General features: G+C 40.5%; 1 pseudogene; it reads right to left on the reverse strand.

Annotated features, from left to right (window-relative positions):
- Positions 1–13,427: 13,427 nt before the first annotated feature.
- Positions 13,428–26,808, reverse strand: LOC149222675 (magnesium-protoporphyrin IX monomethyl ester [oxidative] cyclase, chloroplastic-like; annotated as a pseudogene).
- Between the last annotated feature and the right edge of the window lie 45,281 nt (positions 26,809–72,089).

Below are 72,089 nucleotides of genomic sequence, written 5' to 3' on the forward strand. Positions count from 1 at the left end.
TGTTACAACAAGATCAAGATCGAATCTTACAAGAATGACATCACGAGGACATATACAAGGAGCTTATGCATAGGTTACAACAGGAAATAAGTGATCAGGATGTGGACTATTATCTTACAACAGATGGCTTGGTGAGATTCAGGGATAGGATCTATGTGTTGGATGACAATGAGCTCAAGAAGCTTACCTTGAGGGTTTCATACAAAGCCATATTTAGGCCACCCAAGATATCATAATATGTTGAAAAAAGTGAGGAAGTTCTACTATTGGCCAACTATGAAGAAGGAAGTGGTGAATTTTGTGTGTAGGAGTTTGGACCATCAACATGTCAAAGCATAGTGTAAGCATCCAAGTGGGTTGATTCAACCTATTATGATTACAAAATGGAAACGGGAGGTCATTTCCATGGACTTCATTACAGGTCTTCTAAGGAAATCGAGGTAGCATGATTCCATCATGGTTGTGCTAGATAGCCTAATAAATGTAGCTCACTTCTTCCAATGAAGAATACTTATTCATCTAGTGAGGTGACACATGTATTCATCAGGGAGATCGTGAGATTGCATGGTGTTTCGAAGAAGATTGTGTCAGAAAAGATGCTAAGTTCACTTCCAAGTTTTGGAAGGAGTTGTTTGTAGGTTTGGGGATAGAGTTGGCCTTCAACACAACTTATCATCCACGGACAGATGGATAGATAGATAGGTTCAATGAGATTCAGGAGGATATGTTGAGGATGTATGTAATGCATCAGTGGAGGAGATGGGAGGAGTACCCTCCATTGGTTGATTTTGCTAACAATAGTGGTTATCAGGACTCACTGAGGATGATTATATTCGAGGAAATTTATAAGTGGAGTTGTAACACTCCCATTAGTTGGATTGATCGAGTGAACAAGGTGCTTATTGGACCGAACATGTTGGCAGACATGGAACAAGAAATGTAGGTTATAAAGAAGAATCTAAAGGTAGCACATGACATGCAGAAGAGTTATGCAGACCATCACTGGGAATTTAAGGAGTCTCAGCTTAGGGAGCATGTGTATTTGCGCATCAATCCCAAGAAGATCTCCTTGAGGATTGGATAATGTGCCAAGTTGGAACCACAGTATTGTGGGCCTTTTGAGATCCTTAAGAGGATTGGACTAGTTGTCTACAGACTTTCACTTCCTCCAACAATGAAACTCCATGATGTTTTACATGTTTCATTGCTTAAAATACATGTAAAGGATGTTGATCATGTTATTTATTGGTTTATATTGCAGGGGGAACCAGAAGGAGAATTACAACCGGAACCTCAGTTCATATTGCAATGGAAATAGATCATGCTATGGAACCGAGCAATTGAGCAAGTTTGAAGCTACATGGGATATGGTTGACCAGATGCGAGCTATGTATCCTTCATTGTTTTCTGATGGAGGAAAATGAGTTTGGTATTTGTACATATCTATGTATGGTTGATATTGTAAATATTGCAATGAGTTGTAATAAAACAACTCCAATAAGAGGCATGGTTACCATATTGTAATGTTTATCATTATGGTTTTGATTTTAAGCAAGATGCTATTGTAAATACCTCAACAAGATGGGTTATAAAGCTCCAAAGGCAGTATGTTTTTTGTTTCAGTGTTTTTACTTGTTGTAGGTGTCATAGAACACCGAGGATGGTGTTCCCCTGAGGGGGAGACGTCTGTAACAGCCTTGGGTTAAAATTTCATGTAATAGAAGTTAATAAAGGAAAAATAAGACCATGGTCAAGGGACACTTATTCCAAGTTGATTGTTGCGCAAAATATCCTAGTGGGCATCACTTGTTGTGTTTATGGCTAAAGGGAAACTGGCAAAGACAATGACAAAGGCTTTAAAAAGTATTTTTGGAATTTATTTTATGAAAATGAAGGTAAAAGGTCACAGGTTGGATGTGAGGAGGAAAATCAAGGAAAATCAAGGAAAAGTGGCATTAATTGGCCTTTTATCCTATTTTTGGAATTTATTTTATGAAAATGAAGGTAAAAGGTCACAGGTTGGATGTGAGGAGGAAAATCAAAGAAAAAATCAAGGAAAAGTGGCATTAATTGGCATTTTATTTATGAAAATAGTGGAAAATAGGATAAAAGGAAGGCCAAAGGTCAAAGGATGCATGTGAGGAGGAAAATGAAGGAAAAATAATGGAAAATAAAGAAAATAGAGGCCTAATTAATAAAAGACTTATGAGGATCAGTTGGTACCTCTTGTCAATTCAGTTTTGGAAGGTTCTGTAATAGCCTCGAGTTAAAAGTTCATGTAATAAAAGGCCTAAGTCCTAGCCCTGAAAAGTGGCTCAAAATTTGAGGTCATTGGCATAGAAATGACTAGAAAAGTCCACAATCATTGGTAGCTAGGCCTATGGGAGCGACTGGAAGGCTATAGTCGCTTGCATGCCTTGGAAAGGGAGCAATTGAAGCTCTAATTTAGTGAAAAAGAGAGTTATCTCAGGGGTTGGACACCTGGAGGGGTTGGGTTGCTCCTGGAGGCCTTGTAGCACCTAAGGGAAGTCTGTAAGTGTAACAAACCTGGTGAAAATTCCATGTAATAAAAGTTAATAACAGAAAATTAATAACTATGGTTATGGGACACTTATTCCAAGTTGAATGTTGGGAAAAAAAGCATCTTAGTGCGGGTGTTCATTTGGTTTATTATGGCTAGGAAAATTGGCAAAGGCAATGGCAAAGGTTTTGGAAAGGAAAGGTGGCATTAATTGGCATTTTATTTATGAAAATAATGGAAAATAGGATAAAAGGAAGGTCAAAGATCAAAGGATGCATGTGAGGAGGAAAATGAAGGAAAAATAATGGAAAATAAAGAAAATGGAGGCCTCATTAATAAAAGACATATGAAGATCAGTTGGTACCTATTGCCATTTCAGTTTTGGAGGGGTCTGTAACAGCCTCGAGTTAAAAGTTCATGTAATAAAAGTTAGTAAAGGAAAAATAAGACCATGGTCAAGAGACACTTATTCCAAGCTGAATGTTGCACAAAATATCCTAGTGGGCATCACTTGTTGTGGTTATGGCTAAAGGGAAACTAACAAAGATAATGACAAAGGCTTTAAAAAGGAAAAAAAGTATTTTTAGAACTTATTTTATCAAAATTAAGGTAAAAGGTCACAGGTTGGATGTGAGGAGTAAAATCAAGGAAAATAAAGGAAAATGAAGGAAAAAAGTATTCCTGGAGTTTTGGGCATAGGCCTAAGTCCTAGCCCTGAAAAGTGGCTCAGAATTTGAGGTCGTTGGCATAGAAATGGCTGGAAAAGTCCACAATCATTGGTAGGAAGGCCTACGGGAGCGATTGGAAGGCTAAAGTCACTTGCATGCCTTGGGAAGGGAGCAGTGTTACAACTCCACTCATAAATTTCCTCGAATATAATCATCCTCAGTGAGTCCTGATAACCACTATTGTTAGCAAAATCAACCAATGGAGGGTACTCCTCCCATCTCCTCCACTGATGCATTACATACATCCTCAACATATCCTCCTGACACCTGGAAGAAAATATCAAGTAAGGAAGAGTGAGATCAAATAGCTACAATAGGTTTACTTGCAGGTATCGATTTGCATGTGTGATTTCCTTGCTAGATTTGACATGCATGATTATACATGTGTGTTCTTGATTCCCTTGTTGTCATTGGCATGGGTTTTTCCAGGGGTGACAATCTTCTTCAGCCTTAACATAGTTACCAATCAAACAAGAAAATTACCTAGTACCTTTTTTTTTGAGGTTGCAAAAAAAACCCGATTTTGAAAATTGGTGATTAAGAATACACTTTTATTTTTAGCATATTTTTGGCACTTTAAATTTTCTGATGTATCAAATATGAACATTCTTTTTAAATGTTAGTGATTTCATGCTAATTTTAAAAAGTGTTGATGCAACATCAACACATTTTTTAAAATCGCTTATTTTTTACACTTTAATTTTTTTTCTCTATCAAGTATGAACATTTTTTTAAAATGTTACTGATTTTAATCTTGACTTTCAAAAATGTTGATGCAACATCAACCCATTTTGTTTAGAGGACTTATTTTTTGTACTTGTAAATTTTCTAATGTATTAAGTGTGGATATATATATTTTTTAAATGTTTGTGATTTTCATGTTGGTAGTAATAAAAGAAAAAAACATAACCAAAAAAAACTAAAATAAAAAAAACACACCCATAAGAATGTTAAAACAAAAACAAAATTAAATCATAAAAAAAAAAAAAATTAAAAAAATTAAAAAAATAAAAGATATTTCAAAAAAACATATAATTTAAAGAAAAAAATTGAAAATTAACCAACAAAAAACAAAAACAAAACATCTATTAAAAAAAAAAATTAGGTTAAAAAATAAAATAAAATTGCATAATAATAATAATAATAATAATAATAAATCATTTAAAAAGTTAAATTAAAAAATTGAAAAAAAATAAAAAATTTAAATTATATATATATATATATATATATAGATATATATATATATATATATATATATATATATATATATATATATGAAAAAGCACCCCACCTGTGCGGTTTAGGTTGCAAGGTGGGCGGGGAGGCATGCAGCCGACTCTCTACCCAACCCACACAGGGTCGGGCATGGGCGTGGGCAGGGAGGTGGCTGCGTGCAATTGCCTCCCCACCCACGCTCGTGAACCACCCCGCCCAGGGGCTGGCAGGTCTGATTCCAAGAATTGGCCCTACCAACCCGTGGGCGGGAAGGCAGCTAGTGAGCTTCCTCCTCAACCACCTCCATGACCCATCTCGTATAGGGGCTAGCAAGGCAGACTCTGGGAATAGGCCTTGCCACCCCTCAACGGGTTTTTTTGTTTTAAACAAAGTCTTTCGGTAGAAATCACATAAGAGAATTTTTTTGTTGACGCATTTCGAACCAACAAGTGTGATTCATCATCAGGACCAGATGAAGAGGCAGACCATGGCAAAGGCTTAAATAGAGAGCAATGTAGAAACATAATTTCAAGTAACGACTATACTGAACAGTAATATTTAAATTATGATATTAATTTATTAATATATTAGAAACAAATATTATTCAGTAACGACTATATTAAAAGGCTAGTTTTGAAAAAAATATTTAAATAATGATATTATTTCATTAATTTATTAAAAATAATTTTTTTTCCCCTGGGAAAAATCGTAATTTTATTAATAATAACAAAATTACATTTTGTAGATGCAAAAGTGCATATGCGATAAGCAGCACAAAAGTCTGCAGTCAAAAACAGAAAAAAACCAAGAAATATAGTACAAATGGGGAGGAAATTATGTTTTCCTCCCCTTTTTCTTCTCAACCTTTCGCCACTCCCCCAGAGCCTGTGAGGATGAAAAAAGTACGAGAGAAGAGTCCCCCATTATGCAAGGATTGTCCTTGTCTGTATCAGAGTGATCTGGAGAATGCTGTCTTTTAGCTCCACTCGTGTCCTCTAAATCTGGTATCTTCTCCGACAGAGAGTCCATCAATTCCTGTGCTGCAATTTTTCCGGAATCTGGGGACTTGTGTTTCTGATTGTTAGCCATGGGGATGGATGCCGTGGCATCTTCCCCAATAGGATCATCATCCTGTTCAGGTGGAGGGTTAACTGCCTCCTCATCCTCTGTTTCTTCTTCTGGATTCACTGTGCATTGCCAGCCTCTTGGTTTATGAACTTGTTTCTTGTTCCTTCTATTTTCTCTTTTGATTTGTGGACAGTTATTACGGAGGTGTCCTGTTTGTTGACAGCCTCGACATTTGTAGGCCGTGTTTTCATAATCTAGTGGTTGTTTCCACTGAGTGTTGTTATGGATCAGAATTATACTGTCAGGTAGCCCTTGACTAAGATCAACCTCCACACAGATTCTGGCAAATGTATGAATGCACCTTGCAATTCTTTCCACGTCTTGCTTGATGTATTTACCTATAGCATTCCCCATTGCTTCAAAAACTTTGGGAAACCAGAAGTGTAATGGGAGGTTGTGAAGCCTGACCCAAACCGACATTTTGGAAACCACCATAGAGGAGGGGTCAAAACCCGGGAACCAGGGGGTCATGAAGAGTCCAACATTGCCCCAAAACCATGGCCCCTCATGGAGGACATATTCTTTTTCCTTGACCGTGTCGAATTTGACAATAAAGAACCCCTTGGAGCACAAAAGGATGTCACAATTTGTAGTCCATGTGGAGAAGATCCATTGTCTTAATGCATCTATTTTAGGCCAAAAACCGTTGAATCTGCATATGACAGCCAAGGAAGAAAAATCAGAATGAAAATTGTTTACCTCAGGCAAATCGATTTGCAGTACTGGAGTCTGCGATCTTTGCTCCACAATATAGGGTCCAGGTAGATCTTGTGTTGGTGTTGGCTTGTTGGTGGCTTCCCCCTTCCCTTTGACAACATCCTTGAAAGAACCTGTGCCTTTTGAGCAGGAACCAAAGCTTTCTCCTCTCAGCCTTGTGCTTAGTATGATGGTTGAGTCTTGCACAATGCCATAGAGCTGTACTGTAAAGTTATCCTGTAGAATTTTACCTGCATGTATCAAGCTTAGCAGGTTTGTTGGGATGCCTAAATCTTCTTGTATTTCATCCTTTATATTTTTTATTTGCATTCCTGTCCAGATTTGCTTGCAGATAGTATTCCCTGACAGGGTTCTGATGAAAATTTGTGTCCGTTCCTGTTCAGGGTCCTTGAGGGCTAGCTTTGTTTTTTTACCCCCTGAAACTTCTTCTATTTGGGTCACAAAAACAAAAATGAGAGTAGGTTCACCGAGGTTTTTTTTCCTTTGCTCATGTAAAATATCCACAGGTCCTGTGCGTAACAGGGGAATCCTGTCCATTGGACGTATGCCATTTTTAAAGGGGATGACCCAGGACTTTGTATTCTTCTCAACTTTGAGATCATGCTCCCGCATCTGTTTGGAGGTGTACAGGGGCACATCAAAACACTTGTACCACGACCCAAAGCTCTCTCCCCTTCCATGTTTATCGGTCTTTCCTTTAAAAAAATTCCAGAGGACAGCAGTTCGGTCTTCCCTCCCCATTAAGGTTCTCGAAACAACATCCAGATGAAAAAAAACCCCATCAAAATGATGCTGCAGAAGGGAAAAGCATTCATATTTCCCCACCGCTAAGAGGAGACCCACCCGGGGAAACCTAAATAAAAGACAACAACAAAGGAAAAAACGTGGAGAGAGGATTACCCACGCAGCAGCGGCTTCACCATTTCTCTTTGCCCACAACAACAGGTAAAAATCTTCCGCAGCAAAGGGCGCGGATCTTTGAGCAACAGAAAGTATGCCCTTCGCGGTCTTTTGTCTGTCCACCAAGCAAGATGCTTCCATACTCACGCGCTCCCCTATTTCATGAGAAAAAATCGGAACAATATGCCATATTTCCAAAAGCGTCTCTACCAGAGAAGTCGTTCTATGGCCGCTAAAACAATTTTCCCTTTTGGATATCTTAGTGCCCAGAAGCCCCCTGCCGCCATAGTCTCCAGTAGTGGATGGAGCCCTGGCGATGGGGCCAAACTGCAGGGGGAAGGAGTGCGAAAACCTAACGAGAACGAGCGCCATTTTTTTCTCGAGCTATCCGTTGTTGTCCTTTTCATTTATTAAAATATTAATAGGTAAGGAATATATTAAATGGTTAGTTTTTGAAAATTAATATTTAAATTAATTTATTAAAACCAAATATTACTAGTTTTTTTGTTTTTAATTTAATTTTTTATTCTTTTTATTTTTTTAATTTTAATTTTAATTGTTTTGTTTTGAATTTATTTTTTTATTTTTTTGAATTTTAATTTTGAATTGTTCTTTTTTTTTAATATAATTTTAATAATTTTTTTTAGTTATGTAGTTTTTATTTTATTTTTTAATTTAAAAAAATATTGTTAATTTTTGTTTTCTTCTTAAATTATGTCTATTTTTCAATTTTTTTTTCATTTTTTTCCCCAACTTTTTCATTTTTTTTGTTTAATTTTTTTATGGAGTTGTCTTTAGTGTGACTTTTTGAACTTTCTAGTGACGGAATTCGGTGGAAAAATTGAGGTTAAATCTTGATTTGTGTTATTTAAAATGGTTTTTTAACTGCATATTTGGATTCAACACCCTGAAAGACCCCTAGGACGCTTTGATTGTGCAGGGATTACCTATCAAACTTGCAATTTCAATAAATTGCTGCCAGATTTTAGAAAAACTTGAGCGAAAAAACCCACCTGAAGAACTTTACAAGTTTATTCTATTTTTAGAAGTTTATTTTATTTTACTTTTTTTACATATTTTATAGTTTATTTTTTTCTTCTTTTTATATTTGATTTTTTTTGTCATGTTTAAAAAAAAAATATGTTTTATTACTTATTATTATTAATTTTTTAAATTGTGTGTGTTTTTTGTTTTTTGTTTTTTTTTTTTTTTTTTATATATATATATTTGAATTTTTGTTTTCTTTTGCATTGTTTTTTGTGTGTTTTTATTTTTTACAATATTTGCTTTTTTGTTTTATTTTGTATTACTTTTTGGTTTTTTTTTTTTTTATTATTGTTGTTTTTTTCAATATTTGAATTTTTTCTTTCTTTTGTATTAATTTTTGTGTTCTTTTTATTGTTTTTATTTTATTTTTCAATATTTGAGTTTTGTTTTCTTTTGTATTGTTATTATTAATATTATTTCTTTTTATTGTTTTTATTTTATTTTTCAATATTTGAGTTTTGTTTTCTTTTGTATTGTTATTATTATTATTATTTTTTTTTTTCCTTTTTTTTTTTTTTGCAGGTAAGCACCCACGGGGGATTTGAACCAGTGACTTATTGCAAGGAGTGCCTTAACAGTGCACCTATTCACCGTCAATCCAAAGCCCCGTGGGCTTTTTGTTTTCTCTTTTTATCAATATTTGAATTTTTGTTTTCTTTTGTATTATTTTTTTGTGTTTTTTTTTTTTTTTTTTTCAATATTTAAATTTTTGTTTTCTTTTGTGTGTGTGTGTGTGTGTGTCTATATATATATATATATATATATATAGAGTCTGTGTCGATGCTTGTTTAGCAACCCAATCCCATTATGTGCAATTTAATAGTTGATTTTAAAATTTCATTATAATGAATCGAGTTTGCCCCCATAATGTGTCAATTTCATGGTTGGTTTTTAAGTTTTCATTACAATGAGTCAAGTTTACCTTACACCGTCTGTCAGTTTGATGATTGATTTTTAATTTTTTGTTGCAATGTATCAAATTGTCTTAGGCTAAAATTTTAAAATCGCTATATATTTTGCATTTAAAAAATAAATTACTCTTGGTATAATAGCTCTTTCATTCAAGTGTTCATTTTTAAAGTTTTTTTAGTTATAAATTTTTTCAATAATGTCATGCTTGAAATATTTTGAAAGTTTAAGATTTTTTTGTAGTTATAATCTTTGGTTTTAATTGCATAGTTGAAAATTTGTCAAGATTTTAATGTTTTTTAAGTCATGATATTTTATCTTTAATGTTATGGTTGAAAACAATTACAATTTCAGGGTTTTTTAGAGTCAAGATATTTTATCTTTAACATGGATGCAAATTATTGGAATTATCAGGATTTGAGACATGATATTTTATCTTTAACATCATATCTAATAATTGTTGGAATTTTACAGTTTTTCAAAGTCTAGATATTTTATCTTTAATTCCATTGCTAAAAAGTGTTAGATTGTAACTCAAATTTTCTTTTATTGTTCCAGCATCAACACTTATTTTTTTGAGGGTGTTTTTTTCCATCCATTTTGTAAAAAAATATGGTTTTTACTTCCATTTAAAAAAAATGTTGAAAATTTACCCTTAAAAAAGAAAACGACGTTCTGGCATACACAAATTTCGTTTTTGGGTTGTTTTTTCATGTTTTTTTGGGATTTTTGGGCTAGAGTACCCGTTTTGAGGTAATAGTTCTTGTTTGATTAGTAACTATGTTCCTTGTCTTTCCATTTGCGGATAGTCATCGTGTGATGGGGTTCCCCTATTTTGGTTAAGTTGGATTGCCGAATGGATTCGAAACTGACTGAGTGGATTTCTAAATGAAGGAACACATGGCTTAGTGATGCCCGAACTGGACTGAGGATTGCAGTAAATCTACTGGCTAGTAACCCCTGAATTAGTCTATCGGTTGCGATAAATCCAAGTATTATGTGCCTCAATGGGCCTAAGAAACCTCGACTAGTGAATGGTGGGATATATGGTAAATCCTAGAGGTGGTTTCCCTTGATCAAGCCAAGGAATCATTGGCCAGTGAATGATGGGATATACGGTAAAGCCCAGAGGGTGGTGTCTCGATTATGGCCTAGTGATCCCTAGATCAGAATGTGGATTGTGGTAAATCATAGAGACTAGGAGACAAGGAAATTCCTTGTGGTATAGGTGGAGAAATCCGGTGGCATCCATGCTTGTTTAGGGCTTAGTGATCTAGTGTGGATTGAGGTAATGCCTGGTTCTATTGATGAGGGTGAGGTGGTTTAGCCTCAGGAAGCCCTGGTTGATTTTTTTGGGTTTTAAGTCCCACATTCATGTTTGGAATATGGAACGAGGGTGATTGTCTGAAGATAGATTTGGCTCAACCAATATATGGCTAGGTGGAATGTGGAAGTCCCAAACCTGGATGGCTTTTGCATTCATTAATAGGAGTTCATTTCCTTGGTATTTTATGTTCAAACGTATTGGTTCATATGTGGAGTTTATGGTTGTTGTATCTTTATTATTTCTATTGTTTATATGTTGGTTATGAATATGTTTTATGACAGTGATGATGTATGGATCTCATCATGTTTTGATTTATAAATGAATGAAGAATGACTGTGACCTAATAGATGATAATGTAGCTAATGTGATAAGGCATCAATTCTTCTTAGTGATCCTCAGATAAGTATGAGACCCCTATGCTCAGATCTGTTATTATGACTTATAGAATGCATATTTGTGACATGTTTGATGAAATTTCTGTCATGGCTAGTAGGGGTCCAGTCAAGTCCTTGTTCAAGTATTTGCATTTGTATCATTATTTCGATGTTACTTTCATTTCTAGAAGTTTCATGGAGTTCTGGGCAATGGTCTGAGTCTTGGCCCTGAAAAAGTGGCATAGAATTAGGGGCCTGTGGCACAAATCTACTTGAAAAAGTCCCTAGTCACAGGCATTTCCTTGTTATGGGAGTGACAGGAGGGTCCTAGTCGCATGCATGCCCATGTCGTGGGAGTGACTAAGACTCTAGGTCAGTAATATGTTAGGTTGTATCAGGGGTTGGTCACTTGGAAGGGTTGGATGGCTCCTAAGGGTTTTGTATCATGTGTAGAAGTTCAGATTGGTTGTGTTGTGTCGGTTCCACTTCCTTAACTTTACATGGGGATTTGAGTTAGATCATAGTAGCCTTTCATCACATGTTTACCCTAGCGGACCAGTTAACTTGGGTAAATGTGGGAGGAGGGTGTTATAGAGTGGTATTAGAGCATAGTTCACCCCTTGGACTGGATAAGTAGTGTGTTGGTCATGCATACATGTCGGTTGCATATGTGTTCTTATGCTTGTGGTTTATGTACTGGTTGTGTGTTCATGGTGTTGGTTATGGTTTTAGTCATGTCACCATGTGAAAGTTGATGGTGTTGTTGCTGAATGTAATTTTTGTGAATGTATGTCGGTTATGCATGTCGGTTGCATATGTGTTCTTATGCTTGTGGTTTATGTACTGGTTGTGTGTTCATGGTGTTGGTTATGGTTTTAGTCGTGTCACCATGTGAAAGTTGATGGTGTTGTTGCTGAATGTAATTGTTGTGAATGTATGTCGGTTATGCATGTCAATGTTTGTATGTATTGTGTATGCATGTGTGTCATACATATGTTGTTATGCATGCATTGTGTCTAGTTGGTGTTATGGTTGTGGCATCATGCATGGTAACTGGATAATGGTTGAAATGATGATTATATGTTGACTTGATTATGTTTATATGTGTGTGTGTGTGTGTGTCTTGTGCTAATCTGGTCGGTCTTACAGATGAGATATCCTCCCCGAATTATACTGAGGTGCGTTGGTTTGTTTATGATTTAACTTAGGTGACATAGCATTCCTTGCAGGAAGAGATCAAGATGAATGGAAAGATGGTAGACTACAATTCCCGAGATTCTCTTTATTGATCAGATGAGCAGTGTGGTGTTGGGCACTCTTCTGACTTAGCAAATACATTGAGAATCTTGAAGGTAGAAATAAGGAGTTTCAAAGCAGACAATGACAGAATCATGCAGGCATGAGAGAAATAAGAAAAAGTCAACGTAGTAATCATTCAAAGTTTGTTAGAATTAAAGAGACAAGGGCCACTTTGGATCAACCATGGACAGAAGGAAATAACTAATGGGGCATATGGTAGTAGGTCTCATGGTGGTCACAAGTCAGATGGAGATGACATGATAATAGATGGTAGATTCTTGGATACTCCAGATAGGAGAGGTGATGGACATAGGTACTATTATAGTTCTGGTTCTGAAATGCACTATGACCATCATCATTATCACCAGGGAAAATTTTAAGAACCCCCCAAATTTATATGTATAATAAATGGGTGAATCCCCATGATACATAGGAAAAGTGAAAGGTGATTATATATATATATATATATATATATATATATATATATATATATATATATATATATATATTTTGGCAAATCTCTCACCAGATTATATTATCTTATAAAATCATGGCAAATATTTCACCGAAATATAAAATCTTGTAAAATATTAGTGAATATTTCACTGAATAATTAAAATTTGTAAAGTCTTGGTGATTCTTTTACTAAGTTATAAAACATTGTGAAGTCTTGGTGAATTTTTGATAAATTATAAAACCATATATGATAATAGGAAAATATATTCATTAAATTATAATATACTAACTTACATGTTTGGAAAAAGGAAACATAATTTTTTCTTCCTACAAACAATGTTGTAAGCTTTAGTGGGCGCATTTGTCAACATTCTTACTATACACTCATGCATATCCCTCTATCAATTTTAATAATATTCCACCATAAACTTCTTGTATGTGTTCATCTTTACCATCACTTCTATAAAGGTAGGAGAGATTAATATTTTCTCTATCACTTTTTTCAAGCTATAAGAGATTAATGTTTACACAAATCATGGCATAAAAATGCCTATTGAGTCTAAATATTGTGTTTACTAATAATACATAGAGACTTTCTATTGTTGAGAACTTTAGATTACAAAACTCCAATGTTGCATATAGCATGTGCATATTTAAATACAATCTTCTACGAGGATATGAATGCTTTTCTAGAAAAGGGTAGGACATCTCAAAATTCAAACAATTACAAAGAGAGGCATAGAGTCACAGAGCTCCAGTCTCGACAATATAGTGCAATCGTGCAGTTCTGCATGTATGAAATGCATCTAGTACACAACATGTGGCTTAAAATCAACATAATCTAAAGAATTGGAATCCATGAGTGGCATCAAATAAGTTGTTATTAATTCTGACATCAAAGCAGTTATAAGAGGAATTCTTTGGAGATTATTCACAAAGTTAGGAGCTTGGCTTTCTCCAATTGATATTATTAATTGGTTGATGTCTACCATCATGTCAATTTTCTTTTTGAATTATGGATTCTCAACATCCAAGATAACAAGAAAAATCCTTGTTGTATTTCAGTTTGTCTGCATCAGTCAAAAAAATATATTGCTAAAATCCATCCCACATAAAACATCACTACAACTCAATTTTAGACACGCAAAATGGATTTTAAGTATTTTGATATATATGAAACTTCTAACCCACCTTTGCGATAACATGCATATCGAACTCTTTTGTGTTCAGTCCAATGCCTTCATAAAATGTTGTCCTCTAGAAAACATTCAGGGGCATTGTCACTTATACCTGCAAAAGGAAAGCAAATGTAACCAGAAGAAATCATTCACATAGAATAAGAAACAGAAAAGCATCCAATAAATATTGAATGAAAATAGCAGACATCATATTTCCTAGATCTTTAGCATATATTAGATGTAATTCACGGTTAACTCACCGAGAGACAGAAAAACCTTGACCAAATCTTGGCCTTCCAGTCATTCAGAAACTTTGGCTTTTCTTTCAATAAAGCTGAGAAAAAGTCATCGTGCCTATTCTAGTCTTGGAACCAATTCTCAAAGTACATAAATATAGGATACACTTGATACTCATTGTTTTCTCTGAGGTTCCTATAGATGGTAATATATCTCCAATAACCAATCTTCTCAGATAAGTAAGTGGCATAGAATATGAACTTAGGCTTGAAGAAAGTATATTTGCATGCATTAGCTAGGAAATTGAGGTCCAGTGCATGATTGAAATATGATAAAACCTTGTTCAGAAACCTGTAACCCAATGTGTCAAAGATTGAGTTGGGAAAGTCAATATATAGATTACAGAATAAAATACAATTATAGTGGAAAAAAAATATTCCAGATAAATACTTTATCCAATGTAAGTTTCAAATGGAAATATATCCAATCTAGTAAACTGTAATGCCAATAGATGTAGGGAGTTATGAAAGGGGATCCATTTTTGGAGCAAAATGCTACGACTTTGATCTAATAAACCATGTCTACAAAGTAAGATAGCATAAACTTCATGGTGAGCTTCATCTTCGGACACGAGGGAAAATATATTAGCCACAACTTGGCTTCTTTTTTGCAAATGAACATTCAAGTTAGGTCAATTTCCTGCATACCCATTCACCAAGTCATCTCATAATAGGAAACAAATGGATATTCATCAAATCCAATTTTTTAACTCAATTGTTTGTTGTAATTCCATATCCATATCACACAAAGGCATCAAAATCTCAATCCAAGTATGTAGTAGAAGCCATCAAACCATGATGACTTGAGAGGAAAAGTGATTGTATTAACCCTTACATTACAACCTATTTTTCAAGATGTATACATATCTGAATTTAATAAATTTTACTAAACTAACGGTCACTAACCATATCATTGGTAAGCGGATAGAATTTTACCCTAGATGTAAGGTGTATATGTTGGGTTGTGTTATATTCTTTCCATGAGTAGCCCACGTAGTTAACTGTGGGTTAAAGGGGGGGAGGTCACAGGGGTTTGAGGGGCACCCGTAACCCCACTTTATGGGGTCTGGGGCAGCGCCCCGGAAAATTTTGGTTTTGGACCCTATGTTAGGTTGGGCGGACCCACCTATGGTTTTGTGCATGATTTTTGCACATGTTTTTTGGACGCGATGGTTTTTGGTCCACGGTTTTGGACGCAATGGTTTTTCGGTCCATGGTATTGGATGCTTTGGCATGTATAAATATGTATTGTAACATTGAAAGGAACATAATGAAAAATCAAGCTGGTAGTCTTGGTTTTGGGATCCAGGGGAAAATCTCTGTGTATATGTGTTTTATGTGTTATGCTCTTGCATTATTTATTTTCTGTGTTTTAGAATTCGTATGCAGGTAATTTCTGTACAGGGTTAAAACCTACATTTGGTATCAGAGCTGTTTTGGCTTCAAGGGGACGCCTTTGTTGCTGAGGGGTTTTGCTCGGGCCTGTGGTAGACCCTGTTCAGTGGGAGATCTGCGAGATCGATTCTGGTGGTGAAAGAAGATGGTGAGCAGTGGAAAGATAGAGATCGAGAAATTTAATGGTCAGAGTTTTGAGTTGTGGAAACTCAAGATGGAGGATCTGTTGGTGGATAAAGATCAGTGGATCACGATAGATCCAGGTACTAAACCAACAGGAGTGTCCGATGAAGAATGGAAGAAGTTGGATCGGAAGGCAAAGAGCACAATACGATTGTGTGTCTTAGATTCAGTATTGTTGAATGTATCAGGGGAAGCTACGACGAAGGCTTTGTGGGACAAGTTAGGGACTTTGTACCAATCTAAGTCTCTAGTGAATAAACTATTCCTGCAGAAAAAGCTGTATAACCTGAGGATGAAAGATGGAGACTTGGTGACAGAGCATCTAAACGCATTCAATATTGTGGTAAGTCAATTAGCATCTGTTGATATTAGAATTTCAGATGAAGATAAGTGCATCAATTTGTTGTGTTCTCTACCAGATTCGTGGGATAGTCTGGTTATTGTAATAGTTAGTAATGCAACTGCATTGCATTTTTATGAAATAGTCTCATCCTTGCTGACGGAGGAGATGAGACGGAAAAATATGGAGAGCTAGAATGGTGATGCCTTGTCTGTACTTGGACGGTCCCAGAACAAAAACAAAAATAAGTCATCAAGTGGGAGATCTAAATCTAGAGGGAGATCTAAATCTCCAGGAAAATTTGTAAAGGTGGTGTGCTGGAAATGCTGAAAGGAAGGGCACTACAAAAGGGACTGTAAATCCAAAGCTCTTGATAAAGGAAAGGGATCTGATGATGCTCCTTATGTAGAGGCAAAAACCACCTTAGATGAAGGTGGGGATGTGTACTTGGCTTATTCAAGTACACAAGTAGATCATGAGGCGTGGTTGATTGACTCAGGTGCATCCTTTCACTTCATTCCCCATAGAGAGTGGTTCTGCGAGTATGAGAAATACGATGGTGGTGATGTCTTCTTGGGGGATGACAGGAAGGCTAGAATCGTTGGTCATGGAAAACTAAAGTTGAAGCTGTAAGGTGGAAGGGTTAGAACACTTTCGGGTGTTCTGCATATTCCTGCATTAGCCAGAAATCTGATTTTTGTTAGCAAGTTGAATGATGTAGGTGTAAAAACAGTGTTCGAGAAGGATACCTGCAAAATGGTTCGGGGAGCACTAGTATTGGTGCGGTGAGTTCGGATTGGAACTCTGTACAAGTTACAAGATAGCATTGTTATTGATTGGTGCAATAGTTTTGTGGTTCCTGGAAGTGGAGCAGAAAATCTAGTGGTCTCTGGAGAGAAGACCATGCTGTGGCATCAAAGGCTTGGACATATTGGAGAGAAGGGCCTTCGAATACTTCATGGTAAAGGTATGGTAGAAGGTATGAGTAATAGCTCTCTGGATTTTGATTTCTATGAAAATTGTGTATATGGGAAGCAGAATCGGGTGAGTTTCCCCTCTGGTAGTAAGAGGGCGAAACATATATTAGAGCTTGTGCACAGTGATGTGTTTGGACCTGTGAAGGTTCCATCACTGGGTAAGTCTGTGTACTATGTATCATTTATAGATGACTTCTCAAGGAATACATGGATATATTTCCTTAAGAAGAAATCTGAAGTCTTTGACAAGTTTAAAGAATTTAAGGCTCTCGTGGAAAATCAGACAAAGAAGAAGATAAAGGTGCTGAGGACAGATAATGGTGGAGAGTTTTGCAGCAAGGAATTTGAAGAATTTTGTAAGAAGTGTGGTATAGCACGGCAGAAGACTACTCCATATACACCTTAGCAAAATGGAGTAGCAGAAAGAATGAACAAAACGTTGATGAAAAGGGCAAGAAGCATGCTCAGTGGTGCCGGGTTAGGACAGGAATTCTGGGCAGAGGCGGTGGATATTGCATGTTACCTGGTCAACATGTCACCTTCATCAGTGTTAGAGGATAGGACTCCATAAGAGGTATGGACTGGTAAGAAACCCTCTCTTTCACATCTGATGGTATTTGGATGTGATGCATATGTACATCTTCCAAAGGAGAAACGAACCAAGTTGGATAGTAAATCTAAAGAGTGCATCTTTATTGGGTATAAGGATGGTTTAAAGGGTGATAAGATTTGGAACCCAGTAAAAAAGAAGGTTGTGTATAGCCGAGATGTGGTGTTCAGAGAGGTGAAAGATGTTATTAAACATGAAGTCCAACCAAAGGAACCTGAGAAGATAGAGTTTGAGCTAAAGGAGGAAGAATCAGACTCTACAGCAAAGGAGGAATAAGAGGATGAAGAGCCACAAACTCTGGGTCTGAGAAGATCAGTTCGAGAAAGAAGGCAACCAGAAAGGTATAGTCCATTTGCTTTCTGTTCCAATTTTGCTTTGTCTGTTACTGATGATGATCCCATAACTGTGAAGGAAGCAATGGACTCAGAAGATGGAAAACTCTGGAAAGAGGCCATGGTTGATGAAATGGCATCTTTGCCCAAAAATGAGGCTTGGGATATGGTGGAGTTGTCGGCTGGAAGGAAACCCATTGGCAGCAAATGGGTGTTCAAGAAGAAGAGAAATGTAGAAGCAAAAGTGGAGAAATACAAATCTCGGTTGGTAGCAAAAGGTTATTCCTAGGTGCCAAGAATTGATTTTGGTGATATTTTTTCTCCTGTTGCCAAGGTAACTTCTATTAGATTACTTTTATCTGTTGCTGCTGCGTTTGATTTTGAGGTAGAACAGATGGATGTGAAGATATCATTTCTTGATGGCGATCTGGAAGAGGAAATATATGTGAAGCAACCTGAAGGCTGTGTAGTGAAGGGTAAGAAAGAACTAGTATGCAAGTTAAAGAAGTCTCTGTATGGGTTAAAACAGTCACCAAGGATGTGGTATTAGAAATCTGATACATTTATACGGGACTTGGGTTCACTAGAAGGAAAGTAGATCATTGTGTGTATTTTAAATTAATTTGTGACCGTGTTATTTATCTGGTCTTGTATGTGGATGATATGTTACTGGTTGGAAATGACAAAGAAATTATCCAAGATTTGAAGACACAATTGTCCTCCAAATTCAACATGAAAGATCTTGGTGCTGCAAACTATATTTTGGGCATGGAAATTAAAAGAGATCGGGAAAAGAGGAAGCTCTGGTTAAACTAGAGGAAGTATGTCGAGACAATACTGCATATGTTTAATATGCAGGATAGTAAACTGGTGAAGGTTCCTATTCCTATAGGTGTGAGGTTATCTGTTGAACAGTGTCCCAAGACACAAGAAGAGGAAGAGGACATGTCCCGTGTTCCAAATGCAAGTGCAGTCGGCAGCCTAATGTATGCAATGGTCTGTACTAGACCAGACAATGCACATGCAGTGGGAGTATTGAGCAGGTTTATGTCAAAACCAGGAAAGGAGCACTGGACATTAGTGAAGCGGGTTTTCATGTATTTGCGTGGCACTAGTGATTATGGTTTGTGCTACCAAGGAATACTAGGATTGGACAAAGTGTTGGATGTTCGTGGCTTTGTTGATGTAGACTGGGCTGGAGATCTGGATCAGAGAAGATCTACAAGTGGGTATGTGTTTAACCTATTTGGAGGTGTAGTCAGTTGGATGAGTAAGAAACAATCTGTAGTGGCACTATCAACTACAGAGGCAGAATACATGGTAGCCACTCATGCAAGCAAGAAAGCAGTTTGGTTGCAGAGATTGTGTTCAAATATGGGGTTAGTATAGGGAGCTATAAGGATAGACTGTGACAGCCAAAGTGCAATTTTCTTGGCAAAGAACCCTGCATATCATTCAAAGACAAAGCACATTGATGTTCAGTATCACTTTGTGAGGGATATGATAGAAGAAAAAAAGGTGTTGTTGGTAAAGGTGGACACTTTGAATAATACTGCAGATGCATTGACAAAATCTGTGAGCTCTGAGAAGTTCTCTTGGTGTAGAGAGACAATGGGCATTTTAGGGCTGGAAAAATGACTATGCTCTCTTGTGGCCCCCCTGTGGAAAGAAAACAACAAGTGGGAAAATGTTGGGTTGTGTTATATTCTTTCCATGACTAGCCCACATAGTTAACTAGGGGTTATAGGGGGGGGGGGGGGGGGGGTCACAGGGGGTTTGAGGAGCACCCGTAACCCCACTTTATGGGGTCCGGGGCAGCGCCCCCAAAAATTTTGGTTTTGGACCCTATGTTAGGTTGGGCGGACCCACCTATGGTTTTGTGCATGATTTTTGCACATGTTTTTTGGACGCGATGGTTTTCGGTCCATGGTTTTGGACACGATGGTTTTTCGATCCATGGTATTGGATGCTTCGGCATGTATAAATATGTATTGTAACATTGAAAGGAACATAATGAAAAATCAAGCTGGTAGTCCTAGTTTTGGGATCCAGGGGAAAATATCTGTGTATATGTGTTTTATGTGTTATGCTCTCGCATTATTTATTTTTTGTGTTTTAGTATTCATATGCAGGTAATTTCTGTACAGGGTTAAAACCTATAGTATAGGAGAGAAATCATTATCAAATTGTTGAAAGCAGGGACTTGTGCTTTTGGCTGGAGCTTGACACAACCAATTTGGTAAGTTTGGACATTGTGGGTAGGTGTTTCTAATCCTTTAAAGGAAACATTGCAGGGTTCCCATAAACAACAACTAGCAGAGGGGAATTCACAGGTGTAGCCTTATGCTACTGTGATGGGGTCCATTTAAGGGTGTAAATGGTGGAGAATTGTGGTATGCCTTAGAATGACACAAATTATGTGTTAAGAAACTCCGGATTCTCCTTCATTCAAATCGTTTGGAGAGAAAGACCTGTAATACTGTCTTGCTAATTGAGAAATGTTTTATTTGCAAGTTTGTTTTCTAAATCATGAAGCCTCTTTCTTCTGACTAAAGAAAGAAGAGATGGGTTTGTTAAACTGTTATTTCACTTAATAACTCATTTAAAGTTTTTTTTGCCATTAAAATTTGTATTTGTTGCAAATATGATAAAATTTATTGATGAAGACCCTTGGCTTTAGGGAAGTACAATATCTTTTTTCAACTCTGGTTCCCTGATATTTTCCTAGCATCTTTTATCCCTCTTCCATCCCACTATGATCAAGGCTTCCAAACCTACTTGTGCACCTTTGGCTAGAAAACGTTTTATAAGAATTAGAGAAGTCCATCATGAATATAGATTGAGTTGGATCTTCGTAAAGGTTGGAAAGGGGTTAATTTTCTAGAGTTTCATGGTAACCACTAGAATAAGACTCACCAAGTCTCATGGTTACTTGAAAGTTACTCAAATCGACAGAAAAACAAGGGGAGAACATGGTTAATCTCGTCAAAGGTTAAACTCTTGATTACTGGGTGAATTTGTGTAGGATCTGGTTTGTCCCTGGAAGATGTTGATTTGTGTAGCTTGGGAGGTACTCCAAGCCCTAGGGTTTGGGGTTTCGAGGGAAAAGCGCTACAAGTGTCACTTGTGGGCTTGGAACCCAAGTATGGAGTTTTTCACCAAATCATGTTTTGGGCATTTCTGGAAGCACATTTCTACATGTGATGGCATGAGACAATGGAGGGCCGAAAGGAGAATCTAACACTTCAAGAATCATCAAATTATTAATTGTATAAGTGGAGATATGAATTTTTGAAGTTATATAATAGGTTTGTCAATGTGTGTGAAGGTTTGCCTAAGGTGTTCTAGGCATGTGACAAGTTGGCAGCCCCTTGTGTGACGTTTTAGGAAGCCCCTCTATTGGTGTATAAATAGAGGGTGAGGTCAAGTCATTCAAGTATCCATTCAAGTGCAATGCATACCTCATCGGACAACTCGTTGGAGAGACTAAGTCCTAATTTTTGGGCCGCAAAAAGAGAGGGAAGAACAACATAGCAAGAGGAACTGTTTTAAGGGTTATTACAGGGTGACCGAGGGCTATGTTGGAGGCTGGGACACTTGCAGGTAGGTCGAGGCTTAAAGGGATGAATGTTGGCTTGTTTGAAGGTATGCAGATGAGTTGATGAAATGTTTGAGGGGTGTTGTGTTGTAGCAGTAGTGTTGTGTGGTAGGCCACAAGCCATACCATAATAGAAAAACTGTTGTGGGAAGTTTTGAGGGCTCGTTTTAGCCCTTACCTTTAGTGTGGAGGAGGAGTGTCTCTCTTAGCCTAGGTTGCATTTCATTGGAAGATTGTTTATGGACTATAAGAAGGTTGTGAAGGGTTGTTGCATCGTGGACTAATCCCTAACCAGGACAAAATATAACAACAATAGTACCAAAAAAATTGGAGCAACGTTTGGAGGTGCATTGGGTCAAGGAGTTGACCGGATTTGGATCAGAATTGGAGCATCCTATGGGAGCCATGTGTTAGGGTTGTCTTGACCGATAAGAAACCCTAACTAGGAGCAGATTTCATAGTGTATGTATTGGGCATCATTGGCTTGTTGGATGGAAACATGTTGATAGCCCAAAGTAGCCCTAGACGAGTTATCTTGAATTTGCGAAGAGGAGTTGAAGGTGGGGTGAACATTGGTGTTGAAGTGTAGTAGCTTGATGGAATAAGGTGACTACTAGCATGGTAGTTTGCAGCTCGAGAATTAGGCCTCCCCAAAGAGCAGATTGGATCAGCCTGTGTACATACTACATAAGTGACTTCCAGAAGTGTTGGGTGGCATCCCTCCTAGAGTCTTGATGTGATTTCCTTTGAAGGACTAAAGGGTAGATAGTGAGTAGTACAGGAGAAAAGGACCGATAGGACAAGATACGACATAGATTTTGTGCAACATGTTTGTTATTGTATCTTGTATACCATAGACTACTATATTATTCAGATTTGGTTTAGTATATCGAATATTGGGGTTGTACATTATTATATAATTTTGTTAAAAATTGTGTATACTCATGCATATGTGATTTACTACTTTATATTTTCCTTTGCGCAAAGTAGTTATTGTTGAGATTCTTGGTCTGGTAGAATTAGTTATTTTAAGACTCTAACTTACACCTAAGGTCATGGAAATTAAACATGGTATTAGAGCATGTATGAGCTACTTTAGAAGTAAGTAAATCAGAGTTGTGTGAAACAAAGTACAACGTGAGAGGGAGTTGATGACATTGTAATTGAAGGGCTCACTACAATGTTGAAGTTGCAGGCAAGTCTCCGGTATGAGGATAGGTTGAAGGGGTTGTCTAACTATAGTCCTTGGAAGCAAAGGATCAAGTTGGTCTTGTAGGTCAACAAGATTTGGGAGTTCGCCGAGAAAGAGATCAAGAAGCTAACTGACCCTAAGGAGTTGGAAATATATGAAGATTTGGATGCATGGGTGAGATTGATCATCCTAGATGGTGTGAAGGATGCCCTAATACCTCATTTTTCTGGGAAGAACAATGCACATGAGATGTGGATGGCTCTTTATAATTTATTCTAGAATAAGAATGAGAACTTCGTACTATTATTGGAGGATAAGTTGAAGTACACCAAGATGATAAAGGGTGAAAGAGTGACCTTGTATCTAACGATATTGTCTCAGTTCAAATATGAGCTTGTTGCAATCAGTGTGACTATTCATATGGAGATATGGTAAGGATCACCTTGAAATGGTTAATTGAGGAATGGAAGTCCTTCATCAAAGGGATCATTGTTGGCTTAGGGGGTCCTAACCTAGGTTCAGAGTTAGTTGTGCCAACCAATAAATCCCTACACTACTGGCCCTTTTAGCAACAACCCTGTCCTACAGGTTCAGAGTTAGTTGCACCAACCAACAAATCCCTACACTACTGGCCCTTTTGGCAACCACCCACATAGAGTAGGCTGTAATCTCACCCAAAGCAGTATGGGGGGATGCAAGAACCAAGTTTTTGCATCCAGAGATGGGTGTGATGTCTTTAAGTGCCTCAGATCTACCTTTACGCAGATCGATAAGCCCTTAGGGCTATTAAAAAAACCTTCAAATATTCGCGAAGGTCTACGATCGACTTTTGCGGACCCTTATCAGTTGATTTATCCACTTACGCACATCAAAGAACAACCCTAGATTAGCGTTCATTTATATCTACTTAGGTTAATTAGAAAACAAAAAAGAATTCATCACAGTCTTCAAAAAAGTACTTAACATGCATTATGTATATCTATTAAGAGTTATTCAAGAGATTCACACATCATTAAATTGATATTTCATAACCACATTATTTATCCATAGTATATATCGTAAACAAAAGTAAACAAAGATAAATAGATATACACAATATTTCTTTGGTAATCTTCTTTATTGATCTTCAATTCAAGTTTACATACTCAAAGCTACCCTACGCACTGAGTTGCAGGGGTCCACGCACTCAGTTATGGACTCTACCTAGGCCTCTGCGCACTCAGCTGCAGAACATTTCTTCCTATTTGACCCACTTCTCTGTGCTAACGCTTTTCTTATATTGACCCATTACATCCATGATTATCTAAGCTATCTGTCTTAAACTCTCTAAGACACACTTATTTATACAATCCCATGGTCCGCAGACCATGGGTGGATCTCAAGGCCGACTCAAAATTTACATAAAGAAGGGGCTAAAACCCTTATGAATCCTAATGATCTATGCACTTCGCATCCAAAAATCATGGAGATTTTACATTTCTTACAAAAATTATATAAAAACTTGGGTTATCTTAACCCAAAAACTGACCCAGTGGACCTCATCCCAACAGGCCCCCAACACAAAGATTGTGACTCGCCCTCGAGTCACTCGGTTGGTGCAGTGATTTTGTTGCAAAGATCCCCCATCTTGACCTAGATCACGACAACTTCAGAATGCTCTGAGTGGCTACCTGTTTGACCTCCTCAACTAGCTTCTCTATAGTTTGTCCTTCTGCGGCCAACCTCATTGTCCGCTACAATCCCTTGAGCTTATCCTAAATAATGGTCATGACCTAATAAGCATCCTATAACCAAGGCTCCATCTTGGACTTAAGCAAGTCCTCCTTCTTCTGTGATGTCTCTACCTACGCGAGGAGTTGCTTCCCCTCCTGTAATTTGGCTAGGCATTTCATTGTTGCAATGGAGTGTGTCGTTTCCCTAACCTTGCCGTACTGTCGTTGCGGCTCCTCGATCTCTGTATTCAGTGTCTGCAGGTTCAGATCCTTATACAGATTTGTTACCAACTCCATGGCTTGCAAAAATACTGTTGTGCAGTCTACAACTGTGGCACCTAGAGTGGTTGGTCCTTCCTTGATTACGACTTTGCACTACTCCCAGAACTCCGGAAGAGTTGTAGGCTACAACTTAAATTGCATCTCGGTGATCTTCATGTTGAGTCCAAATTGAACTCAGTTAACCTTAGCTTTGGCTTCATGCACACTAGCAGCTAATTTTCTAATCTTTGCTTCTGGCTATGCGTCCTCGAGAATATGAAGCTCAGACACTGTTTTGCATGTCTCCACGACCGCTGACTCCAGTCGTGAAGTGTGCACCTGGAGCATTTCCTTCTCTTGAAAACCTGTGTCTTTTCAACAAATAGTTGTTGATTATTAACTTTGATCTTGCTGATAGCACTGAGAGCTCATTGTTCACTGATGCAAATCTCTTCCACGAGTCCTTGTAATAATGCATGCAATGACTCTAGCTACATCGCGACAAGGTTCAAGCCCATATTTGGGACTTTGTCAAGGAAGGCGCGTTGTTCCTCAGTGTTAGTGAAAATTGAACCTGTAGGCAAGGGGAAGACTCGCACATCCTGCGGCCATGGAATCATCTTTGCGCCTATACTTTGACCTCGTGCCGAACTGCCTGCTGCACCGCTTACTTTCTTGACATCCGCTTGGATCTTGGTTGCTTGGAGCTACAACTCTCATAGATCCTTCTAAACTCCTCCCAATGTTTGCATGTACTGTTTTTCCCATTGCTGCAATAATTTTGTTGCGGCGTCCCTGACCTTATCACCGATATCATCTAGATCACTTTTGGTGAGCACCATGGGATCAACCTGTGTTTTCTAAGCTTTCTACTTCTTCCGTGATCCACCTTGCTACTCCAGTTCATGCCTTTTCAGAATGAAGGGGGTGCGCTTCCCTTCCTCACCTCCGCCACCTTGTCTTGTAAGTTCTTCTATTTCTGTTTCTGGCGAAGGTGACTTGTCACCTTTCTAGGTCTCGTGCTACTCTTGTTTAACCTTCTCCTTGGTAGCACATTCCTTCTCAATCTGAGCCTTCTCTACATCATCCTTCTTTTTCTGTGCAGCTAAGTTTTGCATAGCCTGCTTGGCTGCCTCCTTCCTTTTCTTCCCAGCAGCGCTCTTCGCACCTGTTCTTGGCCCAACAACTAGATCTGAAGGGGCATTCCATTCTATGGGCCATCTTGCTACCACCTCTTGTACATCCGTCTCTATGACCAAATATGGCAAGTTATGCCACTTCTGTGCTAGATCCTTCCGCGCCTGGATATACACCCTATGGAAGTTAGCCTTGAATGTTGTGTAGGATGACAACTGTGTGTACAAGGTTGGGGACAACCTTGGTTGGTAGTTAATGGCCATGTGGAGGCTCATTTCCATCAGGACCCAAAATATCTTTGTCTCTATGATCCGCGCGGGGTCCTTTATATCCCATAGAGAGGAAAATTGCGGTGCTTCTGGTAATCCTTCTTCCAGTGGAGGAAACTGGCTATCCTCCGGTAGTTCCCATGCAACGAATATAATAGACAATAGTAACCAATCATAATGAAACAGTTTGGTTTTATCCTGGGCCTCGTGGAGATTCCCGAGGAATTCTTGGCACCGGTACCTAGACTAGTTGAACAAGACGCCCTTCGCGCACAAGTAGCTAGGGACACTACGAGCGCCAAAACCTCATCTGCACAACATTTCCCCATCACCTTTCCTACCAATATTTGTGTGACCAACTGAACTATAGGGTATGAGATAGACAAAATTGAGTACCTGCGTGACTTCTTTACAAGTTCATAATCTTTCTTCATTCGCTCTGCAAGCTCCTTTTCCCCCGTATTTCCGCCAAACTCCTTGGCTGGATTTAGAACTTCATGTGGTAGGTGTGTAATCCTATGAATGAGCATATCAATGATGGGTATAGGCCTTCCTAGCCATAGGCACCCATCGTGCACCAATTTAAGCCACTGGCGTATGCAAATTGTGGTAACGGGGGTGTCGTGGTAATGTGGCACCCATAGCAAGTTGAGCAACCCTGATTGATCAACACCGCAGACCCATTCCTTTGTTTCCAGTGCTGTCATACCTGTCTCTTCATAATACACTCACTTCATGAATTTGTCCGTCGCTAAGTGTGGGAACTTAGTGTGATCCGTGAGGTCCCAATCCTCCATCTTCAATAGTGGGACTCACGCAAAACTCGGACCTTAAAAAGGCACCTGCTTAGGTAGCAGAGGCATGGAGATGGTGAATTTCTCTGAGTCTGGGTCTTTGGTAATCTTTGCCTTTCCCTTTCTTGGAGGGATATACCCAGGAAGATTTGTGATAGGCTTTATGCCTTCAACGTTAATATCCTCTGTCCCTGGCCTTTTTCCACCTCTAGGTCTAAAACCTTCTACTTATCCTTCGCTAGCTACTTATCTTTCTTCTGGGCTGGTGTCACAGTATGCTTCCTTGGGGAAGCATGTATTTGCACTGGCTTTTTCTACTTTTCCTTGGTTGCAGATTTCTTTTCTGTCACAGAAGGTTGTTTGTCTTTCACCATGGATTGTTTTGGCCTTGGTGACCTCAGTTCCGTGGGCATTGTAGGCGTAGCTTCAACACTGGATACTTCTGGGCCTGGGACATGGGATACAACGACTTCCAAAATCAGAGCTTCAATGGGGTTGGTGGTAGTCATCTTCTCTATAAAAAACTCACGAGCTTCCAGAGAAATGTTTATGTGTGCAAAGAATTCCTCCCAAAACACTTGGCTCATGAGCGACAGACAACAAATTTCAACAATAACTCTAAGGGTGCAAAGTGTTCTCTATTGGACTAGCATGCAAATTTTATAGGGTTTTTGAATTCAAATCTGACCATTCCCCCCAAATTCTGATAATTAATGTTGTTTTGGCAGTATATCTTCAAAGGTTTTGGCCTTAAATTCTACCAGCCCACTCCTCTTAATTGTCTTCTCGCTTTCAAGTCATGAAAAGTGATCCCAACGACCACTTTTCTGTTGTGCTACGTAACACCTCCATTCATGGTGCAACTACATGTGTGCGGCTTCATATGTTGCAACCTCACCATTTTCCACACAGCCTGCCTACTATGTAGTCCTCCAAACTTGGCAATGTAGTTTAGAGTCTCATGCTCCCTTGCAACTTCCTAGAGCACTAAGATTGTCCTGCCGCCATATAGTCATTGCACAGGATCCCCTGTATACAACTTCAATTAGCTCCCATTCACTCTTCCTGGAAAAGGTTCTCCATTCAGCTTCGTGAGCTGAACTGCACCTCCATCTATAATTTCTTTGATAATATATGGCCCCAGCCAATGCATCTGAAATTTACTCGGAAACTTAGTGAACTTACTATCATATAACAAGACAAGATCATTTACCTTGAATGTGCAGAGTTTGATGTGGTGATCGGGCTAGGCTTTCTCACATTCCTTCTGTACTTGTTGATGGAATCCAACAAAGAATCAATCCTCTTCAAGCTCCATCAGTTGCACGGGCTGTTCCTCCAAGGCTTCGCAATATGCCATACTTGTGAGAGATGCTATGTGCAGACTATGCATAATATATTCCATAGGCATCACAACTTCTATACCATAGACAAATTTGAATGGAGTTTGTCCTGTCAGCTTCTTGCAAGTATTCCTATATGACCATAGTACTGCAGGTATGTGCACTTCCCAATCATTTCGCTGCGTGTTGCAGATCTTTGTCAGCACATTCTCCAAAATTTTGTTGAAGGCATCAACAATACCATTGGATTGTGGGTGATATAGTGTACTCTTTTGGTGATAGACCTGCAATTATTTCTTCAATGCGCTGATCATTTTGTTCAGAAAGTGCATAGCCCGGTCACTCATCAACACTTTCGGGCAGCCAAATCTAGTTAAGACATAGTCAAACAAAAATTTTGCTGTTGTAGCTCCTGTACAATCCTTAACCATATGTGCTTCCACCCATCTGGTTAGATACTCCGTCATGGTGATGATATAACGTGCACTAGTTTTCTTCCCTGGGGGTTGAATTGGCCCAACAAAATCAATTGCCCATTTGTCAAATGGCTGTAAGAATACTTGAGGTTGTAATGGCAATTCATCTCTTCACGATGGTCTGTCCATTCTATGACATGCATCGCATGACTTACAATATACCTTGGAATCCTTATGTATCGTTGGCCACCATAGACCTGCACGCAAAATATTCTGCGCAGTCGCCTTTCCTACATAATGTCCTCCCACAACCCCTTCATGAGCTTCAACGAGAATGTTATTTATCTCAAGACATGGCACACATCTTCGCAATATTTCATTTGCACCCATCTTATACAGATGTCCCAAAACAACTGAAAATTTTGTTGCACACACTACAAGTTCCTTCTCTTGCTTACTTGTATACCCTTTCGGTTCCATCCATGTAGTCAAAAAGTGGATAATATCTGCAAAATGATTATCTGCTATGTGCACTGCGAAGAGCTGCGCATCTAGAAATCCTTCCTCCAAATTATTAGGCTCCTCTCCTACTTCGATCCACGACAGATGCTCAGGTCCTACATTTAACCTTCCTGGCTTCAAAATTACCTCAAAGTCATACTCTTGGAATAGTCGCAACCATTTGCAGATCTTCCCCCCCAACACAGGCTTATTGACCAAGTATTTCATAGCAGAATGATATGCGTACATCTTGAAATTGCCTCTTAACAAATAGTGCTTGAACTTCTGTAGCACATACACCATGGCCAATCCTTCGTTCTCAATCGTTGAGTAATTCTTCTCGGCCTTCGATAATTTCCTACTCGCAAAGGTGATAGGATGGTCCATTTATCCTTCATTGACTTGCGTTAGTACTGCACCCAACGCAATGGAAGAGGCATCAACGTGTCTGTGAAATTCCTCCTTCCAATTCCGGAATACCAAGGTCGGTGCAGTGACCATCTTTTCTTTCAAAACATCTAAATTGTGCTGAGATTCTTCATCCCAACATAATTTTGCATCCTTCTTCAGTAGTTTCTCCATAGGTGCAGTAATCTGAGCATATGCTTTAATAATTTTTTTGTAGTATCTTGTATGTCCCAACATCACATGCAACTGCTTAACGTTCCTTGGGGCCTCCAAATTCACTATCACTGCAATCTTGGTAGGGTCCACCATCAGCCCTTGCTTGCACACCACGTGACCCAACAATATTCCAAAGGCAACACAGAAGATGCATTTCTTCATGTTCAGCACGATCTGGTATCTACGACACATATCCAACATCAAGTGTAGACTTGCTACATGGCGCTTTACTAATCCGAACACTATCTAGTCATCGAAGTATACTTCCAGGAACTTATGAATTAACTCCTTGAACGCTGCGATGACTACATGGGAGAATATCGCAGGCACATTCTTGAGTCCAAATGGCATCATAGTGTATTGAAAACAACCCCAATCTGTTACAAAGGTTGTTTTGCTTCTATCCTCAAGCGAAATCTTAATATGATGATATCCAGAGAACCCATCTGTGAACGAGTAGGCCTCCTGCCCTCCAACATTGTCTAATACTTCATTGGTAAATGACGTTGGGAATGGATCATGGACACACGCATTGTTAAGCTTACGCAGATCTATGCAAATCCTTATTTCTCCCTTCTGCTTCTTCTCTTGAACCACCATCGACCACACCTAATTAGATTCCTCAACCGGTTCTATGATGCCTACTTCTAGCATCTTATCCAACTCTAAGCAAACCTTTTCCTTGTACTTAGGATTAAGGCGATACAACCTCTGTTTAGCAGGATTCATGTTCGGCTTCATAGTGATTTTCATAACGCCCAAATCACCAATTATGCCCTTCAAATTTGAAAACTTGGTAGGGAATAGATCTTGATATTCACGGAGTAACTCAGCAACTTTATACACAATATCATCATCCCAATAATCCCCAATTTTTGCAAACTTTAGTTTTGCTTCAATCCCAATGTTTACTTGCTTTTTCTTCAACAACACGGTGATGTCTGGGTTGTCTATTTGCGGGCCCTCCACTTCGCAATGTCCTTCAGCCTCTGGAATGTTAATATTTCTCGGGTCTTCGTCCTCCTCTTTAGCAGTCACGTTATAACATTCCAACACATGGTGCAACTGGGTGCTCCAATCTAGCTGGACCCATTCCAGAAGTTCTTGTGGCATTCTGAAGATGACTGCCTTAATCTCCTATAGGGCTTCATAAATGCTTGAGAAGCCATCCTCAAAACTAAAGGTTAATAAGAATTATTCTCTCAATATATCCCACTCCACCGTGCCATAGCAGAGCTCTATTTCCAAATACCAGTTCATGGGGATTGTGTCCAATGTGTGGAAAAATAAGTGTACCCACTTCGGTCGTGGTTCCATTCTGTAAGATTTATTCCATTTCACTATGTGATTGCACGGATCATCCCTCCCATCATATTTCTCAGTTAATCGAGTGTTAGGTCATCCAAATTGTAACCTCATCATCCTTCTATAATCCTTCCATCCATCAAATCTATCTTTGTGTGTACCCCACCATCATGCGGGCATAGTGCACAGTGCCAAATCTAAAGCTTGGAAGCTGTTATCACTTGGAACTATAGTTCATGTATATAAGGTTTTCCATAAGTTTTTATAAAGTCTTGAAGTCTTGTAAATAGGTTTATTAGTATATGTCAATTTCAAATTTGAAATTCAAGAGCTATTGATGTGAATTCGTGTAAAGGAAAAATCATTAGACACCCTCCATCATTGTTAGTTAAAGCATGTCATGTCATTGGTACTTTGCGCAGTTTCGCAGCGCGGGTATGATGTCTTTGGTACTTGCGCAGTTTCGCAGCGCGGGTGTGATTGGTCAGTTTAGCTGCGAAATAATGTTTTCGTGTTTTCGCAGCGCTCTGTTTGTCAGCGATTTCGTAGCGCATCCTGTTAAATTTGAACTGCCTGCGCTACGAAATCGGGGTTTCAGGGTTTTTTGCAGCGTTTTTCTCTAAATGTCAAATCCGAGAGTAGTGAGTCACAAGTCCGTTCATGATTGTCATTTCACACCTTCTCCATGTCATGATAAGCCATTATTTCGCCATAAGGTCCGAAGTCATGTAGTTGTGTGTCAGTTTAGAGGATGTTATAAGAGGTGGTCATTTCATAATGGGTTCTTCATATCATATGAACGTGTTTGCTATATGAAAAGCTCAAGCTTTTATTTAAACGGACTACTGCAAGCGAGCCTGCTCTCCAAAGCTGAAGATTGTTTTCGTGCTACAAGCCACCATCAGTCCCTTGTGTAAAAATACTCAAAGAAGCATGGAAAGAAAGGAACACCGTTCTGGTAAATGTGTGAGGACAGAGCCGGAGGGGTTAGATGTTACTCTCAGGGATGAGGAGGTAACAAAGGCATTTCGAAGTGCTGGCTGCTGGCGATTTTGTGAAAAATTGAAGGGAGGTCATGCAGAAGTGACCAAGACTTTCGCATTAAACTTCACTGGACTGAATTCGAAGGTGGCCATGTTGGAGTTTCCGGTGTCCCCTGAAGTTATTTCCACTGTCACAGAAATCCCGAGGGGTGGCCAAGAATGGTTCAAGAACTTCAAGTTTGACATGGGTCCATGCAAAGAGTTTCTGAAGGCACCTTATGTAGATGAAGATCTCACCAAAGCAGTCCCAAGGAGTTATCTAAAGGAGAATTATGCTATGCTATTGACATGTATCCAGAAGTACCTGACATGTGAGGGTAGGTACAATAAAGTTTACTCCTACCACTTCAAACTTCTGTTACACTTCACTGGTAAGAGTTCAATAGACATACCTTTTTACTTGTTCAGAAGTATTAGCAAAATGTGTGATAAGATTCAGTTAAAGAAAGATGCTTATGAAACATCCCTCTTTCATCATGGTCTAGTAAAATTGTTGGTGTTGGATAGTTTACAAAAAATTGGTAAAGACTGGGATTCATTTGTGTTTATGGCCGGTTTCCCAAGCAAAACAGGCCTCACTCCATTACCTGTAAGAGAAAGAGAAGAAAGGAGTGAGGAACCTACTTTGGCTGAACTTAGGTTAGAAGTGACAGACCATAAGAAGCCTAAAGCTAAAACAAAGAAATCAGAGAGGTCTGTAGCAGTTAAAGAAACACCTGAAGCATCAATGAAGAGAACTCCTAAGCCAGCAGTTAAAGAAACACCTGAAGCATCAGTAGATAAAACTCCAAAATCATCTAGAGTATCTGAAAAGGAAACACCTCAGTCATCAAAACAGAAGACTCACAAAAGAAAAGATGAAACTAAATCCAGTGAAGTTGAAAGGGTTTCAAGGGTGAGAACTAGAGGCCAACTAAGCAAAGAGAAAGGAAAGTCAGTCCCTGTGGAAGAAAGTCCTATTTCAAAGGGTAGTTTAAATGACTTACTTGAAGCCATTGAACTAGAGCAAGATTATCCAATACAAATTGAACCACTTGAACTTGAGCAAGATCAATTGGTACCACCAATGCATATTGATCTAACTCAGTCCTCACCTGAAAGTTCTAAAAAATCAAGGGCTTCTAAAAGGTTAAAGTTTGAAGAACCAAGTGAAGAATATGCCTTTAAACCACGCAGACCAGTGACTAGAAGGCAAATTAAAGAAGTGGAGAAAGCTCAGAAAGAGAAAGCACCTTTGGAAATGCCTAGGACAGAGGCACTTGAAATTTTCTCTGAAATAGTTCAAGCAGCCAAAAGCAAGAACAAGGATAATAAGGTTGTTATTAGTCAAAGTGGAAATGTGATTGCTATTAAGAAACAAGCTGGAGCAACAAAGGAAGAAATACCTCAGGTTCAAAATGTTTTTAAGGAAAAGGCAGTAAGATATACAAGTTATAAGAAGGCTGTAATGAAGGGTAAAACAAGTTTGATCAGTCAAGCTAGCTCGGTATCTGATGCATATGTGTGGACAGTGCCAGCTCTGAAGCAGGCAAAAATCATGAAACAAATGAATACAAGTTTAAGAGCAGAAAACAAGATGTTAAAGGAAGAAGTCAGCAGCTTGAAAGGGAAGCTAGGCAAACTAGCTAAATGATCCAAGGAGAAATGTGCTTTCCAAATTTTGGTATATTTTGGCTATCATCATTTTAAAGCTTTTTGAGACTTTTTGATGTCCTTACACCTATGTAGAATGACTGAAGAAATCACAGAGTTGAGTTATTGTTGCTTTAAGGTTCATATGTTTAATTTTGATTACCTACAGCAGTTTCGTAGCGCGCTACGAAACTGCTGTAGATGACTGTTTATGTTGAAAACTTGAGTTTGAATGCTGAGGTCAGCAAATATTTAAAGGGATGACTTAATGCCAGCATGGAGACTATAGAAAGTCAGTCAGATGTTTAAAAAGGATGTCAGGTGTAAGTATTCGAAGAAAAAGTGAAATTTTGTCTTTTGTTAAAAGTTTTCACTTTATGTCCGAATTTTTAGGGTTCTGATTGAGCTGCTGAGGTGTTGAGTGCTACACCTGTTCAGCTTTGGGATGGCCAGATCATTAGTTTGCTTCAGTCACACGGGACTATCAGGGGATTTAATGGCTTGAAACATGATCATTAATGCATGAACACTAATGGGAGGCAGAAACCGTGAATATAGGGTTCATATTCTTATTGGTTGATGAATCATCTACACATCAGGCATCCGAAGCTGCTTATCCATTGAATGTGTTTTCAGTTTGGTTTGGTTATTATTGAAGTGCTACAGGTGGCAAGCTTCAAGAACGCAGCAAAGTACACGAGGAGATAGACTTAAAGTGTCAATGTAATGGAGTCCTCTGTTTTCGTAGCACAATATCTCTTGTAATTAATTAGTTTGTTTATGATATAGTTAAGGTCATTAATGACAGAATTCCGAGCTCCCTTCATGCTTGTTGAGGAGTCTCAGGTAGTAGTGTTTTGATTGGCTATATATAGAAATAACTCTTATGTAAAAAAGGTTGGACATTTTATAGAAAAACAGAGTTGTTTTGGGCCATTGTAAGACTTTTTTGACAGTAATAGTAAAGCAGTGTTGTTCTCTACTCAAGATTCTCGATGGATTGTTATGTTCAAATATAATGATGGTGTTTTATACTTTATGTTCTTTTATAGCCTTGTTGTAACACAATCACTCAGAATTCATAATCTTATGCTCTGACTTCCTGTGTGTTTGGCAAGCTATGTTTTGATGGAGTATGTTTGACATGTAATGCAAAGAGCCTTGACTTCCATGAGATCACTATGTTTTCCTTGTTTACTTAATATATGAGACTCCATAGCCCAATGAGAACCAGTTTGATATGTTTCCAACCAGCTTTGCTTTCATGAATGAATAAAGAGTTAGCCATCTTTTGTAGTGAATGTTTTTTATCAAGAGTGTGTGAGAGAGCCCTCTCTGATCAAAGAGGCTAAGCTTTGATCTAAAGATAGGTTGAAAGAGTTACATGAAATCTTGCTTGGTTGCAGCCCTCAGTAGTGATTTTGTGATAACAGAAGTAGTGATGCTTAGACACTTCATGCTCAAATGCATCCAAAAACTTATCCACGTCAGTTAAACTATCATAATAAATTAATTTCCTTACCTCCGATGAAAGGCAGTGCAACAATTTATTCATCATGTTGCATCGCAGCATGGATACTTTATGCAGCCGATTCTACCAACATTCCAATTCTTCATCTAAATCAGAGGTGCAAGAACTTTCCTGGTCCCATGAAATTTGTCCATCTACTATCGATTGATCCAGTCTAGGTCTCACGCTGTTATTTTGTAGATCTGATCTAGTTCATCCTCACTTTCTTCATAACCACGGACCAGTTCAGTGTAGTGCGCCCCTTCTGCAGGGTCCAACGACACTACAACCCGAAGCAATTTCCTTTCAAATGACATTGTCCTCTTCTTCAAGTTGATGACCCCATTTGTGTCAATGGCCTAGTCAATTCCCAGGAGCGTGGGGTGTCATCAGCGATCTCTATCACTTCAAAGTCATCCATCATGCTCGCACCTTTGATATCAACAGTTACTCCATATAATCATCCCACAGGAATGATCTTCTGTTGGTTTTCCATTCTGAGATGAATCAGATACCATTGTAGCGTAGGTCTCCCCATTCTTTCCCATGTTTGCTTTGGAAAAATGTTCGCATCGGACCCCAGATCTAAGATGACCTGGTCCATCTCATAATATCCTATCTTCATGGTGAGCCTGATCTCGCACCCTGTTCTTGCCTTATGTTTGCCAATTTTTCTAACTACGCGGTGTCCATCAAGGATGTTCTCCTTACTAGTGCATTTGTTTATTAAGTCCTACAAGTCTTTCACAGATTTTCAATCGCGCAATAGTTTCATGCAGGTCTCCAAGAACGTGGTAAGAATGGAGGGATCAACCTCTATAGGCACCTTGGGTTCTTGTACTTTGTTCTAGCTTCCTGAGGTGGATGCCTCAACGAAGCTCTTCTTGGCTTCCATAAATGTTTCCTTCGCTCACTCCAGATCAAAACAACTTCCTTTTCTGGGGCCTTGTAGACATATCTATCCTCTTCAAGTTGTTTTCCTTTATCATCGACAGTCGTTATTCCGCTTCTTAACACTATATTCACGCTCTGATCCTCCTTGCGGGGCTCAGCTCTAATCATTTGTAAGTTCTACATAGGTTGTTGAGGCTGTGCCTTTTTCTCCTGCATCTTAGCTATCAGCACCGGGCATTCTTCTCTAGTGTGGTCAAATTGGATATAGTATTGACATGATGGGCGTGTCTGGTTCTGACACTCCCATGTGTAGTGCCATGGTGTTCTATAGTTGTAGCAAATAACTTGCCCCCGACCTCTACTAGGCCCTCCTCCTCGTCGACCTCATCCTCGTCCTTGATATTCTCCATGTGCTCCTTTCGATTCCCTGCTCTGGAGGCAGAGTTTCTGCTTACAACTAGTATGTAGGTTTTCTTTCCATCATCAACTCATAGATGCGACATTGGCACTCATCGTGACCCACTGATTTTTAGAAATTATATAACAACTACTGCGGTGTCTGGAAGAATTTTTGAAGCAAATGACAATTATTTGTCGCATGTTGTCCAACAACCTGATAAATAGTGCACCATAACGCAGTCCCTACATTCGGCCCTGCTGGAGCTTCTGGCTTGAAGGGAATTGGTCCCCCCCGCTGATATAGTTCGCGAATACAGGACAATGGTCTTTATTGTGCCCCATGGCCCTTACACTTTAGATACTAGAGTTCCACACACACCTCTGGTTTACTCTCGTTGTCTTTCTTCAATCTCTGCAATTCTAAGCATAGGCTCTGTAACTGAGAGAGAATTTGTTGTACCCCTAAATTCACATCCTAAATAGGCATCAGATGCAACCTCATCGCAATTTCCAGGGCTTCTGCCTGAGTTCCTATCTATTGTTGCGACAAAGAAATCCTCAGGTGGGGCAGAAGTGAAGCTATAAACCATTCGCGATTCTAAGCATCTGTGAGTTGCATGTTCGCTTCCCGAATCACACATTTCAACCTTTGATTTAATTCCCAAGGCATCTCATCTACCCTCATCGTGATTTCCTTAAATCCAAATACTGACTGCGAGTCAGACTTGGGATTACTAAACTCTTTGTTTAAAGCAACCTTAGTCGCTATTAGTGTTGCCAAAGGATTATCAGAACAATACTTAATATACCAAGTCAGTGAACGATACTGCAGAGTGGTAACCAAATGTACCTTCTTTATATTGTCATCAGTAATCTATTGCACTGTCCACACAATGTTCACAACAAACTAGAACTGCTCTGTATTTTCATTCCCTATACCCTTGAAAATTGGCAACTTCATTGTGTTCGACATGTTGAACAATGGTGGTGGTGGTGGAGGTGTGGGTGAAGGTGTATGCGGTGGAGGTGGAGTGGATGGATGATGTATCCACAGAAAACCCTATCTTATTAGTTGTACAACACTCCACGGTGAGGATTGTACCGCTCCCTCGTCGTCACTCGAAGGAGGTCCAATCAATGGGATATATTTAGGACCTGATCTTTCTCGATCTCTAAAATTTTTTACACTTCGTGTAGCTCCGAACATCAAGGCAATGGCATAACTCATTTTTCACATAACAACATTTTAATCCAAGTATTCAAAGATCTTAAATACTTACCTCGCGGTCCCTTGAAAAAATCATCGCTCCGCTTCGCTGTAGTTGACTGATGTATCAACTGCGAATTCTATAACAAATCCTCCTATAATTCGATCGAGCTAGTGATTAATAGCCTACGCGATCTTGTCTTCAAAGGCTTCTAATCGGCGTACCAGTTAAAGAGTCGACACTATTGGACTGTCAAGCTTCCACCTCCCTTGACCATCTACCAACTTAGCTAACCAATCATATAATTTGATCGGGAAGGTGCAAAAGAAAATTTCGTGTATCTCCGTATACAGATACCTATCCAACCACTACTCCTTCGACATGCGTAGATTCCTATTTTCCCGCGCCACGAATTCGTGAATTTTTCTATCCAACCACTTTTCAATTTATTTCTTCGTCGAGTTCCAATGATGAGATATCACACATCTCCTTCAAGTAGATCCTGGTCCTGACAAAGGAACCATTTGTTGGCTTAGGGGGTCCTGACCTAGGTTCCGAGTTAGTTGCACCAACCAACAGATCCCTACACTACTGGCCCTTTTGGCAACAACCTACGTGGTGTAGGCTACTGTCTCACTCGAAGCAATATGGGGGGATGCAGGAACCAAGTTTCTGCATCCAGAAACGAGTGTGATGTATTTTAGTGCCTCAGATTTTCCTTCGTGCAGATCGATAAGCCCTTAGGGCTCAGTACTACAACTCTGTTAAAATAGCCTCCAGACCTTTGTGAAGGTCTACGATCGGCTTTTTCAGACCCTTATCAGTTGATTTATCCACTTACGCACATCATAGAACAATCCTAGATTAGCATTCGCGCAAATCTATTGAGATTAATTAGAAAACATAACAAAATTCATTACAATGTTCGTGAAAGCACTTAACATGCATTGCATATATCTATTAAGAGTTATTCAAGAGATTCACACATCATTACATTGATATTTCATAAACATATTATTTATCCACAACATTTATCGTAAACATAAGTAAATAGAGTTAAACATATATACACAATATTTCTTCCGTAATCTTCTTTATTGATCTTCAATTTAGGTTTACAGACTCAAAACTACCCTGCGCAATCAGCTGCAGGGGCCTGTGCACTTAGTTGCGGACTCTACCTAGGCCTCTGTACACTCATCTACAGAGACTTTCTTCCTATCTGACCCACTTCTCTACGCTTATGCTTTTCTTCTATTGACCCATTACATCCATGATTATCTAAGCTATCTCTCTTAGTCCTCTAAGACACACTTATTTATACAATCCCATGGTTTGCAGACCATGGGTGGATCTCAAATCCGACTCCAACTTTACATAAACAAGGGGCTAAAACCCCTTTGACTCCTAACGATATACACACTCCACATCCACAAGTCATGGAGAATATACATTTATTACAAAATTTACATCAAAACTTGGGTTATTTTAACCCCAAAACTGACCTAGGGGACCCCATCCCAACAATCATTGCTAGGAAGAAGCTGTCAGACTAGGATAGGTTGTGGGATGACTTCATTCAAGAAGAGCTTCGAGATGAGGATTTTTATCCAAATAAGAAGTCTTTCGATGATGATGTGGAAATTGCAGTGCAAATGAGGGGAAAGAAAAATAAGGACTTATGTAAAGTCAAGTGTTTCAATTGTGGCGAGATGGGTCATTATTCATTGATATTTCTGATGAAGAAGAAGGGAGATGATGAGAAGAGGAAAGGAAACCAGGCCATCAGTGTTGACACTTTAGCTAAGATAGATGATCTCACCAGAAGATTGGAAGAGGAGGAATTTCCTATGTTTTCTCATTTCTTGCATGGTATTATGAATGAGGATGGATGGTACGTGGATAGTGGTGCGACGAAGCATATGGCAAGGTCACAGGATTTTTTTTGAGACTCTAGTTGAATGGGACTTAAATTTTCACATGGTGTTGGGCGACAAGAGTTAGTTGGAGGTCTGAGGATCAAGTGTTTTTCCATTCAAAATGAAGACAGGATGTGTGATGCAGCTCTAGGATGTACTGTTTGTACCAGGACTCATTTATAGTGTGATTTCTATCTCGATGATTGAGAGGAAGGGGTTTGAGGTCTTGTTCCAGGATGGGAAGGTAATACTCAGGCCCAAAGGCTTTAAGTCTGATGGGATTGTACTCAGAATTATAGAGCATGGTCTTTATAGGTTGATGGGAAAGCCTGTGGATCATGGAAAGAAGCAGGTGGAGGAGGTGCAGGTGCAGGATTCAGAGGAGCAGGTACAGGTTCCTGAGAAGAAGGTACACTTTCTAGAGAAGAAAGTCTAGGTTCCGGAGACTCAAATGGAGTCAAGCTTGAGAGGGAGCTTGCAGGTTCAGAGGGAGACTTTGCATCCTAAGAAGAGCGCACGTTCAGTGGGGAGCAAGGGTGCTCCTACAACTACCAAGAAGGAAGCATGGAGAGATTGGAAAGCGATACAAGAGAATAAGAAGAAGAAGGATACTTCTAATGGAAGCGACACTTATATGAAGGGTGTAGTTCATAGAACATGGATTGTTGCAATTGTGAGTGCCAGGAGTTGGGCAAGTGTTGTGAGTAGTGATGATGATGACGAGTTACTTCCTATTCTTAGAAGTACCTCCCTCACTAAGAGGGAGTGTTTATTTTTGTAGCTTGGGAGGTACTCCAAGCCAGAGGGTTCGGGGTTTGGAGGGAAAAGCGCCACAAGGGTCACTTGTGGGCTTGGAACCCAATTATGGGGTTTTGCACCAAATTGTGTTATGGGAATTTCCAAGAGCACATTTCTACATCTGATGGCATGAGACAATAGAGGCCGAAAAGGAGAATCCAACACTTCAAGAATCATCGAATTCTGAGTTGTAGAAGTGGAGATACGAAATTTTTAAGTTATATAATGGGTTTGCCAATGTGTGTCAAGGTCGAACTAAGGTGTTTTAGGCATGTAAAAAGCTAGAATCCCCTTGTGTGACGTTTTAGGAAGCCCCTCTATTGGTGTATAAATAGAGGGTGAGGTCATGTCATTCAAGTATCCAATCAAGTGCAACGTATACCTCAATGGAGAGCTCGTTGGAGAGACTAAGTCTCTATTTTGGGCCGCAACAAGAGAGGGCAGAACAACACAACAAGAGGGACTCTTTTAAGGGTTATTATAAGGTGATCTAGGGATGTTCTGGAGGCTAAGACACTTGTAGGTAGGTGAGGCCTAAAGGGCTGAACACTAGCTTGTTTGAAGGCTTGCAGATGGGTTGATGGAATGTTTGAGGGGTTTTGTGTTGTAGCAGTAGTGTTGTGTGGTAGGTCACAAGCCATACCACAAAATAAAAACTTGTGTGGGTAGTTTTTAGGGTTGGTTTTAGCCCTTACCTTCAGTGTGGAGGAGGAGAATCTCTCCTGGATTAGGCCCCAATTCATTGAAGGAGTGTTTTTGTACTGTAAGAAGGTTGTGAAGGGTTGTTGCAGCGTGGACAAAGCCCTAACCAGGACATAATATAATAGCAGTAGTAAAAACAAATTTGGAGCAACATTTGGAGGTGCGTTGGGTCAAGGAATTGACCAGATTTGGATCAGAGTTGGAGAAACTTGTGGGAGCCGTGTGTTAGGGTTGTCTTCAGCGATAAGAAACCCAAGCTAGGAGAAAATTTCACAGTTTATGTATTAGGCATCATTGGATTGTTGGAGGGCAACATGTTGATAGCCCAAATTAGCCCTAGGCGAGCTAACTTAAAGTGACGAAGAGGAGATGAAGGTTGGGTGAATATTGGTATTGAAGTGTAGCACCTTGATGGACTAAGGTGACTGCTAGCATGGCAGTTTGGAGCTCAAGAATTAGGTCTACCAAGAGAGCAGATTGGATCAGCCCGTGTACATGCTACATAAGTGACTTGCAACAATATTAGGTGGCAGCCCTCCTAGAGTCTTGATGTGTTGTCCTTTGAAGGACTAAAGGGCAACTAGTGAGCAGTATGAGAGAAAAGGACCAACAAGACAAGATATGACATAGTGTCTGCACAACATGTTTGTCATTGTATCTTTTATTCCATAGATTGTTGTATTATTCATATTTGGTTTAATATAATGAAGATTGGGGTTGTACATTATTGTACAATTTTGTTAAAAATTGTTTATACTTGTGCATATGTGATTTACTGCTTTATATTTTTCACTATGCAAAGTAGTTCATGTTGAGATTATTGGTTTGGTAGCGTCAATGATTTTAAGACTCTAACCTAGACCCAAGGTCGTGGAAATTCAACAGAAGACTCGTTGAGCATTTCAATGTTCAACCAAGTTCAACCTCATTCACTTAGTCAACAACATATAGATTGAAAAATTCATTTAAAAAATTAAAACATTTCTTCAAGGGTTTCAGACTTATTTTTTCTTTGGGGCAGAAGAATTTATAGAAAGGATTCTCCATCAAAATGCATCACAATTCATTTTTTTTCTTGATTTTTGATCCATGTTAAGGGGCTAAATGCTTGGACAATAGTTTTTGGTAATTTTGAAAGGATTGTGCATTGAAATTTCTGAATATTTTCACTAAAGGTGTGGTCAAACTTGTGTTCTACGCTAGTAGCCTTAACCATAAAATATTTTCACATAGATTGGAAGCAGTTTTTGGCTTATGCAAATTTTGGATATATATCTATATATATATATATATATATATATATATATATATATATATATATATATATATATATATATATATAGATATATATATATATAGATATATATATATATATATATATATAATATATATATATATATATATATATTTAAGCTTTACTGGTTTTTTTATTTTTCATAAAGCCTTAAAGAGAAAAAGAATGTTCTTTTCCTCTGTCTAGGATTAGTTGTAAATTTGTAATGCCTCCTTCCCTCTCTCAAGTGGGTTTAGGCATAATGCCTCCCTCTTGTCCCATGTCATTTTGTAAATCCTTTGTCCTATCCCAAGTTTTTTTTAAGGGGGGATATTAGGATATTAGACCTTAGGAGTTGCTTAAGACCAACTTGGTCTAATGTACTATAGTCATTTGTGCTTTGGTTATCTAATGGTCATTGTTCTATCTCATGCATAGATGCTCAGATAGTGCTCATTTTCTAGGTATTTATGACAAATGATCTATGTTTTATCACCTAATTAGTCCATGATATCTATTTAATGATCATGGATGGTCATTTTTCTTGCATGATGAAGAGTGGAGTATTTTACTGGATATAACCCTTCATTTCTTGCACAGTAGTACAACTTTTCTATTGCTTCATGGATGTATCATTTTGAGGGTTTTACCAAGTAAATATCGGTGTCTTAGTTTATGGTCAACATGAGTTATTCCTAAGCGGTATCCATCCTTGTGAGTAACCCACTCGTGTTTTCCTAATTTGGTATCAAAGTCGTTATGAGGTTCACTCTCCTCATTTAAAGTTCAAGGTAGTTATGTTGGGTATTTGAAGAGATTTAGATCCCTTCTTTGGGTTTTGAGGTTAGACCTATGGAGCTCAGATTATTAGGTATTTAAGAGCTAGGGTGGTTGTTCTAATTCAATAAAACCTGTGTATTTTGGGAGATCTGACCATTCCATGATTTACAGTCAATTATGAATGCTTGGTATTTTTCTTATGTTGGGGACCTTAAGACTCACTTGCATTTTAGGTTCTTGGGAGTCATGCCACTTCATATGGGCATAACCCTATATTTGTAGATAGTCGCAAGTGGGCCCAAGGTTTTCCTAAAGGTTGGGTCCTGTTGTACCAACTACAACCACCCTCCAAATTTTCCTCAGCTTCGTTTTGGAGCCTCCCTACCAACCATTCTTAACAGCATGTCTTGCACTATCCAAGTACTTATGCTTCAGTTGAGTTTTAATGGCTTATCAGCTTGTGTTTGCTAGCTTGTTTTCCTTCCACCTGCAAGTTGACATTCTGGAACTTGGTCATTTTCTGGTTGTTGTACTCACTTGGAAAATTGTGTATAACTGGAAGGGAACCAACCTTCCTCTCCTAAATTGCACAGACCATCTAGGAATCCTATTGCTCTCCATAAATGCGTAGAGAAACTAGGTATCCTTCCCTCTGGAAATTTCGCATAGCAACCCATCATTGGGCTTTCTCTCAAAATTTACGTAGTTCTAGATAATAGTGAGAGCTTCAGTCCAGAAATTGCATAGAGCCTGAGGAACGACCATACCAGCTCAGCTCAGAAACTGCCCAAAAGTCACTCCAAGGCTTGTAGTTCGTTGCATGTGCTCCCAAGTTGACTGGTTCCCTCCAGGACTGAGAAATCTTGATTTGCATGCATGGTTTTATTTTCCCAAAAAGAAAAAAGAAAAAAGGAAAAAACATCCCTAGATTTTAGGCATCCATTTTTAGCAGTTGGGGGTTACATGCAAAAGTTATTTTAGAAACCTCTTGCCAAGTGTCACCTTTTCTTAGATTTGTGGCATGCGTATCATAAACCTTGATCTTATCAAAAATAATTATTCGACACTTCAAAGCTAATTATTCACTTCTATCTTGGAGCTCTAGCATCCCACATCACATCTAGGAGCATTCAGCACACTTAGCTCAACTTGTTCTAGGTAAGTCCACTTTTCATGTCTTTTGTTGCTTTTCTGTCGCTTGTTGTACTTCTATTTGTGTGGGTATTTTTTTCTTGGTTTTGTTGAACTCTTTATGTCATTTTAATGCATGTTAGCTTGGAGAAGCATTGTTTCAAGTTTTCCATTGCATTTCATTGTTATCGCATGCATGACAATGTTTTTGTACTTACGGGCGCCGTTGTGGTGACTCGATTCACACTTACTTGTTTTCCCGTTTACTAAATCTTGCACTCACTATTTGCATGCATGATCATTCACTCTTGTCTGCACTCAGCTTCGCACATTTATTCAGCCTTTTCATGTTTTCGATTGCCTGTCGGTGGGTCTGGGATGCCTTGCACTGGACCTTGCCTTGCCTGGCTTGCACTGCGCATTTATGAGAGAGAACGCTTTGCCTTCCTTCGAGAAATTGCACATAAATTTCCCAACACTGGCCTCCAGGATTACTATGCGCAATTCTGAGAGGCAGTGCCCGTTGACTCCTGGAATTACGCAGATGCAGTTGATTAGGTTGTAGTCTTTGCTGACTAAAACTGTGCATTGCACAATTTCAGTCCTCAGCAGGCCAAGCTGCACTGTGCTTTGTGCAGTTTTAATAGTCAGTTATCCCCCTGACAGTCTAGGTTGTGTCTTATGTAGTTTTGGTAGTCAAGCTCCCAACCTCCCAGTGGAAATTGTGCAAACCTTACACTCGTTCACCGAGGTATGTTGCATGTAAGTCCTCAAGTTGTTTTGGTTTTCAACTGATAGATTTCTTGCCATGAGTGTTTCTCTATGTCCAGGTATCATGGGTGTTCATTCGTCTCTTAGCAGTACAAGTACAATGGATTCCAAGAGAGCAAGGTCAAAGGACACCGTTGAGAGTGCAACTGGAGATGTAATTGAGCAAGTGTCTATGAGCTTGCCCATCTATGAAGAAACTAAGTTATTCATTGACAAGGAGATCAAGATGAAATATCAAGACATCAATGACACCTTTTGAGGCACATTTGAGGAGAATCTAGAAGACCGCATGGTCTATGTCAATATTCATAAGTACGCCTTATACTGGATTGCATACAGGTATCTCGCGTTTCCATGCGCGGACATGATCCACTGGATTATCTGGCATAATAATCCAGAGACAATGGTGTTGAGCAGTATCAATGGAATAAAAATTTCTACCTTCAGGGCAAAGGAATTTTAGGTGATGTATCACTTATCACGATGGATACACCCTTCACCAGATTCAACAATGCTGAAAACTCAAGAGACATCTTGAATAGATGGGTGAAAGAGCCATCCAAGTTTAGGACAACACCCAACCAAGTGTACAAGACAAGGATACTTAAAAAGGAATATTATCTCGTGGTCATCTTTGCATGCCACGTATATGGCCAAGAGAGCACAAAAACCTTCCCACAAAGTTGGGTGATTGTGTTGGATCAACTAGCGAACGAAGGAAGACCTTTCAACTGATCTGACATGTTGGCTCTTCAGTTGAAGGAACAAGTAACAGAAGCCCGACATCCACCCAAGGGTGAGTAAGTGAAGCTATTCATGTCTGCTTACATACTTGATGCAGTATGTGCCCATCAGCAATTCTTAGGCTTAGGTTGGGCATGGAAACCTTCAAAAACCTCTATGAACACTTATTGTTTGTTAGTCTTCGAATGCAGCTTCCATGGAGTTATCACCTAGCTATTAGACCACTTTGTCACCCTGGTATACAGAATGATCTTTGAGTAAGATCCACCTTGCATGTCGTAGGAAACAATGGAGGCATTGATTGACATAGCAGATTGGTATGCCTCACCCCTTAGAACCTTCATCCAAATGTAGAACACGAAGAAGGCTTCACATGTCTTACCAAAGTTTTCCATGGATAAGTTGGTCATGCAAGAAGTGTCATATCACATCTTGGCAGGGTTGTCAGCTAGACTGCATAGGAAGAAGAAGGCACCTTGGCCCACTCTTCCTTTTTGGATCAGGTTGTATGAGATCTGAAATCTCAAGCATGTTGATGTCGAGATAGAGGGATTCAAGAGATTCAAATTTGGCACCAGAAGTTTCAATCTGTATGACCCGCATTGCTTTGTGAAGGACCATTATGTGAGAGTGCATCATCCTTGGATCCACAGGGTATATCATTACCCTGAGGAAGACCCATGGAGGTACTTCTATCACTTCTCAAGGCTCAATGAATTGGTCATCATAGCTATAGAGTGCTTAGCAAAGTAGAAGGCAGTAGCAGCCCAGAGAGAAGCATCATTAGTAGTAGCAGAGGGCAGCATACTTATGTTTGATAAAGGCAAGAGGAAGGTTGCAAATAGCACACAAGCTGAGCAGAGATACAAGTTCAAAGTAGACCCACTTGTGTTTAGAGAAAATTTTGAGATTGAGGCTAAGAGGTGACAGCACGAGAGGAGGATCATGCAAAGGCAAAGGGAGAAACAAAAGTTGGACGAAGAAGAAAAGGAGTTGCAGGAGTTGAAGCAACAACTCAGGGAAGAACAAAAGTTGCATGAAAGAGAGAAGGAAGCGCAACAGAAACAATAATAGCAGGAGGTACAATAGAAACAATAATAGCAGGAGGCAAAACATGCACATATTAATGAAACTACACCCATGTAGGTGATTGATTAGTCTGGGAAGCGAGCAGAAATCATATAAGGTGAGCAGTCACAAGAGTAAGACTTTGCTTAGGAGATTGAACAGATGCTAGAGCAGATGGACACAGGATATGGTTCAGCCTGAGTTAGATCAAGATATTGACCTCATGCCTCAGGACCAATAGATCACCCCATCATCTTCACCAGATCCGAGAGTAGACCAAATCCCAAGCTGTGATGCAGGAAAGTGTTCCCTCTGCGAACAGAGGCAACCCCTCTAGCCCTAGAGTGGGTCTAGTCACAAACAAGGACATATCAACAATAGCTTTCCTTAAACAGTCATAGTTGGAGGCCTACCTCAACCGATGGTCTATGGAGTTTTGTTTCGCTGCTCCAGCTTTTGCTTCCTTCTCCTCAATGAGTGATCAATCTGAAACAATGCAAAGGAAATACAACAAAGCACGTAATCGGAAAACAACAATGACCCATTTACTCACAAAGTTAATAAGTCATGAGCTATCAAGTAAATTACATACAAGACATAGGAAAACATCATTGATTGTATTAATAATGAAATAAGAGCAAGCTTACAACCAAAGTCTTGATGTTGCAAGCCTTCTCAGAGGAATCCAGCCAGCATGTTCTTCAAGCATTCACTCTTTGAAGATGGATCTCCCAACATACAAAGTCTCTCTCTCACTCATAAGTTTTACATAAAGTCAAGGGCACTTCACAACCTTCCACAAGCTATCAACACTCTCACACTTGTCACACCCACACCAGCTATCTATCAAATTCAAAAGCACTAACAGCACTACTCAATCCAAGAATTTACCAACTAGCTGATCATAGCAAAGGTGAGTGTTTAAATAGGAGAAGGAGTCTCCATGAAAGGTGGAAGAGAGAGTTTATCCCCAAGGAAGGTAGCACAATGATCCGGATTTAAACAGGAACGCAATAGATTACAGAGATAACCATAAATACAGAGATGCGAGAACCATAAATACAGAGATGCAGCGGAAATAATCCTTCATTTCATTAATGGAAAATACTGAAGTATGCTTACAACCAGAAATGGAAATAAACCAGCTAGGGCGATGGTAGCTATCTCTGAGAAGAGATGTGCGGCTACATGCCTCTGAACTGTTTCGAACTGTATTACAATGAGGCTCGAAGGCCTATTTATTGTTGAGAAACAATGGAAAACCCTTCACATCCCGAAACCTAACCCTAGAAGATGAAACGCCAAATTGTGGGCCCCGTTTGGGTAAATTGGTACATCAATTTCCCGGGGTCGTAACTTTGGCATACGATCTCCGTTTGACGCGCACGATAGCTCGTTAGAAAGATCTATCCGAGTACTACCACTTTGGGAGGCAACATTGGTCTACGACCCATGTTGCCCCAGAATCCCAAAAAAACGTCGTTTAGGGCCTCAAAACGGCTCCGGAAGTTCAGGACCCGAAAAACTGCTAAAAATAGTAAACTGTGCTACAATTAAGGAAACTGAAAAGACTGAAAGAGACAGTTGTGAGGGTCCAAATGGGTTGGTGGTTGGCCACCAACATCCACCTGGATCACACAATTGATGGAACTTCCATGCCAGAGAAGGAAGGGTGACACAAACTATGCCAACAACCAGGTTTGGAGTCATCCAGAAGGTTGATTGTTGGAACAAATTCACCCAATCTGGATCATCGCAGGTGTATAATAGATCCTTAGCGCTGACATCGCTAGTAAGTAGTGTATCCAGTCAAACCGTTGCTAAAGATATCAAATAGCCTCGCGACAGGGCATGAAATCGAACCGTCACAGGAAACAGATGTACTTCAGTGCTGGAAGTGCAGCTGGACTGTTTATGAGCGCCGTTCAGCGCATATATTAAGTCCATAGTCGTGATGAGGTAAATAAATTAGGAAAAGTGGGTCAATTGGTAGCATAAGAGAGTGTTTTTCCAGCATGAGCATGTTTGACTTGGACACATGACACAGTAGAAGGGATGGGAGTGAACGCAGTGACAAATTACTGTGTAACAGATGCCCCCTAAAGTATGAAGCCCGAGAGAGGGGGAGGGGTGAAATATGAAGCCCGAGAGAGTGGGAGGGGTGAAATGATTTATGAAACTGAATGATCTGTGGAAGAACCTATAGGCGCAAGTACAACTAATATCTCTGATAATGAAATACATGTAGTTTAGGCATGGGCGCAACCATCCAAAAGACATACAAACTAGGTCTATGGTATGGATGCAGCCATCTAGCTAATAAGACCATGATAATGAAAAAGGTATGGTTGCAGCCATCCATCAATGAGTCATGTAATCATGAACCAATCCACGCAGCCTGAACATGTGTAATCTGAGTTCGGGGTCTTGAACCCAATTGATCATAGTACAAATTCTAACATGTGAATAAAGGTGCTGAAGTCGAGCATGAGAGAAAGTCACTTCATTATCGGTCAAGGATGTAAACCGTTAACAAGCGCAAGAGAAACCACCAATAATGCCAATGGTTCTCAAGGTACTGTCCAGTACAATCCATGAAGTGTGAAGAATGAGCTGAAGTTGAACACTTGTGGAATCACCCAATCGACGACCAATGATGTAAGTCGACCGTCAGGCATGAAGAACTTGCCATTGAGGCATGCAAGCTTCAAGGTACCAAAAGGGATCTCTAGGTCAGTCTCCTAGATAATGAGCTGATGTTGACAGGAGACGACCTGTCGCAGGAGGTCCATAATTGTTTCCCCCATCAACAACACGAGACAAGGAACAAGCGGTAGATGGTGAAACAGGATATCAGATGAAAAGGCGAGCATGTAAACTGTAGAAGGATTATACTCTTGAACATGTCGGCGACACGACTCCGGAGGGTGGCAGCATTGAGGTACCAAGGGATCAGAGGCTTAATGGAGATAACATGGATCAAATGGAATGAGGCTAAATGACAACCCAAACTTGCAGAAGGCCAAATGACGATGTATGGATATCCAAACCCGACAAGAAGCAGAAGTGTCGATGTTCAAGAGTGACTAGCTGCCATAGACAATCGGTGATGATTTCCAAATTTTCCCCCACCATTGCTGGCGAGTACCCCAATTATTTTTGAAAAAAAGGTCGAATGCAACCTAGTAATAGTTTAACGAGCCCTAGGGAGGAGAAGCTCGAGTCTCATCATGATGACGAGTCCAATGTCGTTAGGGTTTAACGAGTCCGAAATAGGTAAAACTCAGAGTCTTTTCATGTTTAAAGAGTTTGAAAAAGACACGGAAAAGAAAACTCCAGGGGGGTCCTTTTTTGTAAATTTGTGTCTCTCGAGCCCGAAAAAGTATAAAACGATACTCGAAAGAACTACTTGACCATTACGATCAAGGATTACTTTTCGTCATTAGTGACCTCGACCTGAAAAAGTAGAAAAGCGATCGAAACCACGTCGTTTCGAGACCAATAACGAGCCTGAAATGACAAAAGCTCGGTAATCTTTTCACGTTTATACGGTCAGAAAAGAGCTTAAAGCAGGTCGCCTCTCATTTTGTTTAACGAGTCAAAAGGGACAACTCAGCTATCTTTTCGTTTTTCAAGTTGGAAAAGAGCGTTAAAGACGACTTTACGGACCAAGTGCACACGAAGTATGACGTAACTCCACAACCTGTAGTTCTACACAAAACATGTCAAAACGTAAAACCCATTCGACATAAATGATTAATATATGTGGAAACATAGTTAGAAACCAAAACTCCAATTAACCATGCAATAAAAATGGTAAATACCCACATTCTAAAGTGAAATTTTTTAATATTTCAAAAAATTACTATAAAAAGGGGGGTAATTCATTTGTTTTTACCATTTGCACTGTTCATTTTACCATTGGAGTATTTGGAGCACCAACCAGAGCGAATTTCTCAAGCTGATTTCGGCCTCATTCGTTGACGGTTCATCGTGAAACTTCTACCAAGTAAGTAGACTTCTTCCTGCGCTTCATTTCAGTAGTTTTTTCATGCATTTTAGCGTTAGACATGTAAGTTTAGACGGATTTTTGAGTCGGAGTCCGCCGCTCGGTCATCGTGGGTATGCCGCTCAGGTCCGCGATGACCGAGTGCATTTTACACGTAACACTTTCCGATCGTCGTGAGAATATGATGTATTCTCGCGATGACCGAGAAAAATGAACTATCAACTTCACGCCATCGTGACTGTTTTAAAAACAGTCGCGATGACGATGCAAAATTAATTTTTTGTGCAAATTATGAATTGAAATTTATAAACGAAGTTCTAATTCATTTGTTCTCGTCATGCAGGGCATCATGGCATTTGTTTGGCAGGAATGAACTCACGATGTTAACGATGAGGAAGCTTTTGCTGATGCTGGGTGTCGAAATGCTTTACGTGCATGCGGGTTGCTAAAATTCTTCCTTACTCTGCACCTTCGGGCCCAACCCGATTTGCTAGAGCTGATAATCTGTGCATGGAACCCAACAGACGGAAAATTCATAATCCGAGGCTGAGACATTGAGTTTGATGCAACGGACATATATTTCCTGACCGGATTATCTCATCGCGGTGAGAGGCCAATCCTAGAGGGCCAACGTCCTGGGGGGGGGGGGGGGGGGGGGGGGGGGGGGGGGGGGGCGAATCACTAGAGATGCTGATGGCACGAGTGTGCCCCCGGGCACGCAAAACAAAGAGTGGGAAGGTGGCAATTCCGACGGTGGAAGACTTGGTTCTTCGTGCAGTTCTCTTTATGGTAACAAGGGCAGTGGGCTCCCAAGCCCAACACGAGGCATCGAAGACCCAACTACGGTTGGCTCTCGAATGCCTTAATCCGACCATGTTCAACTGGGCGGAAACAGTGACGGCTAACATGAAGAGACAACTTACCAACTGTCGTCGAGGAGAGACGAAACAGTTTGGCTATGGGTCCATCTTGATCCCGCTCATGCTGGAGCAGGTGCCGGCACTGCAGTTGCAAGATATGGACTTGGACGCGCCCAGACCGCGAGAGACCAGGATCACACGGTGGGCCCATGTTATGCCACGAGGAGGTGGCAGACGCCCAGTGTCATGGGGGACACTGTTCCGTGAGTGGTTGGAGTGCCAGACGATCTTTATTGAGGACTGGCCATATGCTGGGATGGACTTTTGTGGAGATCCCAATATGCAGCTGCCCCCTGGCAAGCAGTGGGATGATGGCGGTAAAGCACTTGATCACGCTATTTTTGTATTTTATCTTTTATGATGTTTTTTGGATTTTTTCATGCATACGTCCTAATGAGGTACTCTATGGTATTTGCAGATGTGGGACCAGTGAGGCCTGTAGGACTAGCTCTAGAGGTGCAGAGGGACCCAGAGGGTATCAAAGAGCTAGCCTTGGCTCCTCCAACTGGCGATTTGATAGAGATAGTGGCCCAAAATCTCAAGGGTCTGACGGCGGGGATCCCTGATTACATGGGGATCGAGGAGGTCCCCATAGAGTTCTAGATTCATATAGTAGGGGTGATACCTAGGGTGCATCGACTGTTGAGATGGGTTGCACAAGCGGTGGTGTGCTATAGGGAGCATAACCCACCACAGTAGACACCTAGGTTTTATTTCCTGCTGATTTTTTGAGAGACATGTGTCTCGGATGTATGGAGAACACAAACTCTATTTGGACATATACATTTATTTTTTGAGCGCCTCGGTGCGCCACACGATATATATATATATATATATATATATATATATATATAGATATATATCTGTATATATATATATATATATATATATATAAATATATATATATATATATATATATATATATATATATATATATATATATATATATTCCTATGGTTCATTATTGTGTTTAGAATGCTTCTATATGTTGTTTTGATTACATGTTACGCAAATGTCTGTCTAATACATAGTTGGCTAATGCATCAGTTAACGTGTTTAATCGTCTTGGAATGTGTTGATATGTGATAAAATCAAAATTCCTTTCTAACAATTTAACACATAAATACAACCTTAAAATCCGATGATCTTTGACAGAATAACACCCATTAAGCTGGTGGACAACAAGTTGAGAGTCCAGTTTCACAACCATTGCACGAATGCCAAGTTTAATAGCCTCGGTCAGTAATTCAATAACAACACTATATTCAGCGACATTGTTTGTGGTACAACCCAGACAAACACCTTGAAGGTCTACTAACTCACCGTGAGGATCGTAGATCACCCATGCCGCAGAAGACAGGTTGCGTGTACTACGGCAGGCACCATCAGCGAAACCAACGTAAGGTGTACCAGACATCTGCATACGAAGCAAAAAGACACAATAAGCGGCAATTATGCCTACACACCAAGCCAAAACATGAAAACACACACACACACAACACACTTGCTGAGAACACACGTATGTACAAATCAGAGTGCATGGGGTTCATGCGTAATATTTTTTCAGATAAAGCCCATTTCGGGGCTTATCTAGAGGGTTCCCTTCATAATCAATCAGCTCATAGGCCCCTTTTTGCAAAACTCGCTTTACAATATAAGGCCCGTGCCACATAGGCTCGAATTTTCCTGCCCCTAGCTTATCATTCGCTTGATCATAAAGCAGGACTAAATCTCCTTCAACAAAAGAACGAGGATGGACAGTATGATCGAAGTGAGTTTTCACTCTCTTCTTCTATGCTTCAATAGCTAGAGAGGCTAGTCGATGGGTCTCGTCTAGTCGCTCTAGGTAGAGAAGGCGTTCTTCTACCGGAGTAGTGTTGGGGAGTAATTCGACAGCTAATTTCAAAGAAGGGATCTCACACTCAATCGGAAGGGTAGCCTCCAGACTGTAAACCAATTGGAACGGGGTGAACCTGGTGGCATCCTTCACTGAAGTTCGGTAGGCCCATAAGGCGGAGAACAACATCAAATGCCAGTTGGACTTGTGCATGCCAACGGTGCGTTGAAGCATTGTAACTAGAACTTTGTTGACAGCTTCCACTTGGCCATTGGCCTGAGGATAGTACGGTGTCGAGCTATCATGCCGCAGGCCCAACTGGGTTGTTAACTCAGTCATCATATGATTACGGAAGTGTTTGCCGTGATCAGTGACGATAGCCTGAGGGACTCTGAATCGTGAAATAACATGATTGAACAAAAATTGCGCCGCTGTGTGACCGTCCTTAGATAGTGTAGGCATCGCCTCGACCCATTTTGTGAAATAATCAACGGCAACGATGATATACCCATGCCCCCGGCCGAGCGAGGGTTACAGGTCATATAATCAATGCCCCATTTGGCAAAAGGGCCGACGGTAACAACATGGTGCAATGGAGCAGGAGGCGCGCACATTTTCTATTGGTAGATTTGGCACTCATGACAAGAGCGGATGGCAATAATGCAGTCCTTGAAGATGGAGGGCCAAAAATAACCAACACGGAGAATATTTTGAGCAATGGCATACCTGGACATGTGACCACCACAGGCGCCAGAATGGCAGTCATTTAGAACTCGTTCGGCTTCCTCGAGTGTTAAACATCGACAGAGGACAGAGTCAGTGCCGAGTCGGTACAGGGTGTCCCCAATAATGCGATAAGGTTGAGACTGATGGTGAATCCATCGCCGAGCATCCTTGGACAAATTGGGACAAAAGGAGGACATCTGAAGATAGACAATAATATCCCCGTACCAAGGATCGAGGGTGCTAATCAAGAACAGAGTTTCATCCGGAATATGGTCCTCTAACCGAGAGGGCGCGGTAACAGATGGCAGAGAGCAAAGCAACTCAGCAAAGACGAGGGACTTCTTGGACTTGGTAGTGGTGAACTCCAAGTCGAACTCTTGGAGGATGACAATCCACTTTGAGTATTTTCCCCCCAGTAACTGACGTGACAAAATGTACATCATCGGGTTGCAATCAGAAATCACCATCGTGGTGCGCAATAGTATATAATGGCAGAAACGTTGGATGGCACAAACAACGGCCAATGCCAACTTCTCGACATGGGCATAGCGAGTTTCCGTATCAAGTAAATTGCAGCTGAGATAATAAATGACATGCTCAGTACCATCATCATTGTCTTGAACTAGAACCATGCCGATGGTGGTATCAGCAGCGGCTAAGTAAAGAGTGTAGTCCCAGTGATAATCAGGGGGACGTAACAAAGGAGCAGAAAAAAGGAGAGCCTTGAGGTGCTCAAATGACTCTTGTGCAGTGGTATCCCAATGAAAAGGGGTGTCACGTTTTAATAACCGCGTATAGCCTTTAGCCACTTCGGCATAATTCAGAATGAATCATCGTAGAAAATTTGCTTTTCCTTGCAAACTTTGCAATTGCTGCAAAGAAGTAGGGGGAGGAAGATTTAGGATGGCTTCGACTTTAAGAGGATCCAAACGGATACCCTCTCGGGAGACGATGAACCCGAGAAGTTTGCTGGACTCGACACATAAGACACACTTATGCGGATTGAGCCGGATACGATAGTGTCTACAATGGAGAAACATTTTGCGAAGGTAGGTCGAATGGTCTTGGCGTTTTACTGAATGAGCCAGAAGGTCAGCCAGGTAAGGCTGTACAATGTGTCGAATATCATGAATCGCATAAGACATTGCGCGTTGGAAGGTGGCACCGGCATTTTTTAAGTTGAAACGGAGTTTCTTATAAGTGAAAGTGCCCCACGGACAGATAAAGGCCGTCTTGTGTTGATCGACAGGGGAAATATTAATCTGGTTATAACCAGAAAAGCCATCCATGAATGAGTATATTTCACTCCTGGCACACTCATCAATGAGCTGGTCAATGAAGGGTGTAGGGAAGTTATCTTTGGGACATGCTCGATTAATATCATGGTAATCAACACATACCCTGATAGTGCCCTGTTTTTTAGTGACAGGGACAATATTAGAGACCCAATCTGTGAGTGGGATGGGATAAATAAAACCATCCTTCAGAAGCTTTTCAACTTCTACCTTAATAGCTATAGCCTTTCGGGGGTGCACGGGGCGTAGACATTGTCGAACAGGTTTAGCACCCGGATAGGTAGGTATCTCATGCACCACGATGCTAGGATCGATGCCGGGCATCTCTTCGTAAGACCAGGCAAACACATCACGAAATTCACGAAAAAGACCTGTATAAAGCTGAATCTCCTCCGGAGTACAAGTTACTCCAACATGGATGTGCTCGACAATCCCTGGTTTAACAGAGATGTCGATTGGCTGAGTTTGCGTGATGTTCCCCATATTCCCTTCAGAAGACACTTGATAGATCTGAATAGGTGTCTGAAGAGGTTGAAAGGGGAAACAAGAAGCAAATCGCTCAAGACAAGTAAGCATTTCCCGATGGGTAGGGAGAAACGAGGAACGATGGTGATGATCAGACCAAGGGGGTTCCTCGAAAGACATAGTCTCAATGATTGCTTCATCAGAAGGAAAAAGTTCCTGTAACGGGTCTGAAGAAGCGCTATCTCCAAGCCAAGGGGGCTGAATGTACGAGTCGAGAGCTCTGCTCGAAGGAGCAGATTCAGAGGATGGAGCCGATGCAGAAAAAATTTCGATGTAGTTGAGCTCGACAGGACTCAACGACATCTCATCGCCCTAGGATTCTATCTAATCAGCAGGAGGAAGAACCAATGGATCTAAGCGAACAAAAATCATATTAATGGGGGCGATGTTGGGAGGTGGGAGTGAAAAAACACCCATAAGGGCAGGATCTTTAAAGAGTCTAGCACCCACACTCTCAAAAGGAACTAGGGTATGCTCCATTGCCATCGGAGGAAGAGGTGAAGAAGGAGAGCTGGTCCACTATGACGATCTTCCCCTGATGAGGGAAATGAATGACACGGAATAGAGATGAGGCCACGGCTCGCATGACATATGTCCAGCTTCGTCCTAAAAGGTGGTTGTAAGTTAAATTGGCATTGACAACTTTGAGCTCCACTTCAACCATCTTTCCTTCTAATGTAATGGGCAAGCGTTGGAGTATACCATAAGGACGAGACTCTCTCCCATCAAAGGCTTCCAAGGTCGTAGGAGACTGGCTCAAAGTCGGAGAACCAATAGCCTTCCAACAAGCAACAGACATTATGCAAGTAGAAGCGCCTTCATCAATGACAATATGATGAACCGTTTTGGAATTGATGATGACCGGAATAAGGAAGGCAATTTGGTGAGGCAACCTCAGTATATGACTGTCCAGGTCAATGCCACCGATGGCCGATAGCAAATACTTCCTTTGAGAGGGGAAGCTCTGGAGAAATTCTAATGCGGACATAGTTGATGGAGCCTGGGCTAAGTCCTCAATGATGCTATAGTGCTGAGCAGCACGAGCATCAGGGTTGTACGAATATTTCTGGAGTATGCCTTTAGGAGGAGGTCGGATGACCATTTCAGTGCTAGGTCACTCAATATGAAGGGGACCAGAACTGGATGGAGGAGCACTAGAGGGGACCTCGGGTTTCTTCCCGGCAGGCGACGGATACTCTTTTGCCTGAGTACTAATGTGGACGGGAATCGTCCCAGCCATAAATACCTGAGAACCAAAGGGAGAAGAGGATTGAGATGGATCAGCCACCATTTGAGTTTGTTGCGAGGGAAAAGGCTCTTTGAGCACGGCAGGAGTTCCAGGGGCACCTTTCAGCAAATGACTAACTTCAGACTGCCTTGGGTAGTCTTTGGTATAGTGATCCTCGTCACAGATAAGGCAAGGATACTTAGGCTTGCATTTGGCACCTTCCTCGGGTGGAGGTTTAGGGGAATCCTGCTTTGGCTATTCAGCTTTATTCTTTCCTTTTCCCTTCTTTTTCCCTTTCGAGGCTTTGTCTGTCGTGGTGGACTAGATAGCATTCACCTCGGAAGTATTACCAGCATTGGATACAGCCTGAGAAGTATTTTCGTTTGAGGCATTTGACTTTTGCTTCCCAGGGTTCGCGGAAGATTTCTTAGAGGGCGGATTGACAGAACCGATGACACCGTCAACAGATGGTGTTGGCGGAGCTTTGGAAGTTCCAGGCCTCGGAGCATCAGGCAAATAATCATATAACGTACCGGACTGGGAGTAAACCAAGTCAAGGTACTGAGCACGCGCAATAGCTTGCTCTTCAGTTACACATGCCCCCATAGCAATGTCCCGAGCTATTGGACCGACAAATGAGGTTGTAAACTAGTCAGTCAGAAGCTGATCGGGAATCCAAAACTTAATCAAACGACGACGTCGTCTCCATTCATGAATATGATCAGAGATATGTGTGGCCGTAGTCTGTTTTAAGGATGTCAGGAGATGTGTGCCCATTTCATATCGAATCGGCAACTGAAAATGAGTTAAAAATGCCATAGCTAACGAGTTAAAGTCCTGAAAAGATCCGCGAGCTAACTCAATATACCACTTAGCAGCAGAGCCAGTGAGAGTCCATTGAAAAAGGCGAAGTTGGATTGAATCATCAAGCCATGAGTTTGACGAGCACCATAGATGATACGTCATAACATGAGCTTGGGGATCTTCTCCAGCTTTACCATCAAACTTGGGACAATCACCTGGAATTTTAGTTGGAACCGGCGGCCAATACGGATTATGAAGAATGGGATCATTTGTTAGTTTGGACACGTCCGATAATTCCAACGTCGCTAAAAAGGGTAACTGAGGATTAAAGGACATCTGAGGCCGCAGGTAGGAGGTAGTACCAGAGTTCCACCCAGCTGTTTGTTGCCCCCATTGGTTTTGTCTGGACAGACTTGGCCCATAAGGGTTTTGTCTGTAGGAATTTTGCCCGTAGGGGTTATAGCTGTAACTGGACGGTTGACCCTAGATTTTCCCCCCAGCATTCCATTGATTACCAACTTGGCCTGCAGGAGCAACATAAGGTTGCTGGAAATTCTAGTAAGGATTTACCTGCAGTTGTTGATAATTTTGATATGGGGCAAATTGGGCTTGCCCTTGGGATTGCTGGGTACCATAAGGTGGCTGGGCTCCAAACTGGGCCTGGTAGCTAGGCTGGGTTTGATAAGCAGGTTGAGATTGGGATCCAACCTGAATTTGAGGACCGAATTGGGTCTGGAGCCCAGACTGGGGCTGAAAACCGGGTGGCGCTTGAGAAGAAACAATCATTTGGGTGCCCAGTTGAGCAGGCCCAGACTGATGTCCTTGAGAAAACTGAGGCTGAGCCATCTGGCCAGAAGGTTGACCTAGCTGAGATTGAGGTTGACCCACTTGCCCAGAAGGTTGAGCTTGCTGGGTAGTGGGTTGTCCTTGCACAACTGAGGGTTGTCCTGATGGGCCAGATGGCTGAGCAGACTGGACAGTTGGTTGGCCTGGTTGATTTTGAGGCTGACCACTTTGTCTAGATGGTTGACTAGGCTGGACAGTGGGTTGGCCTTGCTGAACGTAACACTGACCAACTTTCCCAAAAGAGTAGCCTTGCTGGACACTGGGTTGACCTTGTTGGATGTAAGGTTGTCCCGAGTTGCCAGAAGGCTGCCCGAAATAGGTAAAGGAAGAACCACTAAGGGCAAAAGGTTGTCCCTGGAAGGGTTGTATTTGTGGACCTCCAGGTTGCCCTAGATAAGGTTGTCCGTAAGACGGCTGACCTTGATATGGTGCCCATTGAAAATTTGCGGGTGGTGCTTGGCCACCATGATAAGTGGTGGTACCCCAAGCAACAGAACAGGACTGTGACCTCAACCACGGGTTGAGATGGCATAGGTATGGGGTAATAGATATGAGTTCCGCGAGAATCATAATAATTAAACATATTTTGAGGATCCAGATTCCAAAGAGCTTGTACATATTGATCATATGCCCCCCTGCTAGAATGGAACCAGAAGAAGGTGGGGCACTTAGTGTGGGATCAACAACTCCTGCCGTTGGGCCACTATAGGTAGGACCAGCAGAAGGTCCGGCAATAGTAGTGACCACTGAAGAAGCAGTGGCGGCACTGACAACAGGGGTTGAAGAAGCCACACAAACAGTTGGCATGGTCGGAACAGATGTGATGGACACATTGTGAATTTGAGGTGTGAATGACTCCGAAGTCGGAGGGACAGTATGAGACCATATGGAACTCGAAAGGGGAGACCTGGAACCAATGATGTCCGCCAAAGCATTATACCTTAAAGGTAATGTGACACCAAGGGAAGTAACACGGAAAGGTGAAGTTCCTGTTGCACGGAAAGGCGAAGTTTCCGTAGGAATAGGTATTTCACTTTCTGACACAAAGGATTCTTCACCAGAGACGGGAGTCGTCTCATCCATGTCGGAGGAAGACATCGGGACCGAAACACTAGGAGGAGTAGCAGGAAAGTCTTCCTCAGAAGGCTCCCAAACGGGGTTCCAATTAATATCGTAAGACTCATCCTCTGGGGCACGAGAGTTAAGTGGTTGGATACTCGGGATAACAGGGAGAGTATCACTAACAACTGGAACCTCGGGAGCAACAGAGGATGGAGACCCTTGGTCACTTGGAACGGGAGACGGGATCGATGATTCCGCCAGGATGATTCAATTCAAAATCCTAGGAAAACTAACAAGAAAGAACCCTACTCAAACTAAATGCAAACAAGATCTAACTGGGTAAATGTGAACGTGGCCAAATAAATTTTAAGACACAGGAACAGAACTTGACCTTTTCATCTTTAAAGAGTCGAGAAAAGGACCAAAAGATGACTCTAGTTGCCTTCGAATATTTAATGAGCTTGAAGTGACAAGTGCTCAGATGGACCTTTTCTTTTAGGGAGTTTGAAAAGGAATGAAAGTGACTACTCTGGAGAACTAGACAAAAGGTTTACCAAACAACTAGTAAAATTGCATATACACCTTGGCAGTCATATGAAAACCAAGGACTTTCCGTACGGCATCCAATCTTCTTGAATGCTGTGTTTAGTGCATTACGGTTTGCAAGGCAGCAGACACGGCTTCCTAAGGATATAGGATGATACCCTAGTGGGGTCTCCCAACATATACTCGACGGTACATGGGAGCACAATTCCATACTAGACCGCTATTGAGTCACAGAAGGAGGAATCACCCAACGTTGAGTGAGAACAATAGTGACTAGGTTTAACGATGCCGAAGCACGTCTCTAGCCTAGACCTCTAAATAATGAGTGTTATGTTCCAATGCGTTGTTAGATTTATTCAATTCATTTTAAAGTTGGTCTTGAATTATGTTTAAGTTTTCAGGCCTTACCGTATGTATACAACAAAACCTAGGATGCAACTAGAATGAATGAAATATCCTTTTACTTCAATGAACAACTACCTACAGGAGGGTAGAGAGATCATTCCCAAACCAAGAAAACCAAGATGAGCAAATGCAATCACACAATGCATACAGACATCAATTCCTATAGTGCATGGATACTACTAATGAGAGATTTTATCATTCGCTTTCCAATATGCAACCTTGAAATGCAAATTCACCTTCACGTTAGCACACTAAAAGAATGCAGTCCTTTGATTTTTGATGTTTTAAATTCAAAAAAGCAAACAAGCAAGTGTGAAAGAACCGGTTGATCCAAACAATCGTGATCTATGTTCGGTAGTGAAAAGAGATCGAATCAATACCAAAGATTGGTTCAATAATTGTCACTAAAAATCAACCAGAAACAAAGAATGAGGAAGGCTCAATCAAACCAACAAGAGAGCTGTAAACGAATCTTGAGCAAACCAGCAACCAAGACAATTGATTCAAGAAGCTTGAAATAATGAACTAGGTCACACGGGAAAAAATGCAAGATTCATTCAACAAAGCCAAAGAAAGAGTGCCTTAACCATAAACAGTGAAAAACAAATGACTGAGCAAGTGAAAAAGGCAAGGGATCAAGAGGACTGGCAAACTCAGGAGGCAGAATTGAGAAAATCAATTCTACAGGTATCGTCGTGAGGACAACACTAGCAACTAGCGCTGATAAGCAGCTAGCTGTAGCAACAGGGCGACGTCGTCGCGGAAGTACACGTCTTTCCCGCGATGAACCGATTTCAGGAGTCGTCGCGACTGTGTGACGTTATTCAGCGATGCACAGGACTTTACAAAAGAGTGAACGCGACTGTTAAACTATGTTTCGCAATGATGTGAAAAGCAATGGCAAACGAGCCAAAAAATGCCAAACAAAAACCAACCAATCTAACAAACAATAGAGGGACCTCCCAGATCAATCTAGGTGACCCAAGAGACTGATAATTAATCCCCAAAAAAAAAGAGAGACCAAATCAAAATCAAAACAAGAGCAAAGAGAAGAACATAGGATAGACTCCCCAGCGGAGTCGCCAATTTGTGATGCAGGAAAGTGTTCCCTCTGCGGACAGAGGCAACCCCTCTAGCCCTAGAGTGGGTCTAGTCACAAACAAGGATAGATCAACAATAGCTTTCCTTAAACAGTCATAGTTGGAGGCCTACCTCAACTGGTGGTCGATGGAGTTCCGTTGCGCTGCTCTAGCTTTCGCTTCCTTCTCCTCAACGCGTGATCTACCCGAAACAATGCAAAGGAAATACAACAAAGCACGTAACTAGAAAACAACAATGATCTATTTACTCACAAAGTCAAGAAGTCATGAGCTATCAAGTAAATTACATACAAGACATAGGAAAACATCATTGATTTTATTAATAATGAAATAAGAGCAAGCTTACAACCAAAGTCTTGATGTCGCATGCCTTCTCAGAGGAATCCAACCAGCATGTTCTTCAAGCATTCACTATTTGAAGATGGATCTCCCAACATACAAAGTCTCTATCTCACTCAGGAGTTTTACATGAAGTTAAGGGAACTTCACAACCTTCCACAAGCTATCAACACTCTCACACTTGTCACACCCACACCAGCTATCTATCAAACTCAAAAGCACTAACAACACTTCTCAATCCAAGAATTTACCAACTAGCTGATCATAGCAAAGGTGAGTGTTTAAATAGGAGGAGTCTCCATGAAAGGTGGAAGAGAGAGCTTATCCCTAAGGAAGGTAGCACAATTGATGGAATTTCCATGCCAGAGAAGGAAGGGCGACACAAACTATGCCAACAACCAGGTCTAGAGTCATCCAAAAGGCCGATTGTTGGAACAAATTCGCCTAATCTGGATCATCACGGGTGTATAACAGATCCTTAGCGCTGACATTGATAGTAAGTAGTGTATCCAGTCAGACCGTCGCTAAAGATATCAAATAGCCTCACGACGGGGCATGAAATCGAACCGTCACGGGAAACAGATGTACTTCCGCGCTGGAAGCGCAGCTAGACTGTTTATGAGTGCCCTTCAGCGCATATATTAAGTCCATAGTCGCGATGAGGTAGATAAATTAGGAAAAGTGGGTCAATTGGCAGCATAAGAGAGCATTTGTCTAGCATGAGCATTTTTGACTTGGACACATAACACAGTAGAAGGACTAGGAGTGAAGGCAGTGACAAATTACTGTGTAACACAAGTGATTAAGGAGACATAGAAATCCTTGAAGAAAATTTGGAAGTGGAGAGGCACAACATATCTTTCGACGAGTCACAACACATAGTTGTGCAGAGTACCCACTCTAGATGTCCATGTAAATCTCCTGTACATTTTGAAGAATGAGTGATCATGTCCGATGTGTGCATACATCCAGCCACATTGGCTTATGCTACCAAAGCATATGCCAAAGCCACTAGTTCAAGTATTAGATTCTTGATAGCAAAGAACAAGTGCATGGCTAAAGAGTTATAAGCGGCCAAGTAGGGAGGAGAGAAAGTTACAACATTCGCCAGAGGTGAGTTGAATAGAGTGATACTAGATGAAGTATCATCTCTTGAGATAGTCATGTGGAAGCTGTACTTTAGGTTCATCATCATGCATAAGTTAGTTTTCTATCTCAATGGTTGGAAGTAGCATTGTGTTAGGAGAGCACACATCTTGTCAGATTTACACACTATTGTCGATCACATGCATATATGGAAAATGAGGTACAAGGGATCCCCATTGCACTTACCAAAGATGATGAAGCCAAAGGTAGTAGAGTTGAAGGCACGCATCTGGATTAATATCCGGAACTATAAGGAATTCTCACAGCTCATCACTAGTTTACAGGCTTCACATGCACGGTTGTTCAAGAGCATGGATGTCATTGTGCACATGCATGTGATCCCATCCATTAGCACACTCACCAAGGATAAGTCAAAGAACCAAGTCTGACTGGAGTTGGACATGTATTTTGATAAGTTGATGTGCATAGCCACCAATGCAGACTTGTAGATGAGCACAGACACCATGCACCAATATGTTGCTGGTCCGGTTGCACTCAAGACTATGATGAACATGTTATCTGACAAGTTGAACAAAGGTTCCAAATCAGTGTACCCAGATGCAACGGAGGCAAGAGTTCACTTTCAGGAGGATGTCACCATAGAGTACGTGGACACCATAATGGACTACCAAGCTTGGCATCATTTTTCCACCGTCGATCATCGTGAGGATGTCTAAGAGTTAGTCTTCCTGCAGTTGTCCAAGTCTTCTTGATATATTGCATGGGTTACTCAAGCTTATTTTTGTCTCACATGGGTACATGTGCATATTGTAATGTAAACATGTTGTAAAAGTGAAACACCGAGTGTCAATAGTAGAATGTAACAGTTATGTGTAAGTTGAAGAGTCATGAGGGTAGGTGAAGAGTCTCAAAGGGAAATGTCAAGGGTCACCCCACCCTTTTCTATTTATAGAACTTCATAAATCATTGTAGAGGCTTTTGGGAGCTAAGCTTCCTATAGGTATAACTTAGAGAAATCTTGGAGTGTATTGTAACGAGCCTTGGCTTCTCCACAGTGCAGAGCTAGTACATCTCTTTGGAGGAGCAAGTAGCAGTGATTGTAATGTTCCGCTATCGGGGCTAGTGGAAGTCATGGTTGTATGTATGATTGGATCTTTCACTCTTTTAATATAATAGAGCTAGAACGTTTCATGCATATGTTGTTATTGTAGTTCGGCTATCCTGATTACTTTAATGATATATGTAGCTGTAATTTACACATGTATGTATGGACTATTATGTATGTGTTTGTATGAATATTATCGAAGCCTATTGTAGGTATAACCAATCACTTTGGATTGTCAGCTGTCCTTCTTTCCATCTCTTGATGTATTTCTATTCATATGTTCCCTTTCAAGCTACATACTATCACAGGTTTCTAAAGGGTGCACTCACTCCCCCTTCCATGTGTTAGATCCTTTCATGTACCTTTCTTGACTTGTTGCAAGGTCACACCCTTGCTACCAACAAGGACGTATTACTTACCTCTGCGCATAGCCGTGGTCAAGGTGATACTGTACTACCCACTGTTGGGATTCCTACTCCAAACTGTTTGAGGTCTAGTTGGGACTTCTTACCAGGGATATCCCCTGACATGTTGGCGGGTCCAACACTGTCAACATTTATGGTGCTAAAAGGAGGGCCAGATGACAAGCTGAGTCCTCATATCCTATTTTGAATCTTCGCACATCTATCATGGATATCGTTGTAGTTAACCCTCCATAATGTCTATCCAATGCACACTCCTTTGAAATCACACAGGAGTTTTTTGATCACTTGTCTGAAATCACGTATGATGGTGAACGCGAAGTGGCCTGGCCTCAACACTTACATGAATCCCTTTCATTCTTGGAGGATGCAGAAGATTTTGATGAAGTAAATGTCAACATGTTGCTTGCAACCACACTTCGCGAATCCCCATAATGATGGTGCTACAACCTACCTCACATTTGCGTGCACTCATTTAAGCAGTTCAGTGATCTAATTGAATCTATTTTCCATCATTTTGATCTTGAATCTCTTGACAAGAAAATGTTAAAACAATGGAAGGGCCCACATGAATCGCCTATAGATTTTAGGCAGCGTTTTTGTTTACTCATGTTTGAAGCTCTGAAGAGTCAGGTGAAATTCAAATATCTCATGGAGAGATTTGAATATTTCCTTACCAAATCACTATGTCCCAAAATGGAGTTAAAGTTCAAACCCCACTTATCATACTTCGGTGGTGGATTTGCGCAATCACAAGCAGAAACAGTCGCTATCACAAGTGGTTGTCTGCCTTCCCCTCATCAAACAACTCCACCCCCGCAGAGTGATGTGGAACAACGTGCACATCTGACTCCATAGGGGTACTGTCTAAGCCTGATGGAAGAAGAGCAACACCAGAGATGAAACTTAAACTCTGACAGTAATATTGCTTGTGTACCAATATACCCATCATCCCCAATAAAAAACCCGTCATCCCCAATCAAAACAACTCCTTGGGCTTCCTGCTTTACTTTTATCAACTCGGTAGTTCGTAACAAACTTGGAAGCGACGGTGCTGTATGCACAAGCACTAGTTCTTACTGCAGGCTGTCACTTCGTTAGTTGGTGCAATATCACTAGGAGCTTAAGCCAACTTCTATGAATTCTTAGAAGAAACTTTTAGCTGTGATGAAAGAAAGCTAACTCTAAAGAGGCTATTCTACTTTCAGAAAGAGAAAGAAGACTGGAGTGTAAAGCAAACCCTAGCAAACCCTAATTCTTCCAACTAACCCTACTTTTGTAGAAAAAGAGATGAAAACTGATGAAATGAGTGCCATTGACTATTGAGAAATTAAATTACATCTATTCAAGCAAATTTTGGAAGGAAATGAGAAAAAAACATCTTTTTGGGTTTTTGGAGTGTTTTATGTGAAATTGTTATGCTTGTAATTTATCTGTTTGTGGTTGTGGCAGAGATTTGGTGGCGATGGAAGGAGACCTTGGGGATTGAAAAGGGGTAGGAAGGTGTGCGGGAGTCCTGAGAAGCCTTTGGTAACCTTCTGGAGACTTCCTCTACAATCAGACTTCAAAAAGTCACTTTTAGGAAATTCTACAGGAGGCTGCAGGGGATCTATAAGAGGATCTACAGGAGGATGCCGAGAGATATTTTTAGAGGTTTTAAAGGTGGAAAAATGGTGGGAAAAGGTAGCTGGAGAATATAGGGAGGTGTTAAGGTGTCTGAAACTCATCATGGATGATTAGGAAAGAAAATGATGGTTAGATTTGTTCAAAAGACAAGAGGAAAGCTTATGAGAAAAATGCAAAAATTAGGGAAGATTCGTGAAGGGATGTGAATGACTTGTGAAACCTATGAGAAAAAAGATGATGATAGTTACTTGATTGATGTATTATGATCAGAGGTGTGTTGTAAGAAAGCTGCAAGTCAAAATACTGAAATTGAGCAAGAAAAGAACTAGTTGTACCAAAAGAACAGAACTATCTCTTATGTTAACCTAAATTCTGACCTAGAAGAATAAAATGTTGAACAGTGCTATATGAATAGGAAAGAATGTAAAGAGATTTATTGTAGAAGCATAAATGAGTATGGGAAAATGGATCTGAAGAAAAACATTAACCTCTGAATCAAACTATAACACTAGAAATTGCATGGGGAAAGAAAAACTGTGTTTTTATGGCAGCAAGCAGATCTTGACCTCAATTCATGGTCCCCAAAGGAGGAAAGGAGGTCAGGATCTATTGATGGCCTTTTTGTATCTTTCTCTTACCCTTATTTAACCTACTTCAGCAACTGAAATGGAAACAACTATGTAAACCAACAAAAGCAACCTATCTAACCAAGGGGAATGAATCTATTTAACAGAAACTAGTTCATGAACTGAAGAAAAAACATATATGTACAAAGCAAGAGGTGCCAGGTAGCTTGGGTTGGGCCCTAACCCAAGGGATTTAGCCCTCTGAAAGAAATCAGTGCTGGCTCAGAAAATATTTCATCTCCATTATAAAAAAAAATAGTCACATTACATAAAACTGGTTCACAAAAGTAAGCTTGAAGGTGATGGCGGTTTTGGATGGAGATTCCTCCTTTTTGGCAGTAGGAGAATCTTCAATGGTGATAGGCTCTTTTGAGGGTGGATGTGGCTTCCCTATTTTATCCTGGTGCTTTTTCGAGCCCTGAAATACATGGATGGTTGCCTTTTTCTCTTTGGTTTGGGCTTAACTAGGGTGTTGAGTGCAACTAGAACAACTGCTGCCTCCCTTTCTAGTGTTTCAGGAGACACTTCTGCCTTCTTTGCTTCTGTTTATTTTTCTTTTGTCTTTTTCGCCTTTGCTGGTTTTGTTTCTTCTATCCCTGTTTTAATTTCCTTCTCATCTTGTTTACTTTCTGCCCTCTCTTATTTATCCTTGTTCTTCTCAGATTTAGTCTTTTTCCTTTCTGTTTTAGTCCTTTTCTCTTCTGTTCTAGGTTCCTTCTTCCTCTCTGCTTTGGTCCCTTCCTCCTCTGTTTCATGTTTTTCTTTCTCTGTTTGGGTTTCTTTCTTTCCCGTTTCAGGTTCCTCTATCTTTGTTTGTGTTTCCTCTTCCTCTTTTTTGGTTTCCTCCTCATCTTCCCCTTTTTGTTCTTCTCCCTCACTTTCAGATGGAGTGAGGTCATAAGTGAGGGCTTTTACATCATCTTCCCTTGTCATATTTCTAAAAATCTCCCAGGCTATGGGTATTTTGAAGGTGTGGAGGGCCTGTTCCACCAGAAGTTTAATTAGCCCATGGTGAGCCAATTGGTCTGGAGCTCCTGCCTTCAATTTAATGTTGGAATCTATTAGGGACTAGAGGAGAAAATAGGGAATACTGAGTTTTTGGGGTGCAAAAAGATCCATGCCATATCTCAACTCATGCAAAAGTCTGAAATGGTACCCATAAACTATGTGGTACCTTCCTTCACAGGAGATGTATTTGATAATCTGATAACTGACCTCATCCTAAGGGTAAGGTGTGCTTGTTCTCTTGATGCCATTTTTGTCCTCTATAAGATGCTCATTTGGCTGGAAGAAGGTTTTCTTGGAAACTTGACCTAGTGGTTTTTCCTCCTTGCTCTAGGGTAGTCTAAGTGGGAGACTGCTAACCCTACTGATGAAATTTGGGGTGATTGCCATAGTGAGACCCCTGAGATTAACAGTGGCATGGGTTTTTGAGTGAGGTATCAAGGACAGGGCAAACTCCTGCGTTACTTCTTCATCATACCCACGAAGTTTTTCAAAGAATGGCATCCAATTGGCCCTAGTAAAAAGGGCTACTACCTCGAGGTTTTCATGTAGCTTGGCTGAGTTTAGAGGTTCCTTTCGCATAAATCCCCCTGTCATTATGTTTAGAATCTTTGGAATTCCTTAGGTGGAGAAGGAGACAACAATTTTCCAAAACCAGGAAACAGAGGAAAAAACTGTGTTTTTCTTAGGAAACAGGCAGACTTTTTAATGAAATTTCTCTTTCCTTCAGGCTTAAGTCTTCCTAAAATTGTATCACTCCTCATATATGTGAGTACCAAGGTGGAGAAGGAGACAATACTTCAGAAACGGAGAATAGACAAAAAACTGTGTTTTTTTCTTAAGAAGCAGGCGGAACTTTTGAATGCAATTCCTCTTATTTTTCAGGCTCAATTCTTTCTTAAAATCACATCACCCCCTGTATATATGAAAATGCAAAGTGGGTTTGCACTGACCCTACCTCTTTGAGCTCGAATTTGAATGAAAATCCCATTTTTTCTTCTGCAAGACTGCTCACGGGCCCCACTGTAGAAAGGGCTCCTGTAGGACCTGTTACTGCTCCTGTAGAACTCGATAATGTTCCTGTAGAACCTGATAAGCGGAGGAGTTCTGAAAATGACAGAGAGAGATGTTTTCAAGGCTCTGGAGGTGGTAGGGAGCTCGCTACAGTTGAGGGCATGACGATAAAAATGGAAACAAAGGTGGTGAATAAGCTCGAGAGAGCATACTTATGCTGGCTGGAGAGGTTTTCGACGACGAGTTGAGGTGGCAGAAAGGGTACACTACCATTATTTGGACCATTGGTCCCCACTGCAGTGTCATCATGAGACTTTATGCTTTCTACCCGTAATCACTTCCCAACATTTGCATTGGAGTTCAACATCCGCCACTAGCTATCTTTTTGGATTTTTCGTGAGTTGATTGGACACACGTGCAGTGTGATCTCTTGATGAGCGCGGTCGAACTGGATGAGGGTGGCCAGTGAACTGGCCACCTTTTGGGTTTATATTCAACCATTCCATTCATTTATTTAGTTTCGAATTATACAAATGCAATAGAGGAATGGGTTTAAACACTTACCTGCAAGTTGAAATGTTTGTGCTACAGCGCTGCTAAGCTTTTGTTGCTGCTGCATGCTCAGACTCTGGTGCTGCATACCTGTATTCCTACTGCCATATGCTTGTGGCTTCTTGATATGTGGCTCAGCTACTTTGTACAGGTGCTCTCTAGCTGGATCTTGCTTCAGACATCTTTTGCATACCTGTGGCTGCACCTATTTTTCTGTTGGAGCTTGATTTTTAAGGGGATCAGCTACTACAGGAGTCTTGATTTTTAAGGGGATTAGCTGCTACAGGAGTCCTACAGGAGCCAGTAGCTGCTTCTCCCTCTAAAATTTTTAGCTGAGGCTTATGCAAGGGGCTGTGAGGAGGCTTCTTGAATAATCTGATGGTAATGGAAAAGTATCTGGTAGGCTATAGGTGAGTTGTAGGGGTGCTGGTTTTTCATTTCCTGGGTTTTTGAAAAACAGGTTTATGTGTTTTATTTGCAGGAAGGAAAAAAATAATTGGAAGTGAGGTGGTGCAGGTGTGGGAAGGAGGATGGCTGTAGGATGGTCTACAGGCTCCTTGTGAAAATTCCCAGCTCTTCAATCATTTTTTTAGCTTCATTTCGATCTCTCTATGATTTCTACAGGAGCCTTCTGTAGAACACACAGGGTTTCCTGTAGGATGCACAGTGTTAAAAAAAAACACCGAGAAATGGAAAAAATAATAAAAAATGATGGAGAAGAGTCTAGAGGATATGTAATAGGCTTGGTGGCATGTCTCCTTGCTTCTTGGGGTCCATCTGTGACCTGCAATGCACTCAAAAAGTCAATTTTCTCTTTTTCTTTTTTCCTTTCTTTTTTTGGAAAAGACAACCAGGGCGCCTCCAGGAGGTTTTCACCCTACTTGCCTTCCCTGGGTGCCTCCAAGGGAGGTTTTCACCCAGGGATCTTTATTCTCTTCATTTTTTTTTGTTTTTTTGTCAGCACTGGGCCACCTCAAAAGAGGTTTTCAGCCTAATGATGGGACTCAAGCGCCTCATAGAGGTTTTCACTGGAGTCCTAATTATTATTCTTTATTTTTTTATTGAGTGGGTGGAGTGGAGGCAGAGACTTGCTCCACTACCAACACTGTTTTACTCAGATCTTCAATAAATTCTTGCTTGGAGAGGGGCTTCTTATAGATTTTCAACCTATGCCCATTGACAAGCATGGGGATGGCTTCCTCATTGATGGTCTTGATCAGAATTGAACCATTGTCATTGCACTTTTCTACTGTGTAGGGTCCTAGCCATCTTGTCCTCAGCTTGCCCTTGAAATCTTTATACCTTGAGTCATACAGCAGTGCCCAATCTCCTTTTTGGAATTTCTTTTCCTTGATGTTTTTGTCATGCCATACCTTCCTCTGAAGCTGGATTACTTCTATGTGGAGAAGGGCTTGCAATCTCTGTTCATCCAATCCATTAAGCTGGAGTAGCCTTTCCCTTTGTGCATGGCTGAGATCTAGGTCCAACTGTGCTGCCATCCTTAGTGTATTGTATTCAAACTCTATTGATAGCAAAGCCTTCTTCCCATAGACCAGTTCATAGGGTTTGAATCTCGTGATGGTCTTCCATGTGGTGTTGTAGGCCCAGGTGGGCTCAACCAATCGATCTGCCCAATCTTTCCTGTTGCTGCTCACTACCTTAGTCAAAATTCCCTCTAAAGCTCTGTTGGTGACTTCCACCTGTCCATTGGCTTGTGGATGATAAGGGGTGGAAGTCATGTGCTTGATTTTACAATGTGTGAGTAGGTCTTCAATCAGATTGGAGGTGAACTGACTGCCTTGATTTGTAACCACTTCTCTTGGATACCCGAACTTATAGAATATGTTCTCTCTTAAAAACTCAACTACTTTTTCTTCTGTTGCTGCCTTGATTGCCTTTGTCTCTGCCCATTTTGTTAGATAATCGGTGCACACAATGATGTATTGTTTCTGGTTTGAAGGAGGGTTGATAGGACCCACAAAGTCCATGTCCCACTTCTCAAATGGCTCAAAAGTCACTTGAGGTTGTAGGGGC

This window comes from Pinus tabuliformis, chromosome Q (assembly GCF_031772625.1).
Source record: "Pinus tabuliformis cultivar Carrire ecotype Pingquan chromosome Q, CPIR1, whole genome shotgun sequence".
In the NCBI taxonomy this organism is placed as follows: domain Eukaryota; kingdom Viridiplantae; phylum Streptophyta; class Pinopsida; order Pinales; family Pinaceae; genus Pinus; species Pinus tabuliformis.